The 72,089-nt window shown below is 32.0% G+C and overlaps 2 protein-coding genes, 3 long non-coding RNA genes and 1 pseudogene across 6 annotated transcripts; 2 read left to right on the top strand and 4 right to left on the bottom strand.

Annotated features, from left to right (window-relative positions):
• Nucleotides 1-13,518: 13,518 nt before the first annotated feature.
• On the bottom strand, nucleotides 13,519-13,908 carry LOC110607027. Its single transcript, XR_002486608.2, has 2 exons — nucleotides 13,782-13,908; nucleotides 13,519-13,643 (listed from the first exon to the last, which is right to left on the bottom strand). It is a non-coding gene; the product is annotated as an uncharacterized LOC110607027 (long non-coding RNA).
• Nucleotides 13,909-27,835: 13,927 nt separating this feature from the next.
• Nucleotides 27,836-30,756, bottom strand: LOC122722523. The gene is made up of 5 exons (XM_043953534.1): nucleotides 29,432-30,756; nucleotides 29,227-29,350; nucleotides 29,013-29,124; nucleotides 28,240-28,922; nucleotides 27,836-28,117 (listed from the first exon to the last, which is right to left on the bottom strand). The coding sequence occupies exons 1-5, from the start codon at nucleotides 30,754-30,756 to the stop codon at nucleotides 27,836-27,838; spliced, it is 2,526 nt and encodes an 841-aa protein (XP_043809469.1).
• Nucleotides 30,757-46,451: 15,695 nt separating this feature from the next.
• Nucleotides 46,452-49,004, top strand: LOC122722547 (annotated as a pseudogene).
• Nucleotides 49,005-50,298: 1,294 nt separating this feature from the next.
• On the top strand, nucleotides 50,299-51,066 carry LOC122722522 (wall-associated receptor kinase-like 8). The gene has a single exon (XM_043953530.1). It carries the CDS (start codon nucleotides 50,299-50,301, stop codon nucleotides 51,064-51,066), a length of 768 nt encoding a protein of 255 aa, XP_043809465.1.
• A 5,924-nt stretch (nucleotides 51,067-56,990) lies between these two features.
• On the bottom strand, nucleotides 56,991-59,161 carry LOC110606109. Of its 2 annotated transcripts, none has more exons than XR_002486487.2 (3): nucleotides 58,819-59,161; nucleotides 57,431-57,543; nucleotides 56,991-57,298 (listed from the first exon to the last, which is right to left on the bottom strand). It is a non-coding gene; the product is annotated as an uncharacterized LOC110606109 (long non-coding RNA). The 2 variants fall into 2 exon arrangements; XR_002486488.2 differs by having other exon boundaries at nucleotides 56,991-57,292.
• A 3,135-nt stretch (nucleotides 59,162-62,296) lies between these two features.
• Nucleotides 62,297-62,864, bottom strand: LOC110607078. Its single transcript, XR_002486612.2, has 2 exons — nucleotides 62,617-62,864; nucleotides 62,297-62,478 (listed from the first exon to the last, which is right to left on the bottom strand). It is a non-coding gene; the product is annotated as an uncharacterized LOC110607078 (long non-coding RNA).
• Between the last annotated feature and the right edge of the window lie 9,225 nt (nucleotides 62,865-72,089).

Genomic DNA, 72,089 nt, shown 5'->3' with positions numbered 1-72,089 from the left:
AGCCTCAGTCAATGGATGGTGTTTTGTAGTTAGAGGGCAATGTTTGGGAGGTCCTGGTTGGACAAGGTAGCTCCGGACACATTCCCTACTAGGCTTGACGAGGGATTGAAAAGAATGGGTGGTCGGTTGTTTGGAGTTGTGGGATTGGAAAAAGAGAATTGTTGCCTCTCTTGGGCAGAACTCAGGTCATCGGAAGTGTTAACGGTGTTGTTTTCATTATGGTTAGTCATCATGGATCTCGGTAGGTTTTGTAAGAGTGGAACTCCGGATGGAAAAATCTCTCTCGGTTCCCACAGACGGCGCCAATTGATAACTTGAGATCCAGAAAAATAGGGTTTTACAGGGGTTTTGTAAGCTTAGATGGAGAGGAAGGTTTTCCTCCCCCTTTATTCCTTTGCCTGTCTCCCTCAATGACGTGTAACGGCCTCGCTGTTATTGGGACATCTGTCTCTGCCATGTTGATACGGACATACGTAGATATCAGATCACTGCCCCATGCGTAATGGTCTTTGATTCTCCCCGGGCACGCAAGCTGATGGACCCACCAGGCAGGCGGGCTGGCCGTCTTTTCTCCTTCAGGCTGGGCCGAGAGATGAGATTAAAGTTGAGCCCAGAGAGAATCTGATTGCTGGGTCGAAAAGTCTGGGCCGGCCTGATTGAGAAGTCTGGATAGAGCCCGGTCTTGAGGCTGAGCGGGCTGGACCTGTCTCATATACGGGAGACTTGAGGGCCTCTAAGTAATAGGCTGCTATTATGAGTCTGACCCCAGACCGGGTTGGAGAAATCCAGCGGTCATCAAAATTGAAAACAAATAGATTTCAATTATAAAATTAAGTTGTAAAAAAATTATATAAAATTTAATTGAATTCTTTACTTTAAGTTATATTAAATTAAACAGAATTCAATTAAATTTTATAAAATTTTTATCATGAAATTGAAGAAAAAATTATGGTGGACGTGTAGTTTTTAGATTTGGAGATTAGAGACTGGGATTGGATTGAATTTGGTTTTAATCTTTTAGTTTGATTTGGGTGAATAATGGGTTGGCCTCGTAGATTTAAAAGACAAGTCTAATTACTTTTCAATTTTTTTAATACAAGTAAATTTAATAAATTAAAAATTAAACTTTTTGAATCGAAACAGATTGAGTGAATTGAAAAATTAAATTTATTGGTAAATTTATTTTTCATTTAGTATTCTTACATTTATTTTAGTCTATGTTAATATATCAATTTAACTTTCATTTTAATTTACTTTATTATCTATTAAAAATTTGATGATTAATAATTGTATTAAATTAACAATTGCAGGATAAAAATGGTATAATAATATGGAAGATCATATAAATTAATTAGAATGATAATATGAAATAAATAAATAAAATCTCAAGACTAGAGTTTAATGCAAAATTCCATATCGACCATAAATCAGGAATATAAGGAGTTTAATTTTAATTCGTCATGTTGGACTCGTCGGTTTAGTCCAAGAAAGCAAGAGGCATGTGGTCTTTCGCAGGGGGAAGGTGGGCGGTTAAAAGAGTTCCTTGTGGAAGGAAGCAACCAACCAAAAGGTATATGACGTCACAGGGATATGAGGTGTGTAATTGACCATATTCTTGCCCGCACTCCGTATAGCTCCCGTTTATTCCAGTAGCAGGTTCAATTTTAATTTTTTATTTATTTTGAGTTGATTAAATTTTTAATTTTAAAAATTTTAATTATTTTATTTTAATTTAATTTTAATTTAAAAAAATTTTAATTTTTTATTTATTTTGAGTTGATTAAATTTTTAATTTTAAAAATTTTAGTTATTTTAATTTAATTTAATTTTAGTTAGAAGTAAAAACGAATCAAGTTGATTAAATTTTTAATTTTAAAATTTTAATTATTTTAATTTAATTTAATTTTAATTAAAAAAAAATGAAAACGAATAGAAATATATTTTTAATCAAAACTTAGTTGCTACGCACTGAAGGAAGCTTCTTAGGAACTCTCTGGAAGTAAACGTCAAACCCATCATTATATATTTTGTTTTGCCTGTTGGCTAAACATTTATAAGTAAAATTTTTAATTTTAAATAAAAAAATTTAAATTTCAAATTTACTGTAATTATAATAAATTTTTAAATTAATTTTAATTAAATTTAAATTTAATTACATAATATGTAACATATTATTATTTTTATTATATAAATATTTTTTTAATTTAAATTAAATTTTAATAAAAATTCTAAACTCTTAATTATTAAAATTTTTAAATTATATAATTAAAATTTTTTATTTTTTATTTTAAAATTTTAAGTAATTAAAAATTTAAGTAATTAGAAATTTAAGGTGTTAAATAAAATTTCATTTAAGTTAATTACATTGTTTGTAAAAATAATCATACCTGAAATGTAATTTAAATTAATTTAAAAAATTACTATGATTATAATAAATTTAAAATTTAGTATTTTTTTATCCAAAATTAAAAGTTTTATTTATATATTTAAAAAACTTAAAATTATAATTTTTTTGAGTTTATAGACATTTTATTTTTAGAAATAAGTTATGTATTTTTTTCAATGACTAAATAGTTATTATTATTATTATTTTTAATTCAATTTCTATATTTTTACTTAAAATAAGTCTTAATTTAATATAATATTTTTTAATAATAAATATTTTTATAATTTTAAAAATTATTTATTATTTTTATGTATTTTTTTAATATGTTAATTAAAATACTAAATTTTTAATATTTAAATTATAAAAATAATATTTTATTATTAAAAATAATATAATATTAAATTACAATTTATTTACCAATTAAATAAAAATATAAAAATTTAATTAACAAATAAAATTTGACTTATTTAACTCTTGAACAAAATAGATGGTTTTAATTTTATATATTTTCATTATTTTTTGAAAATAGTTATATATTGTTTTTATATTTTTCATTTTTAATAATACATTTTAATTTTTTTACATTTTAAATAGTTAAATAGTTTGATGTCCCTTATTATATTTTTCAAAATCTTTAATCCTTCGTGATTTATTTTGTAAATAAAAAAATAAATAAATTATTATAAGATCATGTCTAACTTTATTTTCTTTAAACATAAAAATTTTATAAATTGAAAAGAAATAAATTCTTTCATTTTAAATAAAAAATAATATAAAAAAATAAATAAAATTAAATTTTAGTGAAATCATTTATTCCAAATAAAAAATAAAAAAAATTGTGGCTTAATATTATAAAATAAAAATTTAATTTCTACTTGTATATATATAGACACTAAATATAGACATATATCGACAATATATATTATTTAAAATATTTTTAATACTATTTCAAAAAAAGTAATTTTTAATATTAATTTATTTTAAATTTAAAAGATTTACTCAAAATTTATTTCTTTAATTATAAGCATTAATTAGTTAGGTATATCAGTTATATTTTTTTAAACAACTCTAAAAAGATCGTGTAGATTAATATTATCATACAATTTTTTAGTTTCAGATTTCTTTTATATCTATATACAATTTTCTGCTAGTATTTCAAATATTTTTGGATAACTGCTCCCAGAACAAGCTATCCAGTCTCGGGTCCATATAGTTTTTAAATCATTCTTTAGCCTTCTTGCATTTCAATGTGAACCCCGCCATCTGAATGGCTCTACTGTCACTGACTCCCAACTCATCTGTTATCATCTTCACCGTCTTGAGATACTCAAACGGGTCATCACCTGTCTTGAACTTGGGAGCATCCAACTTCAGGTAGTCCATCATTTTCACCTTACTTGCATCAGATGGGTTAGGTCAAGATGATTGGGTTTCAGGAACCCCTGGTTCTACTGGGGGAGGAGGAGATGGTGCAGCATTCCCTAGGTTAGGGTTTGTTGGATTCTGGTAGAAAAGTGGAGGTGAAAACATCGGGTAGGGTGGATATGGTGGGTAAAAGGGAGGATAAGGCATGAACCAGGGATATGGGTTATAATTGGAAAAATTCGATGTGCCTCCCATCGGATACCCTGGTCCCTGCGGGTAGGGTTGGTACTGTGGTGGGTATGCAAAACTCGAGGCCTGAGCGCCTCCTTGTGATTCTCCCATACCTTCCTCTGACATGCTCACACCCAAACTGTCATCCCTCCGCTGATCATCTTCTACCGATTCCTTCACATCGGTTGACATCCTACCCGGATCTGTTCTCCTCCGGTTTACATCAAAAGACCTTCTAGGGTCCCTTGATATCTCTCCTCTGCTTGTTCTACTAGACCTTGCTCTCGGCAGAGCATGGGTAGGGCATCCATGCCCTGATTCTTAGGTGGAAATCTAGTCAATCTTGCAGATCGATGAGTGCCTCGCATTCTGTTTTTCTGAAAACACAACATACATCACATAAACATTAGCATCATCTGGTTTATGTGGATACACATGGACTCACATCACATACATAACATATCATTAATGCTCATGCATATTATCATGGCATTTCACATCATCATCAAGACAGGACTTTATATCCTATCCTGGTGGACATGATTTTTCCTATTGTGCTTGCCCTTCTATCACATCTATGAGCCCGACAATCTAGGTCCGACCATATGAACCTAGGGCTCTGATACCACTCTGTAACGACCCGAAAACCGGACCGCTACCGACGCTAGAATTCAGGTCGACTTAAGGTCGCTGAAACCCGTAGCAAGCCTACTATACATCCTGTGCACCTGATAAAATCCCATACATGATCATACATTTCCATAAAAAAATTTAAAACATTTCATTTATCAAGCTCCACCTGTGCATGCCTCATAACTGTATACATAAAACCCACACTAGAGCCCTCATCAAATGCTCTAGTATGGTCAGCATCACATGCATTAAGCTTGGTTCAACATATCTCATCATTTAAAATCTTTACATAAACATCATGTAATAAGGATTTATCAAACATACAATAGGGCAAGGCATAATCTAAACCATTACATAATACATGTCCACTGCTAACTATTACATAGACTTATATATCTTTGTCGACTCTCCCGGGCTACCTGTGCTCCTGCAAACCTGGGGGTTAGGGGAAAGGGGTAAGCTACAAGAGCCTAGTGAGCAGAACCATAAAAACAGTTAAACAATTAAGCCAATGCTCATATGGAATGCATCACAACACAAACATATCACATCAAGATAGACTTGTCACCAGGAACCCTCTACATAATCCAATGTGCCCGGCCCACTACGGGAGCTCCTCAGGACTTTCGCTTAAACATAACATAACATATCCAACTGTGCCAGGGGCGTAGAATGGGTCTCGACCTGGACTTTCTCTTATATCGTGCCAGGGGCGTAGAATGGGCCTTGATCTGGACTTCCGTATCATATCATATCATATCATATCATATCGAGGGCTAGTGGGTCATCCAATATCCATCCACATCAACAGTAAATTATGCAATGCATCATATTCGTGAATTCTAATGCAAACATCCTATAAACATGGCATTCGTGATGCATGGACATGTTCAAAAGTTTGATTTCTTAAAAACAGTAAATTAGTTTAGTTCTACTCACCTCTGGCTGACGCTCGACTGACAAAGACGCGGCTGGCTCACTGAAGGCCTCTACGGTCTCCCTGGTCCGGTCCTACACAGGTGGACTCAAATGAGGGACCAAACACAACTCTAACAAGACTCAAAGAAACTCCCCAAAAACCCCATAAAACATCATAAAACATGCATAAGAAACAAGTAAGGAAAGGCTGGACAGGAGACTTTCGGCGGCAGGTTTGGCGACTGAAGTCCCTTCCAGATCCGAAAGTCATGCACTTTCGGAAGCAGGTTCGGCGGCCGAAAGTCCTCCACAGATCCGAAAGTCAAGCACTTTCAGGGGCAGGTTCGGCGGTCGAACCCTTCATAGATCCAAAATTCCAAGCCTTCGGGGGCATGTTAGGCGGCCAAAAGGCTGCCTCTTATACAGGTTCGGCGGCCGAACCTGGTCTCCCCCCGAATGGCAGACCCGAATCTGCCCTATACATTCCAATCCCCAAACTCTCAAATCCTCACACCCACCATCTCAAAACATGCATACTCACTCCCACAAGCATATGGGGTATAAAAACTAACCTAAACCCCAGCAAACAACCATAAAACAACATTAAAGCATACATTCATCATCCAAACTAACACAAACCCTAACATTTAGATCTAACCAATCATGCATCATCCACCCTTTCACCCTTCATAAAACTTATTTAAAAACATAAGAAAAGAAGGATTTAAACTTACCTCTTGGAGATCTAATGATGACAACAACCCCAAAAGTGGAGATGAGTCAAATGGTCTCCAAGGCTTCAAAGCTCGATTTTTAAGCTTAGATCTTCAAAGATAAGAGAAAACTTGTGAAAACTTTGAAAGATTTGAGGTAAAAACATAAAATCAACAAAGGGAGGGCAAGAACTCACCTTTACCCGAAAATGGGGAGGAAAACTCGCCCATTTTCGGACTAGGGGCCTTTTATAGGTGGCTGGCCATACCACTTTCGGAGGCCGAAAAGTTCCCGCAGCAGCACCATGTTCGGCGGCCGAACATGAGGTTCAGCGGCCGAACCTGGGCTTTTCTCCAAAACCGTTTTCTTTTCTTTTAACATTTTTAACTCAAAACCAACATTTAAATCTTAAAATTCATTTTATAAAAACTTATTTTACCCTTCTAGAGGTTCTGGTATCTGAGATTCCGGATTCTAACGAAGATTCCGTCGGAAGGTTAGAATTCCGACACCGGAACCTAGCCGGGTATTATACGTACATACGAACCTGAGTGTCTCTATGTGATACGGATCCAATAGGGCAAATTTCTAACAATGGTGTGGAGCAAACTTATGTCATTCAAATGTATCTAAAAGGTGTTCAAAATCATATTTATATGATCCATATATATTTGGGGCGTGCTTCAACTCATATGGGACAGATTTGGTGCAACACATGCAATCATAGGCTTAGGGAGCCTAATCAAACCTATGGGCTAAAACTACATAAAGGGAAGCCTAAAGTGAAGATCAAATAAGGCTTTTGTGAAGATTCAGCTTTGTTATGATGGGCTTGCTATATTTTTATTATTTAACACTTGTTTTATTTTAGCTTTGTTTGGGCTTGTATTCTGGCCATATTTTATCTTTTAAGTTTTAGAGTGTTGGGCCATGTTTTGGGCTTATGTTTTAATACTTATGTGTTATTTTAGTGTGTGATTGGGTTTGGGCCTTATGTGTTTAAGTCAGGCCCAAGAAGAGTGTCTTAGGGTTTTATTTGTTTTTCTCCTTACTATATAAGGATAACAAACAATTGTAAGAGGCAGCTTTTAATCAAAAATTTCAGAATTCCTTTCATGCCTTTGGCGTGTTTTGCTTTGAGTGAGAGTGAGGATTTGCTTTCATCAATTGCACCAGGAATCTTGGCTAACTTATCAACTATTCGTTGTGGCGTTTGTCGGATTCTCATCTAAATCCTTCGATCATTGGTGTTTCAGCTTCTCTAAGTTTGGGGTGCCATAGGGGGTGGGTTTATCAGATCTTTGGATTTCGTATCTACTTGTGCGTGTGGGTTTGAGGCTTGTGCCATAGGGTTCCGCGTCAGTTGGTATCAGAGCCAAAGTGAGGTAAATTCTTATTTATCTTAGGATCTAGGGTTTTTGAGTTTTCCTTATCTTTCTTGTTGATTTCGGTGAAAGCTTCTGTATCCATGGCTGCACCTTCTTGATTATTAATCTAAAAAAAAAAAAATTCGAAATCCAAAAAAAAAAAAAAAAAAATCGCCTTTGCCTTATTTACCTTGATCTGGCCGAAATTGTGATATGCTTCCTTTTTCGTCCATATTGCCTTACCTATCTCAATTGATTGCAGTAATTTATGGGAATCAATTTTGAATTTTGAATTGGGTTGAATCCAGATTATGAGATAAAAGAAATTCTGCCTATTGCCTAAAGTGCACATTTAAGGCAATTGCATCTACATTGATTTGATGTCAAATCTTTCTTTTAACACAAGAATTTTCGTCCATGTCTCTGATCTGAGAGAAATTTACATTTTCTTTTTTCTGATTCTTTTTGCAGTGTTTTGATACTTTCCTTTTTGGGTAGATTTAATTAGATCCATATTTAATTTGCTTTTAAAGCGAATTAAATTCAAACTTTTGTCCAGGTTCGTTTTTATTTGAATTCAAAGTTTCTTTTTTGGTTTAAGCTTGCTTTTGCTTCCTTGACATTGCTGGAGTATTGTTTGCTTGGGTCTATACTCTAGGTGATATTTTTCAAGTAGCACAAAGCCTAGTTCGTGTGTTACTTTCCAAATTGTCAGTGTCTTCTTTCTAGTTTTTGCGCGCTTTCTTCTTTCTTTAGGTTTTCTTCTTTGTTTCATTAAACGCACCTTGTGGTTAGTTGGTTGACCTTAGTTTCTGAAGTGCAATTGAAGAATCAGCAAAAGAATGGTAAGAGTGCAAACACTTGAGTACTTTCTTTTTTAACACAATATTTGCTAGTTCTTTTTGTTCTTTGTTGATTTAAGGTAGGATGAGTAAAGACAAGAATCTGGTGGATCGTACTAATGGAAGTGAATCGAATGTGCGTAACGATTATAAGCTCTTTAAGAAGTCAGTCAGTGGTGAGTTACAAAGGCTCAATAAGACTCTTGAGAGGTTGACTGAAACTATGGAGAGTTTGAATGTCTCACAAGCTTCCACTTCTACAAGAATACCTCAAAGGACTCTTAATTGCAATAATGACTGTGATGATTCGGATGTGTTGGTTAATAATGTGTTGCTTGCTGCACATTGTGAGATGCTTGTTGCTAGGCGTGCTATGAATATGCAGGTTAAGGAAGAAAGCCTAGAACAACGGGAAGACATATTTCACACTAGGTGTTTGGTTAATGGAAAAGTGTGTACTCTCATTATTGATGGAGGTAGTTGCACAAATGTGGCTAGTGTGTATATGGTGGAGAAATTGGGCTTGACTTCTATTAAACACCCTAAGCCCTACAGATTGCAATGGTTGAATGATTGTGGTGAGGTTAGGGTTACACGCCAGGTGGTTATACCATTTTCTATTGGTAGGTATAAGGATGAGATATTGTGTGATGTGGTACCCATGCAGGCAAGCCATATGTTGTTGGGTAGGCCGTGGCAACATGATAGAAAGGCGCAACATGATAGGTTCAAGAACAAGTACTCCTTCACTCATGAAGGACAGAAGGTTATACTCGCTCCTTTATCACCTCAAGAGGTATATGTTGATCAAATAAAGATGCTGGAGAGGGAGAGGGAGGCTTCGGCCTTGGCCACAAAGGGGAGTGAGAACTTGAATTCTGCGGAAAAGATGAGAGAAAAGAGTGAGTTTGAGGGTAAAGAGGCTGGAAAAGAATCAAGACTAGTTCAAGGAGGGAAGGTGGAGAAAGAAAAGAAGAAAGAAGAGGCTAAAGTTCCAATCTCAACTTCCATAGAGATTGAAATTGAAGAGGAAGATGTAATGCATGAATCTAATGTAGTTTTTGTTGAGAATTCCATCAATGAGCTTATAGAAGAACTTGTGAATGATGAGGGACATGGGGAGCACGTGATTAATGAGGTGGAGGAGGCGAATGAGACTGTTTTGAAAGTTGTAGAGGAGAATGGGTCATATCCACAGGATCTTTCTATGACTAATATTTTTATGCCTAGTTCATTTGTTCTTGATGTGCAGGTTGTTGATGAAAACATCCATGACGAAAGTTTTATCATATTTCCACCTATTCAAAAGGAAGTCTTCGAAGATACATGGGTTCCTAAAGCTTCCCTTTTTGACATAAATATCAGCAAGATTCGAGGACGAATCTTTTCTAAAGAAGGAGAGAATGATACGGATCCAATAGGGCAAATTTCTAACAATGGTGTGGAGCAAACTTATGTCATTCAAATGTATCTAAAAGGTGTTCAAAATCATATTTATATGATCCATATATATTTGGGGCGTGCTTCAACTCATATGGGACAGATTTGGTGCAACACATGCAATCATAGGCTTAGGGAGCCTAATCAAACCTATGGGCTAAAACTACATAAAGGGAAGCCTAAAGTGAAGATCAAATAAGGCTTTTGTGAAGATTCAGCTTTGTTATGATGGGCTTGCTATATTTTTATTATTTAACACTTGTTTTATTTTAGCTTTGTTTGGGCTTGTATTCTGGCCATATTTTATCTTTTAAGTTTTAGAGTGTTGGGCCATGTTTTGGGCTTATGTTTTAATACTTATGTGTTATTTTAGTGTGTGATTGGGTTTGGGCCTTATGTGTTTAAGTCAGGCCCAAGAAGAGTGTCTTAGGGTTTTATTTGTTTTTCTCCTTACTATATAAGGATAACAAACAATTGTAAGAGGCAGCTTTTAATCAAAAATTTCAGAATTCCTTTCATGCCTTTGGCGTGTTTTGCTTTGAGTGAGAGTGAGGATTTGCTTTCATCAATTGCACCAGGAATCTTGGCTAACTTATCAACTATTCGTTGTGGCGTTTGTCGGATTCTCATCTAAATCCTTCGATCATTGGTGTTTCAGCTTCTCTAAGTTTGGGGTGCCATAGGGGGTGGGTTTATCAGATCTTTGGATTTCGTATCTACTTGTGCGTGTGGGTTTGAGGCTTGTGCCATAGGGTTCCGCGTCACTATGGACCTGAGTGATAGAGACAGGTAGCGCTGTAGCAGAATAGCGATTATGCGTCACTAGAGAGTAAAAGGAAAAAGAATAAAGTGGAGAGACATGATCATTTCTGACTAAACTCATTCACACGCTGTAAATTTTATTTTCTGTATTTCTCAATACCAGTTATAATTTTGTGCTAGTATTTCTCCCTTTTTCAAATATTTTTGGATAACTTTGTCGCTTTCTCTTTATTTGCTTTTTTTTTATTTAATTTAAATTTTTACACTTTTATTCAAAAGTGAAATAAGTTTAATAATAATAATTATTATTATTATTATTATAAAGTTGCCATGGATAAGATTTTTTTACAATAAAAAAGTGTATATATTTTTAACTTATAATTTAGGAATTGAAAACAATTTATAAAAAATATAAATATTATAATAAGTAGAGATTAATTTGTAAAATTATAAGAATTATTTTTTAAAAATTATCATATTTAAAGATAATTTAATTTAAATATAATTTTTTACTTATAAAAATTTAATAAATTTATATATTGTTGATGTTTTAAAAAAAATTATAAAAGAATAAATATTATATTATTCACTTTTAAAATATCTATTATTAATGAAATTATAATAATTTTAATGTTAAAAATTAAAATTTTATTTTATTTAAAATTAAAATGAATGACAGAATGAAAAACCTACATTTTGAATTATTTTCTTTATATTTTTTAAAAATCAAATGATATAAAAAATAATAAAGAATTATTTTAAAAATCAAAAGAATAAAAATTAAATTTACTTAATTTTAGAAAAGTAATAAAAAAATCGTAAAAATTATTACTTTTACAATTATGTCTGCCTGCAGTGATAAATGGCTGTTAAATTTAACAGCAATCAATAAAGGCTGTAAAATTTATTCAAATTTTATTTTTAATTTACTTTATTATCTATTAAAAGTTTGATGATTAATTATTTAATTAATTTAAAAATTAAATTAATATTTAATTATAATATGATAAAATGGTATGATAAGATGGGAGACAATATAAATTAAATAGAATGATAATATAAAATAAACAAATAAAATTTTAGGATTAGAGTTTAATGTCAAATCCCATATCGATTATAAATAAAAAATATTGAGAGTTTAAAGTTAATTTGAATCCAAAATGGAAATGGGAGTCTTTAGTTGGGGGGAAGGCGGAGGAAAAAACATACATGAAGAAAAATCCAAAGTGAGTGACACGTCAGAAAAACGCCCCCTAATATTCCTATTTCATATGAATTCATTCTAATAGACAAGAACAAAACAAAATACATACATTACGTCAGCACTTTCATGTTAATTTTCACTTCCTTTCCTATAAATGCCCCCTAATATTCCTATTTCATATGAATTCATTCTAATAGACAAGCCCTATTTCTATTTAAAGTTCCCTTCCCCCTCTCTCTCTCTACTGTAGGACCTCTCTCCAACTCACTTTCTGCAAATGACAAAAAATCTCTGGAATTTTGTAAAGATCAAATTCTCTTTTATTCTTTTATTTTCTTTTGTATTCTTTTTTGATATTAATTATATTTTAGTTGTTTTTAATGCAGGCTCGCAGGCTTCGGTGGGACATAATTCTGTGTATTATTGCCGTTGGAGCTGAGGCCATATCAGCAGCACTTGAGCAGACCTCTCCACATAAGGTGAAAGCTGCAAGATATGGAGTGATTATGGCCATTGTTTCTGTCCTCCTAACATTTGCAGACCTTGCTTGCAAGAAGTATATGCTCATACGAGACAAAAATACAAGGCCAAATAATAATCATCATAAGTTAAGGTGGGAGTTTGCAGATTCTTTTGGTTTTATAACTTCTATATTAACTCTCATTTCTTCTTGCCTCCATTACAACTTTCTGAGTAATGGCAAGCAACAGCCAATACAGTTCTCAATGATACCTCTTGCCTTCTCTGTTTGTGTGTTCTGCTCCAGAGTTCTTCGACAACCCAGCCATAAGCATAAACCTATTTTTGTCTTCAACTGCAAGCTTTTGGGTCTCATAAATCTAGATATAGAATCTGGCGGGATATTATTTGACAATGATGAACCTACGCAATTTGCTTGCCCAGTGTGCCAGATAGAACAGACACATCCACAAGGTGTTTAGTCTGTTCCTCGGTGTTTTTTTGTCTATCAAATAACTTTCCATGATAAAGTTTATACATATTGTATAAATCATGATTTATTTGTTCCATTAATGATAGTAAAAGATGACTAGAGAGCGGTGGTTTGCTTTTAGAATGTTGTGTCAGTCAAAATTTCCCTTGGTGCAGGACTCCTCCTGGAAGCTAGATGGGCTGAATTCGTTCCCCTGTATATTAATATTAATGACAAGTAATTTTCATGGGCGTATTGTATGCTACTTTATATTTTACCTAATTTTTTCTCAATTAAATTTTAATAATAATTGGTAAAATACTTTGTAAAAAATGATAAAATTTATAAAAAATTTGGATCAATATTTCCTAGAAACTTTCATTCCTCTCAAAGTAATAAGAAACGCTTGAAACAGACAAGTGAAAAAAAGGAAAAAAATAAAAATAAATCCCATTTTCCATGGTAGGAACATGCTTATGCTCTCATAATTCTCCAGCCTCAGAAATAATCAATAGAAAATTAATAATGGCGAAATTACTACTACTAGCAGTAGAGTCAGCTGAGACAACCATAGAAACTTCAATAAAATATAATGGCAAGCCACCCACATAGCTGTTTCATGGGTAGATCAATAAAACAAAGCACTACAAGGGAAAACAAAGGGATAATAACAACAGCAGTAGAGTCAACTGCACTACTCTCATGATATATTCATCTGGTTTTTAACTGTATGCAAGAAACGCATACCCGAAATCTCAATCAGATGTATTAATTAGAACAAGAGGGCGGCTAATTTCTTCCATCTTTATTTATACTTCCGTCTCCCATCTTCATCGCCTTCAAATTATTGCTGAAACTGAAGAGATATTACGTAGGAGAAGATAATTCACACAAGTAGAGATATAAATACACATTTCTTGCGTTGCTCAGAGCAGCCAAAGCTTACAGGAGATGAAGATCAACAAACAGGAGAACCTCAGAAACTCACCGTTTACACTTGATGACTTGAGAATCCAGGAAGAGCAGGCTGCTTTCATTCGCCTACGCGGCACCGCCCTGCGGGAAGCTTCTTCGAGCATACCACTCAACTTTTTCTTTAATCTAATTTATATATGGTCAAATTATTCTTCTTAATTATAGAGCTGCGGTAATTAATAAATTTTGAATTTTCAAAATTATTTTAAAGATCAATATGCAAGAACAAACAATTATTTACCAAAACAAAGTTCAAATGAATTTTTTATGCATATCAAATACATTAAGGATATTTACCAATAAATTTCATAAATTTCTTAACAAAAAATAACTTATATTGTTTTTTATGGAAAATATTTTTCAATAAAATAACTTATTTTTTATTATTTAATTTTAATTTAAAAATAAAATATAGTAAAATTTATAATAAAAATTACTTCCTCTTACCATTCCATTTTGGGTCTTTTAACTAACAGAAGCAGCCATTGGAACCTCTCCTAACCAGAAGTAGAACACTAAACCCCTACTGCAACAAAACATAACTTATTATTTTAATTTGTGAATATTTATGGTGTAGTGAGTAGAGTATCATGATAAGCAACGGTTATAAAAATTAAATAAATTAGAAAATTGAATGAAATAAGTAAAAAAATATGATTGAGTGCATAGTTGGAGTGAATAATTCTACATGGACAGAAAGTTACGTTGGACTATTTTGTTGAAAAGTATAATATGGCTGCCAATGGACTTGTCTCCCTTAGCCTCTGTACTTTTGTCTTTGAAGTTGAGTCCACTGTTGCTACAATTGGTTGTTTGTTTAGTTGATAATCCTGAAAAGTATGGGAAAAAAACACACTTTTACAACAATGTAATTTTTATTTAGACCTGATTTATCATGGATCTTATTTATTATGGATCTCAAACATAAACTCATAGGTTTTTTTTATATAAAAATTATTCACATATTTATATTTTGGATTATGATGAATCTGAGTTTAATTTTTTTTTTTAGAAATATTATTAAAATTAATAAATAATAATGATAAAAGATATGCAAGTACTTTCGTACAGCATTCCATATAACGAGAAAGAATTACATGAATGATATTAATGGCAAGGATAATAAAAAGATTAATTTAAAATTGACATTTTTACATTTATAGTGTAAACTTTTAATTTAAATTATAAAGCTCTACATTTTAAATTTATTATAAGTATAAAAACTTTTTAAATTAATTTTAATTAAATTTAAATTAATATACCTGATATATTACATGTTATTATTTTTATTACATAAGTAAGTTAATTAACGAACTTAAACTTTAATTAAAATTCAAAACTGTTAATTATATAAAATTTCTAAATTATATAATTGAAATATTTAATTCTCTATATTTAAATAAGAATTTTAGTTGGAAATCTTAAATAATTAAGGGTTTAAAATCGTAACTGATATTTAATTAAAGTTAATTAAATTGTAAAAATAATGAGGAGCTAATTTAAATTTTATTTAAATTAATTTAAAAAATTGTTATAATTATAATAAATTAAAAATTTGAGATTTTTTGATTCAAAATTAAAAATTTAGGCTCTTGGTCAATAATTACAAATAAATTTACCAATATCACTCAAACCATAAAAAAGTAATTATCAGGATAGAGAGTGATTGAGCGACTCATGGCACAGATGGGTTCCAGATTCAACTTGTCGCATGCCTTGCATGGTGTTCACCATTGTTTCCATCATCGTTTGCATGATCTTCTCAAGGTTCTGATTTGGATTTGAAGGTGCTGGTTGGGCTTGATTTCTTTGGTAACTTTGGTAATTCTGATCACTGTTGCTCTTTCCATAGTTGAAATTGGGGTGGTCCCTCCAACCGGGATTGTATGTATTGGAATAGAAATCATATCTAGGTTGGTTGCTGTACCTCCCAATTGCATTGGCTTGCTGATGGTCTTCTTGGAGTGTGGGACATTGATCAGTAGGGTGTCCCACATATGAACAAATCCCACATGGCCTAGGTGGCTGAATTGCTTGTATTTGTTGGACTTGGCCAAGGGCAATCTTTTCTACAAGAGAAGTTAGTTTTGCAATTTGAGATTCAACAGAGGATGTACTTACCTCATGGATTCCTCTTTGCGTTTGCCCCTCTTCTTCATATTGCTTGGATGAGGCTGCAAGACTGGATATTAGTTCCTTCATCTCCCTGGGTATCTTGTCTAGGATAGATCCTCCACAGGCTACATTTATGAGTTTCCTTTCGGATGGAATCAATCCTCCATAGAAGAACTGAATGAGGGCTTTGTCTGACATATCATGTTGTGGACAACCTGTACATAATCTTTCAAACCTTTCCCAATAATCATATAAGTCCTCAGTTGGTCTTTGCTTTATGCTAGTGATTTCTCTTATTATGCCAATTGATTTAGATGGTGGGAAGTATTTGTCTAAAAAGGCTTGGACCATATCATCCTAAGAAGTTATAGATCCAGGTGGCAAATAAAATAACCAATCCTTAGCATGGTCATCTAATGAAAAAGGGAAGGCTCTTAGTTTAACATGATCTTCAGAGATCCCTTGCGGTCTCATGGATGAGCAAATAATTTTAAATTCTTTTAAGTGCTTATGTGGATTTTCATTTTGCAAACCTCTAAATTTAGGGAGATGATGAATCAAACCTGATTTCAGTTCAAAGGGAACTGTAAGAGGTGGATAGGTGATGCATAGTGGAGCATAATCACCTATAGGGGTTGCTAACTCCCTCATGGTTCTTTCCCTTTGTGCTTGTGGCCTATTTACTGGATTTTCTTGAACTATATGGCCTTGGACAGCATGTCCATCATGGGCAGCAGCTGGTGCTTGAGGTTTTGCCATTGGTGCAAGATCGGGTTGCTGGAGTGTAGGACTTTCGGCGGCCGAAGGTGGGTTGGTTTCGGCGGCCGAATGTTGGGCAGAAGGTTCTGCGGCTTGCTTTCCAAGTCTTCTGAGAGTGCGTTCAATTTCTGGATCAAAGGGCAGCATGTCCCTACTTTCAGATCTGGTCATGAAAGAAAATAAACAAGTAAAATCAACTCCCCGGCAACGGCGCCAATTTTTGACAGGAGCGGTTGTCGAAGCCGGTCAAAAATAACCTTATTGGTTACCTACAATTTACAACTGCAGATAGTGGTGAAGGATCGTATCCACAGAGAATTGATTACTTATTTATTTAACTCAATCAAGACCAAGAGAACTAATTGAAAGCGCAAGTGAAAGCAAGTGATCAAACAAAAATAGGAACAAGTGCAAGGAAAGTAAAAGGGGGGTTTTGAGATTAGATTTAATTAACAACTAATAAAAGCAATTAAAACAGTAAGTAATCAAAATAGAACAAGAAATCAATATGAGAAAAGTCTAGTTGAAGATATGGATCCACTTTAGTTGTTTGGGTTGATCATTGAAACATGGTTATCTTGATTGATTCAATAGGTTGGTTATGGGGGTGGAAGACGCTTCTCACCACCATGTCTTTCCTTATGAATAAACTGATTAGGGAACGTCCTCTAACCAATTACTAATCAACAAATTGCCAAGGAACGTCCTTGGGCCTTAGGCATCAAAACAATTGCCAATTGCATGAAGAACAAGAAAGATCCAAACCCTAACTACTCAAACGCATGAGATGTTGCTAGATCATACAATTTCTTGGTTTTTACACCAAGTGTTCTATGGACATAATATTTCCAGCAATTACGGACTAACAAATATCCTAATCCAACAATTAATTAACTTTGCAATCAAGAATCAAGTGGCCAATTTGATCAAAACAACAAAGCAATCTTAGAATCAAAGCACAATTGCATGAATATTGAATAAAATCAAAGACAAAAGTTTCTGTTCAGATCTCACAACCCTTTAAACAACCTAAGTTTCAACCAAACTTCAACTAGAAAGAAGGTTTTAGCCACTCATGGCTGAACCAAACAGAAAATAAAAGAAAAGAAAGCAAAAGATGAAGAACAAGGTGGGAGAGAGGGCCTTGGAGCCTTGCCGATTTTAGGAGAGTGGAAAAGCTTGTCTTCTTGTCTTCTTGAAGCCTTTAAATATGTCTTGAGAGGCTGCCTAGGGTTTCATGGAAGTCCAGGAGGCTTTTAGAGGCTGTCCAAAGTGTCATTGGTGTTGCATGTGCCTTGTTTGTGCATGAGTGAAGGTAAAAACGAGTTGCATGTGATGGAAGGCAAGTGGGGGCACTTTGGTCTTTTTACTTGCTGCCCAAGGTCTCCAAGATGTTGCCTAAAGAGTTAAGAGGCTGCCCATGCACTAATAAGGAAGGTGGAGACTCCTTTTGAATTTTGAATGTGTATGGCACTAAGTAGGAAGCATGTGATCTTTGGATTTTCTTTCCTTAATAAGGGGATCTTGAAATCCAATAATTGAATATGAATATTAAAGATTTGGATCTCAAGATACTTCCCTTATTTGGCTCCTCAAATATGGCAACTTGGGATATGGCTTTTTGAACAAGGAAAGAGTGCAATAGAGCGCATTTTCGGCTGCCTAAGTTGAGTTTCGGAGGCTGGTCTTGCGTTTGTGTTCTAAAAGTTCGGCGGCCGAAGGTCGAGATTCGGCGGCCGAAAGTAGTGGACTTTCGTCTCTGTCTACATGGTTCGGCGGCCGAAGGTGCCGCCGAAGGTGGTCCACTTTCGTCTCTGGAGTCCTCATTCAGCCGCCGAAGGTGACTGAGTTTTGGCTTCCGAAGGTTGCTTCTCAAATTTTGGCTTCTTTTGGCACTTTTAAGAGCATTTTCTCCAAATTGTTTCTTCACACCTAATACTTGCAAAACATGATTAAAACCACAAAATTAGGTAGAATAGGTGCAAATAAACATCAACAAGATCATGAAAATATAGACTAAAATATGCTCTATCAGAGGTCCACATCCCAAGATATCCCAGAGCCTTCCTTTAGCTCCACCACTATAATATCTTAGACCCAACCCTTAATGGAGTCCTTATATCCCGAGAAAATAGACAACCCTCCTCGGGAGCAAAATAGTAAAACCCCTGGCTAGCCCTGACCAAACGAAAAAATGTGGAAAACAGGACGGCCGACAGGGCAAAACTCCAATACAGGCTGATGGATTCAAAGGAACACATGAAGAGAATGGAGTTGGGTGAGAGCATGCGAGGAGTTACTCCGAAATAATGGAAAACCTCGATGAAGAAGGGAAAAAAAGGAAAGGTTAAACCAAAATTGCGCTGCTTGACAAAAAAGACCAAGCTGCGATCCCGCTGGGGGTCAATCAAACCCGACGGTGGAGGATTATGGAGAACGATCATCTCATTAGGATGAGGAGCCCTAACACGATAGATAGAGATATCTAGATATTCCCGAGAAAAGAAGTTGGTAAGGGAAGCAGTAGTGATGCAGGACCTCAGATTCACAACATCAAGAAGTCTAGGGACAACCATTAGAGAAAGCAGAAGACGTACCTCGAAGGGATTTCGCAAAAGATGAGAGAGACGAAATACAAAGAGAAAAGTGAGAAGAAGAGTCTGGAGAGAAATGAGGAGTTTGAATTTGAAAAGAGTAAAGGCAGAGAAGGGATGTTTTGACAGAAGCCTCCCTTGGGCCGCGCGAGCATAATGGGGGCCTAGGGATTTACCCCCTCATCACTCATGAAATAACTGCTGAGGAGGTAAAGGGGCACTTGATGACCGCCAACCTTCTCACACTCGGAGTGAGGCCGGGCTCTGGAGAAAGATATAGGCCCAAGGCCCATCAGGCTACTCTAAAGCAGACCGACTCAACATCGTATGCTCCAGCCTGGTGACGTGAAATAGGTCGGACTGACCACATGCGCATGTTCATCAGAAGATAACCTAGCCCAATGACATGACAAGAGATAAGAGAGCAGGTCCAGTCATCTCGCAGCCCTATCAACATGTGCGCCGGAGGGAATTAAATGGTCGTCTGATAGAGAAGGATAAGTTGGCACGTCCGTACGTACGGAGTGACAGAGACATGTGATACTATAGCAGGGTAGCGGTTATGCATCACTAGAGAGTAAAAGGAAAAGGAATAAAGGAGAGAGACGTGATCATCCCTGACTAAACTCATTCCCACGCTGTAAATTCTATTTTCTGTGTTTCTCAATACCGGTTATAATTTTGTGCTAGTATTTCTCCCTTTTTCAAATATTTTTGGTTAACTTTGTCGCTTTCTCTTAATTTGTTTTTTTTTTCAAAATTTAATTTAAATTTTTATACTTTTATTCAAAAGTGGAAAAAGTTTAATAATAATAATAATTATTATTATTATAAAGTTGCCATGGATAAGATTTTTTTATAATAAAAAAATGTATATATTTTTAGCTTATAGTTTAGGAATTGAAAACAATTTATAAAAAATATAAATATTATAATAAGTAGAATTTAATTTGTAAAATTATAAGAATTATTTTTTAAAAATTATCATATTTAAAGATAATTTAATTTAAATATAATTTTTTACTTATAAAAATTTAATAAATTTATATATTATTGATGTTTTCAAAAAAATTTATAAAAGAATAAATATTATATTATTCACTTTTAAAATATCTATTATTAATGAAATTATAATAATTTTAATGTTAAAAATTAAAATTTTATTTTATTTAAAATTAAAATGAATGACAGAATGAAAAACCTACATTTTGAATTATTTTCTTTATTTTTTTAAAAATCAAATGATATAAAAAATAATAAAGAATTATTTTACTTATAAAAAAAATAAAAATTAAATTTATTTAATTTTAGAAAAATAATAAAAAAATCGTAAAAATTATTACTTTTACAATTATGTCTGTCTGCAGTGATAAATGGCTGTTAAATTTAACAGCAATTAATAAAGGCTGTTAAATTTATTCAAATTTATTTTTAATTTACTTTATTATCTATTAAAAGTTTGGAGATTAATCATAGTATTGAATTAAAAATTAAATTAATATTTAATTATAATATGATAAAATGATAAAATACGATGGGAGACGATATAAATTAAATAGAATAATAATGTAAAATAAATAAATAAAATTTTAGGATTAGAGTTTAATATCAAATTCCATATCGACTATAAATAAAAAATATTGAGAGTTTAAAGTTAATTTGAATTCAAAATGGAAATAGGAGTCTTTAGTTGGGGGAAAGGCGGAGGAAATAAAAATGAAGAAAAATTAATCAAGTTCACATATTATCAGAGGGCCAATGAAGCTAGCTGATCATGTAGGTCGCGAAGCTAGGTGATCAATGGCAGAATGTAGGTGATCAAGTAGGTCGCTTTCAGGGCCAAATGAAGCTAGGTGATCAGGGCCAATGACTTTCAGGCCAATGACTTTCAGGGCCAATGAAGCTAGGTGATCAAGTAGGTCGCTTTCAGGGCCAAATGATCAGGGCCAATGAAGCCAGCTGATCAGCTAGCCTGATCAACGGCCAACAATGGCAGAGTTATGGCAGAGTTGTGGATGCATTCCCTATAAATACGGTATTTCCTTAAAAATAGATTATATAGAAAGTGATATTAGTTTTTCCTTATAAATACCTCTCTCTTTTGTATTCCTGTTTTATATGCCAAATGACAAAAAATCTCTGGGATTTTGTAAAGATCAAATTCTCTTCTATTCTTTTATCTACTTTTACAAGCTCTATGTTTTTCTTTTGTATTCTTTTTTGGATATTAATGATATTTTAGTTGTTTTTAATGCAGGTCCGCCGGCTTCGGTGGGACATAATTCTGCCTATTATTGCCGTTGGAGCTGATGCTATATCAGCAGCACTTGAGCAGACCTCTCCACATAAGGTGATAGCTGCAAGATATGGAGTGATTATGGCCATTGTTTCTGTCCTCCTAACAGTTTCTGACCTTGCTTGCAACAAGTATATGCTCATACGAGACAAAAATACAAGGCCAAAGTGGGAGTTTGCAGATTCTTTTGGTTTTATAAGTTCTATATTAACTCTCATTTCTTCTTGCCTCCATTACAACTTTCTGAGTAATGGCAAGCAACAGCCAATACGGTTCTCAATGATACCTCTTGCCTTCTCTGTTTGTGTATTCTGCTCCAGAGTTCTTCGACAACCCAGCCATAAGCATAAACCTATTTTTGTCTTCAACTGCAAGCATTTGGGTCTCATAAATCTAGAAATAGAATCTGGCGGGATATTATTTGACAATGATGAACCTACGCAATTTGTTTGCCCAGTGTGCCAGATAGAACAGATACATCCACAAGGTGTTTAGTCTGTTCCTCGGTGTTTCTTTGTCTATCAAATAACTTTCCATGATAAAATTTCTGCTTATTGTATAAATCATGATCTATTTGTTCAATAAATAATAGTGAAAGACGACTAGAGAGCGGTGGTTTGCTTTTAGAATGTTGTGTCAGTCAAAATTTTCCTTGGTGCAGGACTCCTCCTGAAAGCTAGATGGGCTGAATTCGTTCCCCTGTGTATTAATATTAATGACAAGTAATTTTCATGGGCATATTGTATGCTACTTTATATTTTACCTAATTTTTTGCTCAATTAAATTTTAATAATAATTGGTAAAATACTTTGTAAAAAATGATAAAATTTATAAAAATTTTGGATCAATATTTCCTAGAAACTTTCATTCCTCTCAAAGTAATAAGAAACGCTTGAAACAGACAAGTGAAAAAAAGGAAAAAAATAAAACTAAATCCCATTTTCCATGGTAGGAACATGCTTATGCTCTCATAATTCTCCAGCCTCAGAAATAATCAATAGAAAATTAATAATGGCGAAATTACTACTACTAGCAGGTGAGACAACCATAGAAACTTCAATAAAATATAATGGCAAGCCACCCACATAGCTGTTTCATGGGTAGATCAATAAAACAAAGCACTACAAGGGAAAACAAAGGGATAATAACAACAGCAGTAGAGTCAACTGCACTACTCTTATAATAAAAATTACTTCCTCTTACCATTCCATTTTGGGTCTTTTAACTAACAGAAGCAGCCATTGGAACCTCTCCTAACCAGAAGTAGAACACTAAACCCCTACTGCAACAAAACATAAATTATTATTTTAATTTATGAATATTTATGGTGTAGTGAGTAGAGTATCATGATAAGCAACGGTTATAAAAATAAAATAAATTAGAAAATTGAATGAAATATAAAAATAAAATAAATTAGAAAATTGAATGAAATATGGAGTGAATAATTCTACATGGACAGAAAGTTACGTTAGACTATTTTGTTGAAAAGTATAATATGGCTGCCTTAGCCTTGGTACTTTTGTCTTTGAAGTTGGGTCCACTGTTGCTACAATTGATTGTTTGTTTAGTTGATAATCCTGAAAATTATGGGAAAAAAACCCACTTTTACAACAATGTAATTTTTATTTAGATCTGATTTATCATGGATCTTATTTATTATGGATCTCAAACATAGACTCATAGGTTTTTTTTATATAAAAATTATTCACATATTTATATTTTGGATTATGATGAATCTGAGTTTTTTTTTTTTTTAGAAATATTATTAAAATTAATAAATAATAATGATAAAAGATATGCAAGTACTTTCGTACAGCATTCCATATAACCAGAAAGAATTGACATGAATGATATTAATGGCAAGGATGACAAAAAGATTAATTTAAAATTGACCTGTTCAGTAACAATTTTATAAATTTTTACATTTACAGTGCAAACTTTTAAGGCCTGGCCTGGAAGTAGCTTAATTAATTTGATACCTGTAATGGAAAGAAAGAGACGACAGAGAATGATGATTGTGGCTTCATTGCAATATCATGGCCAACCCAAATTCTAGCAGTGGAGCCTTGTCTGTCAATCTGTTGTGATGTCAACGTCCAATTTCCATTTGGAATTGGGAAAGGTTGTTACATGGATGAGAGTTTCGAGGTAACTTCAACCACTCTTTTACACCTCCAAAGCCTTTCTTAACTAGCATCAACATGGAGTTGCTGGACATATCAACAACAGGGCAAATTCAAGTCAGCAATCCAGTAATTTATTCCGATTGCAGCAACAAAGCCGCCAATACGACGACAGTTTCCCTTTTGGGCACCCCTTTGAACAAGACTATTTTTTTAATAATACACTTTAATTTTTTTACATTTTAAATAGTTAAATAGTTTGATGTCCCTTTTTTTTTTTTTCAAAATCTTTAATCCTTCATGATTTATTTTCTAAATAAAAAATAAATAAATTATTACAAGATCATGTCTAACTTTATTTTCTTTAAAAATACAAATTTTATAAATTAAAAAAAATAAATTCTTTCATTTTAAATAAAGAATAATATAAAAAAATTAAATATTATAAAATAAATTTTTAGTTTCTACTTGTATATATATAGACACTAAATATATACATATATCGACAATATATATTATTTAAAATATTTTTAATACTATTTAAAAAAAAGATATTTTTAATATTAATTTATTTTAAAGTTTAAAGATTTACTCAAATTTTATTTCTTTAATTATAAGCATCGTTAATTAGTTAGTTATATGTGTAAATTTATAATAATTTTAATAAAAAACATACTATTTAATTTTTATGTTATTAAAAAAATAATTAGTTGGTATCAAATTAAAAAAAATTTATTAAAATATCTTTAAAATATTAAAAATTTTATTAATTAATTCAGTTCTCCCATCAGTTCACGGGTTAATGAGGGTATGATAGAGAGCACAGCTAGTTTCCTAATCAAATCAGCAGGAAATGAGAGGTCAACAAGTGCAGCTGGAACAGAGCAAAGACTATAGTAAAGCTGGTCTCATGTTAAATGGATTGGCAGTTCTGTTATGTCATATTTTTCAAGAGCCATCCAAAGTATAGGTTGTAAAGCTAGAAGATGTATGGTCGCAATAATTCACAATATAACTTCTGATGAAATTGGTTCTTTCAGAACTTACAATCACCAAACAAAAGAATTTATTTATATGTACTTATATAAAACAAATTAGTTTTTATTTGGTATTTATTTAAATATAGTATTATCATGTGTTATCTTATGCCACATATTATTTTTTATAAGAAGTTTTTTTTTTTTTTTTTGAAAATGAGGGATAGAGCCCTTTAATTTATTATACGATCATGAAAAATATTCATACAGTCAGCATCCAAGAGGAGTTTAATACTAGATGAAGGTAAATCAATAAGGCTCATACCAAAAACTTCACCATGCGCACTATTCGCAAGATAATCAGCTACCATATTAGCTTCCCTATATATTTGCTCGACCTTAACCTCCCATTCCCGCCGGATAAGAGCTCTGCAATTAATAACTAAAGACTGCAGTCTATAAACACCACTGCCTTGACCTTGAAGAAGCTGAACAGCAATTTGAGAATCAGTTTGAATAACAATTTTTCGCCATCCCCTACTCCAAGCCACATTCAAAGCATGATATATGGCCCATAATTCTGCCTCAACCACACCACAAACTCCCAACACACAACGAAAACCAAGTAGTCATTTACCAAAACTGTCTCAAAAAGAACCCGCACAGGTTGCAGCTCCTGAATTTTGACGCACACTACCATCTGTGTTGATTGTAATCCACCCCATAGCTGCTGGTGTCCAGACCACTCTAATCACTCGACATTGACGTTGAATAGAAGAAGGAAAATAATCATTCCATGCTTGATATATTTCCTTAGCCTTGCCCAAGATTAGTGGGCGAGGAACTGATCTTTGGACTCCAAGATTGAAGGACCGTTCATTGCGAAATTTCCATGCCCACCAAACTGTAACCATAAAAACTACAGGCCAGGGAAGCTCACCAATATAAAAAGAGCTTTTAAGACACCAAGACAACCATTCCCGGATATCAACGAAGCCAAAAAAGGTTTGGACTTCACTAGCAGGTAATAAATTAAGCCAGCAACTCTTAATAAAGTTGCAATCTCTTAAAACATGTAGCACTGACTCAGACTGAGTACCACAGCTCATACACAAGTCTGAATTAATCCATCCTCTCCGAAACCGCTGAACATTGACCATAATTTCTCATGGGCAACTTCCCATAGAAAAACCCGCATCCTCTGCGTGTCAGGTGCTTTCCAAATAAGCTTCCATAATGGTAAGGCAACTGGTAAACCACATTTCTCCACCAGAAGAGAGTACCCCGTTTTAACTTAATACTATCCACTAATGGAATGTCTCCATATTATTCCATCCCTTGAGTTAGCATTATCATGTAGGCAAATGGGGAGTAAAAATGCTAAAACGAAATCAGGTAGCCATAAAGACAACCGATTCCAATCCCATCCATATCCAGGGATCCAATAATATCTCACAACCACCTCTAATTCCAAAGGATCAATAGGAGCAGAAACCAATCGGAAAAGAGGTCCAACCGAAAGCCAATCATCTTGCCAAAACTTAACATCAGTACCACTACGAACGTCAATAGAAACACCGCTAGAAACTAATTGGAGGCCCCAGCATAAAGCCTTCCAATTCATAGAGGCACCAAGAGGTACTCAAAGATTCCAAGAAATTCTACCATTATTATATTTCCAAAGAAGACATGAGATCCATAAGTCAGATGGGTTCATAAATGCCCGCCAACATAATTTACCCATCATAGCTTGATTCATTAATCCAAAATTCTGAATGCCCAACACACCATTTTGCTTTGGATATAGCAAATTTTGCCAATTAATCAGATGAACAGCAGAATCCCCACTGTTACCATGCCAAATAAAATTACGGCAAAGCCGCTCCATTTCCTTACAAATAGATACCGACAATTTAATAGATTGCATAGTATAAATAGGAATGGAGTTCAAGACTGATTGGACCAGCGTTATTCTCCCTGCTCTAGAAAGTGCACCTGCCTTCCAACCAGCAAGCCGGCTTCGCATATCATCACCTGAGATACTCTACCATGAAGAGATGGTACATCCAAATAACGCCCAAGGTTAGAGACAAAAGGAATTCCTGATTTAGAGGATAAACGAGAGGCTGTAGATGTACTCACATTCGGAGAAACAAAAAGGCTTGACTTTAAAAAATTCACCTTTTGTCCAGAAGCATTACAAAAGACAGTTAAACAATTAATAATAACATCCAGCTGTTCTTCCGTAGCTTCAGCAAACAATACCATATCGTCGGCGAACATGAGATGTGAAATCAATGGACCATTGTTGGAAATAGGAAGTGGATGCCACTCCCCTTGTTCCACCGAATGTTTAATAATATTGAAAAGTTGCTCCACACAAAGCACAAAAAGATAGGATGATAAAGGGTCACCTTGCTGAACCCCACGAGTGGGCAAAAAAGACTCCAACTTCTCATTGTTCCAAAGAACTGACATAGTAGCAGAATGAACACAATGTCTCACATTCGTTCTCCATAAACTGGAAAAATTAGCTTTCTCCAAGCTCCAATCAATAAAGCTCCATTCCAGCCTATCATAGGCTTTTTTTAAATCAATTTTCAAAGCCATAAATCCATTGCCACCGTTCATTTTCCCCATAGTGTGAAGAGCCTCTTGGTAAATAACTACATTATCTGTGATTTGCCGACCCGGAACAAAACTATTCTGCTCTGGTCCAATTAATGAATTAAGGACTTGTTGTAACCTGTTCACCAAGACCTTCGTAATAAGCTTATAAAGCACATTACAGAGGCTAATTGGCCGAAATTGAGTAATAAATTCAGGGGTAGCCACCTTCGGTATCAATACCAAAACCGTCTCATTAATCATGCTTGGGAGCTCATTGCCTTGTAAACAAAAAAGAACAAAATCAATCACCTGAGTCCCAACTATTGGCCAAGCCTTCTTATAAAATTCAACAGTAAAACTATCGTCACCAGCCGCTTTACCACTCGCCATCTGGTCCAATGCTAGCTTAACCTCCTCTGGAGAAAATGGTCTATCAAGTTCTGTAATTTGTGTCGTGGAGAGCACAAGATGGGCATATTGGAAAGGAATATCCAAAAACTCACCCAAATCAGAAGTATACAAATTGAGGAAAAAATTGATGGCCATACCTTTAAGAACCAACGGATCAGTAACAACCTCCCCCAAATCATTCTTTAAAGCAGAAATACAGAATTTTTTTTGATAGTAGCTGCTAGATGATAGAAATGAGTATTCCGTTCGCCGTTCGCTATCCATTCCTCTTTTGATTTCTGAAACCAGTACATCTCCTCTTGGCGTAGAATCTCTTCCAATCTGCGTTTCAATTTAAATTCAAGCTTTACAAGGCTCTTTGTCCGGCTTTCAGCAAGATCTCTCTGAACACCATCTAACCTGCGTAAAAGCCTTCTCTTGTTATCAAAGATATTACCGAACTGAGTCCTATTCCACTCTCCAAGCTGAATTTTTAATGTGCTCAGATTATGAATTAGGGAACGATTTGGATCCCAAGAGCATGCAACTACTTGATCAAACTGAGCATGTAGTGTCCAAGCTGTTAAAAACCGAAAAGGAAACGAACTCCAAAAGCTAGAACCCCTTGACATTTAATCACAATTAGGACATGATCTGAATGCAATTTAGGTGGATGTTCAACAATAGCATCAACATAATCCAGTCTCCAATCAGTAGATACAAAACATCGATCTAACCGAGCAGCTTGATAGGGGACATTTTCGCCACTTCTCTGCCATGTAAAACCACTCCCAACAAACCCCAGATCAATAAGAGAGTGCTTGAAAATCCAGTCTGAAAAATCCTGAGCTCCTGGAGGATTAGAAGAAGAATATCCACTTTGTTCAGATGAGTCCACTACAGAATTAAAATTACCCGCGACAATCCATTTAGAAATAGATAGACTATTTTCTCCAGAAAGAGATTGCCAAAGCTTCCTCCTTAAATAAATATCAGGGCTTGCATAAACTACACTAAACAACCATTTCTCTCCAGTAGAAAAATTAATTGCTACCGTAATGAATTGAGGATCGGTAACAACTAATTCAATTCGAAAACCATCTTCTGACCAAAGCAACCAAATACCACCACTAAATCCAACTGCCTCAACACGGATCCAATTTTCATACCCTAACAAACCACAAACTTCATCAGCCGCTTCTCCAGAAATACGAGGTTCCACTAAACAAAAGATGTTAGGATGATATAGCCTCTTGTATTCCTGAAAAGCGTTGCGAAAAGTAGATGATGCTGCACCATGACAATTCCAGGTTATAATTATCATTAAAATAAATATTAAAAAGAGCATCATCATATTAATCTCACAAGGGTATCACATACGTTGTTGGTGCTCCAAAGGAGCAACCAAACTAGCAGAAGTCGCCTTATTCAACTCATTCAAAATTGTCCCAGCCACAATCAACGTGACATCATCCTCACTCCCATTGACTGTCTTTTATCCAGGGACAATATTCGGGCTAGACGGATGAGGGAAAGATGGGTTACGAAAACCTGGTGGATTTGGAGGCACATGATTCAAGACACTCAACCCCACCTGATCTTCAGAAGAAACAACCCAAGATTCTACCCTCTCCTTCCCATTACCAACAACTACAGTATGCTCAACCTCTGCTGCTGCTTTCCTTGATAATCCAATTCTAGTATTAGGTCGCACTTCCCTAGAAGTCGTAGCAGAGGATGTAATTATCTCGACATTAGCATTATTAGCCACAGCCTGACCTCCTCATCCTCCACAAAACAGCCCTCTACCACCACGACTCCCTCTCTGGATTCCACCTCCCCTAGATACTACATTATTTGCCCGGTTGCTAAGACGCTCATCATGGACAGCCATGTGAATCTCCTGAGTGCCCAAACTACCATTATTCTGCTCCTCTGGTATGACCTCATCCTCTAAATTAAGTAAAGAGTCAAAACGATTTCCCGTAGACCCATCTGCAACTACCCTTCGAACCTCATCTCTATCAACTCTCTTAGGCCCAGGCCTGATACTTTGACGATTATCCCTACGTCGATCCCTCCGAACCAACATCCAATCCCCAAAATCCTCAGTAGCAGCGGGATTGACAGGCAAACTCTCAGGCATTTTGTAAGTCTCACGGTTCAGCTCATGACCAACAACAGCACCTTGCTGATTAACAGAATAAGGCTGATTAACCTGCATTGGTTTAATACTAGGACAAGTTTCCTTCATATGCCCATACTTACCACACTCAAAGCACACTATATGCAAACCCTCATATTCAATCCGACGAACTCTACGGTGTAGCTTGAATTTAGATAGAAGGGGCTTAGTCAAATCCAATTCCACACAAACTCTGGCAAAATGTCCTCGAGTCACAAGGCTAGTATTAAAGTCAACTTTAACAGGCTCACCTATTTTACGGGCAATGCGTAACAAAAGTTCCTCATCATAATATTCAATAGGCAAGCAAGGGAAACGAACCCATACAGTTAAACATTCTAACACATCCTGAAAAGGGTCAAACTCCGGGCACCATTGACGAATAGTGAAGTAGTGGTCAGCAATAATCCAGGGTCCCTCCGATCTAGCAAAGTCCAAGTCCCCAGAATTAGCGAAACGGACCAAAAAGAAATTGTTATCCAAAGCAATAACATCCATTGGAGCAGAAGGTTTCCAGAGTTCTTTCAATCGTCTACACAAATATGTATAGCCTATTGAACGTCCAAAAAGTTTCACAATAAGGGAATTTTTCCAAGGTCGACACAATCGACGTTTATCCACACTCGAAAGTCTAATCACAGGGCAACGATCATCCTCATCATCCTCCTCACCATCCGAAACAAAATGAAACTCATCGTCTTCAGGAGCCATGTCATTCCCAGAAGCTCCCTGCAGTCCTGGACCGTTTCTATTCGTCACTACATCCTTAAAAGAAGGTCCATTAACAAAACCAAGGTTCACAAGATTATTCTCAGTCTCTATCATCGGATGGTCAGCTGAAGAATCAGGATCATCACAAATCTCATTCAAAGAAACACCCATCTCACCATCTTTACGTTTCCTGCGTACACTACGCTGGAGAAGATCATCCTCTTCCATCGAAGTCATTATCCTCTAGCTCGGAAACGACAGAGCAGCAGCATGCGGTTGCGGCTGGGTGCGGCGTTAAATAAATTAACATTAACAATAATGGGATATTATAAAGATTTTAATATACCCAAATTAAAGTTTATAGATTTGTATGCTATACATGAAAGTTAAAGAAAATTTTGTCTATTTTATTTTATATATATATATATATATTAAAAAATAAATTTTATTAATTTTTTAATTATATCTATTTTAAAAATATTAAATTTTATTAAATATTAAAAAATATTTTAAAAATTTATTGAGAATTAATTAAAATTAAATAAGATTATAACAATATAGTTTAAAAAAAGTGAATAATAATTTTAAAATAATAAAAAAATAAAAAATAAATAAAAATTATAAAATAGATGAATGGAGTATATTTAAAAGATCTACCTCTTAAATAAATACATTAATTTCAAAATTATTACCTCTGGCCAAAAACTCTCTTTTAATATAATAGACAAAAATGCTAATTTTGCTCATAATAACTCTCAAAATAAAAAACATCAAATTTTATCTTTTAGTTAAATTTATCTTTATTATTAAAATGCTGCATAAACTGAAAATATATGTTACTCTCATTTTTAAAATACTTATAAAAAGTGATCTTATTTAGTATTTGGATAATAATTTATGTGTAAATTTAGGAAAAAAATAAAATTTAATATTTTTAATTTTAAATATCTAATTTTGAGCTAAATTTAACTTTTTAACTAAATATAATGAACCTATGCATGTATTGGGCCAAAATGGACTCAGACGAGTGGCGAGGTTGGTTGTTCCTGCCGCAAGTGTCGAAGTTCTCGAATCATACCCAACCCAAGCCCTAACACTAGCAATCCCTCTCATTCACTTTTGGTTTTGGGGCTACTGCTCACAAATCCGTGAGAGGACCATTATTGTTTTGCTTTGTGGGGATTGTTCATGTCCACTGGGCCTCCATCACGGTCCTGCAAATTCTATGCTGACCTTAAATCTTTGTGAAGTGAAGTGGAGAAGAAAGAGCAATCTCCACACTCGATTTGCCTAGTTGTATGGGTTTGATATTTTATAAACTAAACAAATTATTTTTTTTTTATTTCGAAAAATAATCGATTTCATATCTTATACAGGGGATATTTCTTATTTTAATTTGTTTATATAAACAATCAATAGATATATCACATATTTTTTCATAAATTTATTTATAAATTTGAAATATTACATTTTCAAAAAATAGAAATTAATATTTTTTTATTAAGTTATTAAAATTTTAAAACAAAGTCACTAACACATATCTTATTAATCAAACAAAATTTTAAATAGTGTAAATCGAATTTGATATGTATATGTGTAAATTTATAATAATTTTAATAAAAAACATACTATTTAATTTTTATGTTATTAAAAAAATAATTAGTTGGTATTAAATTAAAAAAATGTATTAAAATATCTTTAAAATATTTAAAATTCTATTAATTAATTATTTGTTTTTTTAATTAAATATTTTATTATTTAATCTATATAATATGAAAAAATTTATTAGTTAATTTTTTAATATTGTAAAAAAATATTTTACATTCTCTACGTATTAAAAATATTTAAAAAATTTTTTATAATATTTAATTATTAAAATATTTTAATTTAAAATTTTTTTATAATATTTAATTATTAAAATATTTTAATTTTTTTTAATAATATTTAACGATTAAAAATATTGAAACAACTAATTATGTTTTTTTTAATCTTAAAAATATTTTAATTTATTTTTTAAAATTAAAATAGCTACGTTAATTAGGTATCAAAAATTAGTAATGACCAAGTTAAGGTGCCAATTGATGTTTTGTATAAAAGTGAGGGCAAATATTTGATGGGTACAGTTTCAAATTAAAAATAAAAAATCAAAATGCATTTTACTTCATTCTATTCGAACCAAAAAATACCAATTCAATTCGTTCCGATGAATTGAAGTTTCAACATTTTACAAAACAATCCCTATTCTTTTGAACCAAATCTCCGTAGCATTTGAAATCAAGGAAAATCAATGAACACAATCCATAAAAAAACCTACAAAGTTTACAAATAACATAAATAAAATCAAAATCGCTTAAACTAAAATTTCCTAATTCATTAATAAGAAATTTTAATCTCAAACTAAAAATCTCAAACATAATACAAAATATCCCTTGACTTCAAAAAGCATACATGCGGCAAAAAAATAAAATCACTTACATTCGAGATTTGAGAGGCGAGAGGCTCACTTCCGAAAGAGTTGAATGACTGCAACAGTCGACTTCCGAAAGAAATTTAGTTAAGTGCTAGTATTGAGTCACTTGTCTTTAAATTAAATTTTAATTTATCATTTTTTATTTTTTTATTATCATTATTATTGTTTTATTTTTCAGAGGTTACAAATAAACAATTAAAAATATTAATGCTTAAACAGTAATAATTAAGGAAATATTATTTCAATAAGTAATTACACTTTTTTAAATTTTTTAAATTTTATATTATCTTATAAATATTAAATAAGAGGCATAAATATTAGTCCTAGCTTAAATAATTAGCTTTCCAATCTTAAATAATAAGATACTCCTACTTTAGTCATTCATTGTTTAAATAGAATCAAAGACAATGGAAAGAGAATTGTGGGTGAAATTGCGAGAGGGAACAAAAACTATTAAACAATCATAAATGTGTATAAGAAATATGGTTAATTTGTTAGTGCATTTACATGTTTGTTAATTATTATTATTAATTATTATAATAAAGTTACTACGAATAAAATTTTTGTTTATAATAGAAAATTATAAATATTTTTTACTTAAAGAGTAGTTTTAAAATTGAAAACAAATGGATTTCAATTATAAAATTAAGTTGTAAAAAGATTGCATAAAATTTAATTGAATTCTTTACTTTAAGTTATATTAAATTAAACAGAATTCAATTAAATTTTATAAAATTTTTGTCATGAAATTGAAGAAAAAATTATGTTGGAGATGTAGTTTTTAGATTTGGAGATTCGAGACTGGGATTGGATTGGATTTGGTTTAATCTTTTAGTTTGATTTGGGTGAATAATGGGTTTGGCCTCGTGGATTTAAAAGACAAGCCTAATTATTTTTCAGTTTTTTTAATACAAGTAAATTTAATAAATTGAAAATTAAATTTTTTGAATAGAAATAAATTGAAAAATTAAATTTATTGGTAAATTTATTTTTCATTTAGTATTCTTACATTTATTTTAGTCTAGGTTAATATATCAATTTAACTTTCATTTTAATTTAGCATTCATAAATTTAATTTAGTGGTACATGTATTTAAATAAATTTAAAAAATTTTAAATTTTATTTTTCTGATTTTCAATTTTCATTTAAAAAAAAATTATTTTAATTTATTTTATTATTTATTATAAATTTAATGACTAATAATTATATTAAATTAACTATTGCATAGTAAAAATGGTATAACAAGATGGAAGATCATATAAATTAATTAGAATGATAATATGAAATAAATAAATAAAATCTCAAGACTAGAGTTCAATGCAAAATTCCATATAGACCATAAATCAATAATATAAGGAGTTTAATTTTAATTCGTCATGGTTGACTCGTCGGTTTATAGTCCAAGAAAGCAAGAGGCATGTGGTCTTTCGCAGGGGGGAAGGTGGGGGTTAAAAGAGTTCCTTGTGGAAGGAAGCAACCAACCAAAAGGTATATGACGTCAGATGGATATAAGGTATTTAATTGACCATATTCTTTCTCGCATTCCGTGTAGCTTTCACTCTTCTCGCATTCCGTATAGCTTTCACTCTTCTCGCATTCCGTATAGCTTTCATACTCTTGTACCAGGAATGGGTTCAAATCGAATTAAATTCCAATATGTTTAATTTAATTTAATTTTTAATTAAAATTAATTTAATTTAATTTTTATAAATATTAAAATTTTAAATTCAATTTATTTTTAAATTAACCGATTAAATATTTATTTATATTTTTACCAAGTTATCAGGTCTTATTTTTATTTACTTCTTGACTTCTCTTTATTAAGAATGTCAACGGATCATATATTTTTAAATATTCGATTCGACAGTTATAATTGGATTTAAAATAGATTCGAATTTAAAAAATAATATCCGTAAATTCAAAACGAATTTGAGTTTTATATATATCATATTTATTATTCGAATCCGTTTATATAAATAATTAATTTAATATAAAAAATATATTTTATAATAATATTTATATTTTTTATATATTTTTATTTAAAAATTAAAATTTAAATATTTTTTAGAAATATTAAATTTGTAAATGAAAATTAATAATTAAAATATATAAAACTAAATAAATTTGGATTTTATTAGTATAATAATAACAGAATTTGAAATGAATTGTGATAATTTAAATTAATTTTAATTAAATTCTGAATAAATTTATATATTACTAATATAAATCCCGTTGGAGATGAGATAGTTTAATTTTCGGGTAGGCTGGCCACTTATAAATACCACATTTCAGCTTTTATATGCAATTCATCTAATAGACAAAGTCCTATTTCTGTCCTAAATTCCCTTCCCTCTCTCTCTCTACTGGATCTCTTCTCCCTCTTAATGCCTGCCAATGACAAAAAGCCTCTGGAATTTTGTAAAGATCAAATTCTCTTTTATTCTTTTATCCACTTTTACGTGCACTGTAACTCCATTGTCATTTTTTTTTCCTTTTGTATTCTTTTTTGAATACTAATGATATTTTAGTTGTTTTTAATGCAGGCTCGCTGGCTTCGATGGGACATAATTCTGTCTATTATTGCTGTTGGAGCTGAGGCAGATCGTCATAATCATATTAAATAAAAAATAATATAAAAAAATTAAATAAAATTAAATTTTAGTGAAATCATTTATTCTAAAAAAGAAATAAAAAAAATTATGGCTTAATATTATAAAATAAATTTTTAGTTTCTACTTTTATATATATAGACACTAAATATAGACACTAAATATAATTTATTGACGCAGATCGTCTTTCATGTGGAAGGGAAAAGAAAAAGTTAGGTTTATGAAGAGGAAAATGCGAGAATATCGAGTCACAGAGAGATCACAAAGAAAAATTTAAAATTGTTTAATCTTTAAATTTTATTTAAATAAATGCGTCAACTATATAATAACATAAACTTCAAATATTATATAGAATACTAAATTAAAGCAAGAGAGATCCAGTACATATGTAGAAGATCAAATTCAATATAAATGTAAATTAACTAAGAGTACATATAAATTGAAAATAAAGAGAATGACACAAATAATATATCTAAAATTTGAGGAGGAAACAGTACAATTAAAACTTGAAAGGTTGAAATTGTGCTTAATGGTGCGGGTGTGATAGGATTTAAATTCAATTTATCTCACAGCAGCTTTTTCATTTGTTGCCTTCTGAATTAATAAAAATGGATAGAGAACAATTCTCTATCAATGAGCAAATGGAAATCTTTCCTCCGATAAAAATAATATAGCATTTAGATATTTATTATATGCAATCCACTTGCTAATTACTATTTTATAAAAACTCAATCATATTCAAATAAATAATAATTATCTGCTATTAAATTTTAATTTTAAATTTAATATATTTAAAAATTTTAATTTTTAAATGTTATAAATATTAGTCAATTTAATATTAAAATCTTTTTTTTTTCAAAGGAGGGTAGACGATTTAATTTATTTTAATAATTTTAATTATAATTAAAAAAAATTAACTAAAATAATTTACATATAACTCTGATGGTAATACTTTTAAACACAAATTTATAATTATAATTGAATTAAAAATCAGAATAAAATTATATCCATTATGAAATTTAAATTTTGAAGTTAAAATAAAAATTTATTTAATTAAAATAATTTTTTTAATTCATAATTTAAAATAAAAATAATAAAAATCTTATCAATTAATAGAATGAAATTTAAATTTATATAAAAAACTCACTTAATCGAATATAATTTAAATATTAAAAGATATTTTCAATTAATTTAAAATTAAATAAAATATTAATATAATTAAATTAAAATTTTTTAAATAATAAAACATTGTAATTATTAAATATTAATAAAGATATTTTGAAAAATCTCATTATTCCTCCCTCTCCACTTTTTTAAATATAATATAGATAGTTATTTTACAAAGAGTAATATTATGAATATTTATGCTATTATAAACAATATTTATAAATTATCTTTATTAAGAATTTAAACAATCATGAGCATAAGACTGAGTTAATTAATAGTACAAAAGTTTATAAAAAATAATTTTTTATTTTCACATTTTAGTTAAATCACTATTCAAATAAATTTTTTTAAAATATTATGTATTTTTATTTATTAAATTTTTAAAACATCTCGTGTGCAGCACAACTAACTCCCTAATGATTACATATAATGATTGGGATAAATTATATTTTAATTTTTAAATTTTAATATAATTAATAAAAAATATATATATTTTTAAAATTAAATATTTAAAATTTTTTTTAATCAGTTTATTTAAATTTAAAATTTTTTTATTTATTTTTTTATTAAAAATATAAAAATATATTTATTATTCTTTTTAAATAAATAAACTGCACTCAAATCCTCTAATTTTAATATAACTAATTAATCAGCTCCTATATTTTTAAAATTATACATTTAAATTTTTCTATAACTAATTTTTCTGAATCTATTATAATTTAAATATTTTAATCTTTATTTTTTAATTGAAACAACATTTAAATCTCATTAATTTTTATTTATAATATCTCATTTAATTAATTTTTAATAATTTTTATTCTTTAATTTCTATTCATTAATATACTTCCATACTTATAATTTTAAAAATTTCAAAAAATACTTATAATTTCAATTATTTTTAAGTGGTATTAAATAACACTTAAATATGTTGTAAACTTTTATAAAAAATATTTTAGAAGGAAATTGTATTTTCAGAAAAAATTTACAATTTATTAATTTTGAATTAATATTTATAATGAATAGTAAAATTATAATTTTAAACAGATTAAATATAGAGAAATTTAAAAATTTAATTTTAAAAATATAAAAACTGATGAATCAATAATATTAAAATTTTAAAATTAAAATATAATTTATATAATATAAAATTTTTATTTGTATTAAAAAGAGTATAAGTGTTCATAAAAATATTTTAAATATTTTAAATATTTATTTTTTTAATCGGTTGAGTAATAAAATTATAAAAAAATATATCTTTAATTTAAAAAGAATAATTGTATAGTGATTTGAATATTTAAATGTAAAAGTATAAAAATTAATTTATTAATTATATTAAAATTTAAAAATTAAAATGTAATTTATACCATATCAAAAAAAAATCATTTACAGTTTCTTACTATTGCAGAAGCTGTCAAAACTGAAAATGGTTCAGTCATCATCCTCTCAAAAAAAAAGAAAAAATTTAATATTTAATTTATCATATTTAGAAGGACAATTGATTGAAAAACTCATTAAAATCATACTCACAAATTTTTAATAGGCTATTGGCAGTTTTGCACTTAAAAATTTTGAACTTTGTGATTTAATTTCGATCTTTAATTTTGGTATAATAAATTAATTTTTAAAATTTTTAATTTTTTTATTTAAATTTTAAATTAATATTTAGAAGAGTATACTCATTTATGTGGCATGTAAGCTGAAATTTTTTTTTTATTATTTTCATATCATCCCTCCTTCATTCTCTCCTCTTTGCTACTATTTTACCTGTCGTCTCCACTGCCTCATCATCGTCACCCATTCAAGAAGAAGTTCGCGCTGCCCTGCGGCTGCCATCGTTGTGGCCAAAAAAAGCTGACTTCGTCGTCGTTGTGAAGGAGGCAGTCTCGTCAGAAATCGACCTCGTCATATATATATATATATATATATATATATATATATATATATATATATATATATATACTCTCCCAATTCTCAATTTAAAATCAAAATAAAATTTTAACAAATCAATTTATTATACAAAAATTAAAAGATAGAATTAAATTATAAAATAATACAAATGTGAGAATTTTTACCACTAAATAGTCTTTTTTTAATAACATAAATACTTTGTTAATTATTATAAAATTATTATGAATGAGATTTTTATTTGTATAATAGAAAAATATGTATAGTTTTAACTTTACCTTAAGGATAGTTTAAAAATTAAGAGCCAATCGATTTCAATTTTAAAATTAAACTAAACAGAATTATTTGTTTTAAGTTACCTAAACTAAACAGTAAAATTTATTTTAAATAAATTATATATATAATTTAATTAAATTTCATAAAAATTTTATTATAGAATTGAACTAAACACACTACATTAAAATTTCAAGTTGTGTTCTGTGGTACTTTATTTAAAATTTTATCTCTATTTTATTTATTTTAATATAGAACTAAATTTTCATAATATATACTGGTGCAATATATCCTAATTAAGCACCTCTGTCATTCTCTATGGAGATCGACGACACCAGTAAGGCAGAAAGCAGTACCCATGTATTACTATTCCATTAGATACAAGCCAATTCATCTGAAAATGCCTACATTGACAAGCCAATCTAAATGAGCTCTCTATCTTTGGGCTTTCTCACAGAAACAACACTTCAAATTGACAACAGAAACAGGAGGAACGTGAAAAAAAGGAAGAAATAACAAAACGAATCACAAAACAAATCACAAAACGGGCTCAGGTTCGGGTATTGCTTTTATTGGCTTAGTGACTTCTTAGGAACTATAATTTAGGGATGAGTAATAGGTCGGTTCGATTTAAAATTGAACCGAACTGAATAAACAGAAATTTAAATTTTAATATTTATATAAATCAAACTGAATTGATTTTGATCAGAAACTGAATCGAATCAAATTAGTCTGATTTAATTCGATTCGATTCAGTTTGATCGATTTGAATTTTTAATAAATTTTTTATTTTTTACACTTTATTTTTATTATTTTAAAATTTAATTAAAATATTTTAATTTTAATATGATTTAATCTCTATATTATTAAAAATAATATATTATTATCACTAATCGATTTAATTTAATTTTTTCTGATCAAAACCAAATCAAATTGAAATAACCGAAATTTTTAAAATTAAAAATTAAACTGAACCAAAATGAATAAAAAATAAACTAAAATTTTAAAATAATTCAATTTGATAAATTTTTTCGATTTAAACTGAATACCTCCCTACTCAAACCCACCATTATATATTTTGTTTTGTTTGTTGGCCCCACATTTATAATTAAAATTTTTTATTTTAAATAAAAAAATTTAAATTTCAAACTTACTGTAATTGTAATAAAATTTTAAATTAATTTTAATTAAATTTAAATTTAATTACATAATATGTAACATATTATTATTTTTATTATATAAATAAAATTTTTAATTTAAATTAAATTTAAATAAAAATTCTAACCTCTTAATTATTTAAAAATTTTAAATTATATAATTAAAATTTTTAATTTTTAATTTTTTTATTTTAAAATTTTAAGTAATTAAAAATTTAAGTAATTAGAAATTTAAGGTCTTAAATAAAATTTCATTCAAGTTAATTAAATTGTTTGTAAAAATAATCATACCTGAAATGTAATTTAAATTAATTTAAAAAATTATTATGATTATAATAAATTAAAAATTTCGTATTTTTTATCAAAATTAAAAGTTTTATTTATATATTTTAAAAAATTAAAATTAAAATTTTTTTTGAGTTTATAGACTTTTTATTTTTAGAAATAAGTAATGTATTTTTTTTTCAATAACTAAATAGTTATTATTATTATTTTTAATTAAATTTCTATATTTTTACTTAAAATAAGTCTTAATTTAATATAATATTTTTTAATAATAAATATTTTTATAATTTTAAAAATTATTTATTATTTTTATGTATTTTTTAATTTTATGTTAATTAAAATTCTAAATTTTTAATATTTAAGTTATAAAAATAATATTTTATTATTAAAAATAATATAATATTAAATTACAATTTATTTAGCAATTAAGTAAAAATATAAGAATTTAATTAATAAATAAAATTTAACTTATTTAACTTTTGAATAAAAATAGATGGTTTTAATTTTATATATTTTCATTATTTTTTGAAAATAGTTATATATTGTTTTTGTTTTTTTTTTCATTTTTAATAATACATTTTAATTTTTTACATTTTAAATAGTTAAATAGTTTGATGTCCCTTATTGTTTTTTTTTCAAAATCTTTAATCCTTCATGATTTATTTTGTAAATAAAAAATTAAATAAATTATTACAAGATCATGTCTAACTTTATTTTCTTTAAAAATAAAAATTTTATAAATTAAAAAATAAATAAATTATTTCATTTTAAATAAAAAACAATATAAAAAAATAAATAAAATTAAATTTTATTGAAATAATTTATTCCAAATAAGAAATAAAAAAAATTGTGGTTTAATATTATAAAATAAAATTTTAATTTCTACTTGTATATATATATATATATATACACTGAATATATACATATATCGACAACATATATTATTTAAAATATTTTTAATACTATTTCAAAAATATATATTTTTAATATTAATTTATTTTAAATTTTAAAGATTTACTCAAATTTTATTTCTTTAATTATAAGCATCATTAATTAGTTAGGTATATCAGTTATATTTTTTTAAACAACTCTAAAATGTGAAATAAGTTTAATAATAATTATTAGGGTGATTTACGATTTAGTCCTTGGGTATTGCCATTATTAACGAGTCAGTCCCTGTATTTTTAGAAACCTATTAAAACGTCCTTATCTTTTCTCTCCGTCAACGAAATAGTCCTTCTGTCTATTTTTGCCGTTAAAAATGTAGTAAAAGACCAAATTGCCCTCCTTCTTTTCCTCTTTCTCCTCCTTCTCCTTCTTCTTCATCGATTCTTCCTCCTTCTTCTTCGATACTTCTGCTTCTGCTTCTGCTTTTTCTTCACTTCTGCTTCTTCTCCTTCTTCTTCTTCTTCTCCTCCATCATCATCATCATCATCTTCTTCTCTTTTTTTTTTCTTCTTTTTTGAATGAGGAGGAGGAGGAGGAGGAGGAGAGAGGAGGAGGAGGTGGAGAGAGGAGGAGGAGGAGGAGGAAGAGGATGATGATGATGATGATGATGATGATGATGATGAGGAGGAGGAGGAGGAGGAGGAGGATGATGATGAGGAGGAGGAGGAGGAGGAGGAGGAGAGAGGAGGAGGAGGTGGGAGGAGGAGGAGGTGGAGAGAGGAGGAGGAGGAGGAGAGAGGAAGGACTATTTCGTTGACGAAAACAAACGATAAGGACGTTTTAATAGATGTGAGAAAACATAGGGACTATTTCGTTGACGAAAAGAATCGATAAGGACGTTTTAATAGATGTGAGAAATATAGGGACTATTTCGTTGACGAAAAGAAACGATAAGGACTAAATAAAATGTTTTATTTAAGGGTAAAATTGGAATTTAAAAATTTTCTCTCTCATCCTTTATCTAATTTTAACGGAAAAGAGGACGGAAGGACTATTTCGTTGACGGAAAAGAAAATATAAGGACGTTTTAATAGGTTTCTAAAAATACAGGGACTGACTCGTTAATAATGGCAATACCCAGGGACTAAATCGTAAATCACCCTAATTATTATTATTATAAAGTTGCCATGGATAAGATTTTTTTATAATAAAGAATTGTACATATTTTTAACTTATAGTTTAGGAATTGAAAACAATTTATAAAAAATATAAATATTATAATAAATAAAGATTAATTTGTAAAATTATAAGAATTATTTTTTAAAAATATAATATTTAAAGATAATTTAATTTAAATATAATTTTTTTACTTATAAAAATTTAATAAATTTATATATTATTGATGTTTTCAAAAAAAAAATTATAAAAGAATAAATATTATATTATTCACTTTTAAAATATCTATTATTAATGAAATTATAATAATTTTAATGTTAAAAATTAAAAATTTATTTTATTTAAAATTAAAATGAATGACAATGAAAAGCCTATATTTTGAATTATTTTCTTTATTTTTTTGAAAATCAAAAGATGTAAAAAATAATAAAAAAATTATTTTCCTTATAAAAAGAATAAAAATTAAATTTATTTAATTTTAAAAAATAATAAAAAATCGTAAAATTGATTATTTTTACAATTATGCCTGCTGCAGTGATAAATGGCTGTTAATTTTTTTTTTAAATTGAAAATTAAAAATTAAAATTTAAAAGAGTAAAATCTAAAATCTCTCAGATTAATTTCCATACAGTTATTATCAGATTAAATCCATAAGTGTAAGTAGCTGTTAAATTTATTATTTATTAAAAATTTGATGATTAATTATTGTATTAAATTAATATTTAATTATAATATTATAAAATAGTATAATATGATGAGAGACTATATAAATTAAGTAGAATAATAATAAACAAATAAAATCTTAGGAGTAGAGCTTAATGCTAAATCCCATATCCATCATAAATAAAAAATACAGGGAGTTCAAAGTTAATTCGAATCTAAAAAAGCAACAGGGAGTCTTTTGTTGGGGAACGGCGGGGGAAATAAATATGAAGGAAAATTAATATTAAAAGTGAACTGGTTCCCTTAATAGGCTACCAATTCCCTTTTATATATTAATTTTCCTTCATATTTATTTATCTGTTTGCTCCCTGATCCTCATAAATACCCACTAGGCCTGTGCAGATTTCGGTTTAAACCGAAAAACCGAACCGAACCGATTAATTTCGGTTTTTCGGTTCGGTTAATCAGGATGATCGGTTTGGTTCGGTTAGTATATTTGAAATTATTCGGTTTTCGGTTCGGTTCGGTTTAAACGTGTTAAATAACCGATCAAACCGAAATAACCGATTTCCGTTCTAATCCCAAGAACAAGCCCTCGCCGGCTCGCCCTCCCCCTCCCCCTCTGATACCCAACATATTTCGGTGGGTATCAGGATCAGTAGCATTAGACTAAAGAGAAAAAGAAACACAAAACCCACCTAATCAAACCAGTGAATTCCACGAATAGCTCATATTCACAGCCAAAGAACTCCTCCACCTTCTCTTTCAACCTCTCTATCCTCGAAAAGAAAAAAGTAAAAGTAAAAGAAAGAGAGAGAGAGAGAGAGACCAATGTATGAAGGAAACTAACAGACCAAGAAAACAAAAGGAAAGAAAAATAACCTCGGATGGGAAGGAAAGGGATGATAAAATGGGGACAATTTGTAGCGATGAGATGAGAGAGAGTGGTGGAGAAGACGTTGGGACGATATCCAACAGTGCTGCTACTCTTATGAATGAATTGCAATTCCTTGCATTCGTCGAGGGAAAGGAATTCATGGAGGATGAGACGGGGGTGCTTCGCGTCTTCCATAGTTTTTATTTCTCAATCTACTGGTTAACTTCGCTTGTGTGAGTTCTGCCTTAAAAGGAAAATATATATATATATATGGAATAAAACTTAATTGCAGATTTCGGTTTGAATCGAACCGAACCGAACCGAACCGATTTTTATCGGTTCGATTCGGTTCGGTTATATCATCATAATCGGTTTTTTCGGTTTTTAAAATTTTAACATTTCGGTTTTCGGTTTTTTCGGTTCGGTTCGGTTCGGAACCGAACCGACCGATTGCACAGGCCTAATACCCACAATTTCATATGCAATTCATCTAACACACAAGGCCTATTTCTATCTTAAGTTCCCTTCCCTCTCTTCTACTCACTGCCTGCAAATGACAAAAAGTCTCTGGGATTTTGTAAAGATCAAATTCTATTCTATTCTTTTATCCACTTTTACATGCATTGCAACTCCATTATCCTTTTTTGAATGTTAATGATATTTTAGTTTGTTTTTAATGCAGGCTCACTGGCTTCGGTTTGACATAATTCTGTCTATTATTGCCGTTGGAGCTGAGGCCATATCAGCAGCACTTGAGCAGACTTCTCCACATAAGGTGAAAGCTGCAAGATATGGAGTGATTATGGCCATTGTTTCTGTCCTCCTAACATTTGCAGACCTTGCTTGCAACAAGTTTATGCTCATTCGAGACAGAAATACAAGGCCAAATAATAATCACCATAAGTTAAGGTGGGAGTTTGCAGATTCTTTTGGTTTTATAAGTTCTATATTAACTCTCATTTCTTCTTGCCTTCATTACAACTTTCTGAGTAATGGCAAGCAATAGCCAATACAGTTCTCAACGATACCTCTTGCCTTCTCTGTTTGTGTGTTCTGCTCCAGAGTTATTCGACAACCCAGCCATAAGCATAAACCTATTTTTGTCTTGAACTGCAAGCTTTTGGGTCTCATAAATCTAGATATAGGATCTGGAGGGATATTATTTGATAATGATGAACCTACGCAATTTGCTTGCTCAGTGTGCCAGATAGAACAGATACATCCACAAGGTGTTTACTCCATTCCTCAGGTGTTTCTTTGTCTATCAAATAACTTTCCATGATAAAATTTATACTTATTGTATAAATCATGATTTATTTGTTCCATTAATGATAGTAAAAGATGACTAGAGAGCGGTGGTTTGCTTTTAGAATGTTGTGTCAGTCAAAATTTCCCTTGGTGCAGGACGACTCCTGGAAACTAGATGGGCTGAATTCGTTCCCCTGTGTATTAATATTAATGACAAGTAATTTTCATAGGCGTATTGTATGCTACTTTATATTTTACCTAATTTTTTGCTCAATTTAATTTTAATAATAATTGGTAAAATACTTTGTAAAAAATGATAAAATTTATAAAAAATTTCGATCAATATTTCCTAGAAACTTTCATTCCTCTCAAAGTAAAAAGAAACCCTTGAAACAGACAAGTGAAAAAAAAGGAAAAAAATAAAAATAAATCCCATTTTCCATGGTAGGAACATGCATATGCTCTCATGATATATTCATCTGGTTTTTTACTGTATGCAAGAAACGCATACCCGAAATCTCAATCAGATGTATTTAGAACAAGAAGGGGGCTAATTTCTTCCATCTTTATATATACTTCCGTCTCCCATCTTCATCACCTTCAAATTATTGCTGAAACTGAAGAGATATTACATAGGAGAAGATAATTCACACAAGTAGAGATATATATACATATTTCTTGCGTTGCTCAGAGCAGCCAAAGCTTACAGGAGATGAAGATCAACAAACAGGAGAACCTTAGAAACTCACCGTTTGCACTTGATGACTTGAAAACCCAGGAAGAGCAGGCTGCTTTCATTCGCCTACGCGGCAACGCCCTGCGGGAAGCTTCTTCGAGCATACCACAGTCAACTTATTAATAAATTATTCTTCTTAATTATAGAGCTGCGGTAATTAATAAATTTTGAATTTTCAAAATTATTTTAAAGATCAATAAAATAATCAACATTTTTGTATCATACATATGTAATAATTTATTATAACACACAATAAAAATTTTAAAATTAACTATTTGTAGAAACTTAAAAAGACAGATATGACTAATTTGTAAAATATGATTCATTTATTGGCTCTTTAGCTTAATTCATTAATCTAAAATTTAATTGGACTTTTTTTTTCCCCCAAAGTTACAAGGGATAAGGAGGTAAGTTCACTTTTGCTGTATTTGCATTTTGGTTTCTTCTATCTACTGTTTCCTCATTGACATTGATGAGTCGCACGAGTGAACGAGTTGCTGATTCAAATGGGGTAGGCTGGAACGTGAGACTGGCAATTAAGCAAAGTCCTCCTATTAAAAGCGTTTAAAAACCAGAGAACTGAAATAATGGAGAGAGCTGCAATGATTCCGCTGAAGCTTCTTGTCCTTTTGATACTTGTATGCGTTACAGCACCACCGGCCATAGCTGCATCTTTGGCAAACCCAGTATGCCAAGACAAGTGCGGTGATGTTAACTTCTACTTCCCGTTTGGAGTCGGAGAAGGTTGTTACATGAACAAGAGCTTTGAGGTTGTTTGCAACGACTCTTTTACACCTCCAAAGCCTTTCTTAAAGAGCATCAACATGGAACTTCTGGCACTTGTATCAAGCAGTGACGCAGTTCTAGTTAACAATCCAGTAATTCATTCCGATTGCGGTGACAAAGTCTCTACAAATAGAGGAGTTAACATGTCAGGCACTGGTTTTGTCTATTCAAATGAGGCGAATAGATTCACAGCCACGGGTTGCGACAATTATGCCATGCTTGTTCAGGATGGTGAAACAGTTGGAGGGTGCTTGTCTATTTGCCGCAATGAAAGTAGTAATACAAGGGGGTGTTATGGTCTCAACTGTTGCCAGGCTACTATTCCTCCCAATATTCAGTCTTTTGAAGCTAATATGACAGACCTTAGTGGTGAGATTGATTGCATCGGTCGTAAGTCCGCCTTCATGGTTCACCAAGATTTATTCGAATTAAGAAGCCTTGATGAAATGCTTCAAATGGATCATGTTCCTGCACGGATAGAATGGGCAAAGTTTCAAGGGAATTGCGATCTAAGTGAAACTATAACCCCATACATCAACTGTACTTCAGACTCCAAGTATTGTTGGGCACAGATAAACACTAGGCAATTGTGTATTTGTAGGAATTGTCAAGGTACAAATTCTCACTCAGCTCTTTCAGATTACTTTGATGAAATTTACCTGGTTGAACAAAATTTGTTTTCGCATTCCAATATCTGGTTGATATCAGATCCGCAATTTATAGGTTTATTTATTGTATGTTATTTGACAGATGACAGCAAATGCACAGATGGAGGGAACTATAACTGTGATCTGTTTTGTATGCATACTCCGGGAGGCTACGACTGCCCCTGTCCGACTGAGAATTATGAAAATATTTCCAATATTGGTTACCCATCACATCTCTTTTCAAACCAGAAATCCCACTCCAAGTTCATTATCATAGGTGCGCAAGTTTCTCTATTTATGCCATTCTTCATTTCTGTCACATACAATGTTACAAACTTGACTCTCTTTTGGGCTGTACAGGCTGCGCATCAGGTCTTGGATTTTTGCTCCTCCTAATTGGTTTATGGTTGTTGTACAAGTTAATGAAGAGAAGACAGGCAATGAAACTCAAGCAAAAATTTTTCAAAAGGAACGGTGGGTTGTTATTACAACAACAACTCTCCTCTGAGGGAAACAATGTTGAGCAAACAAAACTATTTGCTTGCAACGAATTGGAGAATGCAACTGACCACTATCATGAGAATCGAATCCTTGGTCAAGGAGGTCAAGGAACAGTATACAAAGGAATGTTGACAGATGGGAGAGTTGTTGCTATTAAGAAATCCAAAGTAGTAGATGAAGATAAGCTTGAGCAATTCATCAACGAGGTGCTAATTTTATCACAAATTAACCATAGAAATGTGGTCAAGCTACTTGGATGTTGTTTGGAGACAGAAGTTCCTCTACTTGTTTATGAGTTCATCCCTAATGGAACACTCTTCCAATACATACATAATCAAAATGAAGAGCTTCCACTTACATGGGAAATGCGTTTGCGCATTGCCACAGAAGTTGCAGGTGCTCTATCCTATTTGCATTCAGCAGCTTCCGTGCCTATTTATCATAGAGATATAAAGTCATCCAATATTCTTTTGGATGATAAGTTTAGAGCAAAAGTGGCAGACTTTGGCACCTCAAAATCAATTTCAATTGATCAAACACATGTGACCACTCGAGTACAAGGAACTTTTGGATACTTGGATCCAGAGTACTTCCAATCAAGCCAATTTACAGAGAAAAGTGACGTTTATAGCTTTGGAGTAGTTATTGTTGAGCTTTTAACTGGACAAAAACCAATCAATCCACTACGATCTGTTGAAGCGAGAAGTCTAGCTACATATTTTCTAGATTCAATGGAAGCAAATCGTTTGTTTGAAATTGTTGATGTTCGAGTTCTCAATGAAGGTGGGAAAGAAGAAATAATTGCAGTTGCTAAGCTGGCATGAAGACTGTGGCAATGGAGTTAGAGGGAATTAGAGCCTCTCAAGGATTTTCTTTAACAATTGAACAGGATCAGGAAGAGGTTGATTGTTCTGTTGGCGACTATACTGGGCCATTGGATGTTGACTCATCGTCAACTAGATCACTTAATAGTGGTATCCCTGGCCGTTGAGATGTGCAACCAAAAATTTCTAGTAACTAGTTGCCATAAACACTCTGCCATTAGGCTCATTTTTCACTGTTTCTTGAAGTGAAGTTCTATTTATTTATTTGTTTGTCTGTATATTTGATAAACTAGATTGAAATTTCTTCACATTTTGTTTTTGAAATAAATGAATAGTGAAATATGAAATTTATTTCATTGCATATGAAATCATTAATATAAATTTCTTTTAAAGGTGTATTAATTCATTTTCATTATAAAGGCTGAAGATAAATTATTATTTTAATTTATGAATATTTATGGTGTAGTGAGTAGAGTATTATGATAAGCAACAGTTATAAAAATTAAATAAATTAGAGAACTGAATGAAATAAATAAAAAAAGATTAATAATGATAAAAGATATGCAAGTGCTTTCGTTCAGCAATCCATATAACGAGAAAGAAGTGACATGAATGATATTAATGGCAAGGATAATAAAAAGATTAATATAAAATTGAGCTGTTCGCTAAAAAGACAATAATTTTGTGAATTTTTACATTTTTAATTTTTAAATTTATTATAATTATAGTAATTTTTTAAATTAATTTTAATTAAATTTAAATTAACTCGATATACTATATTTCATTATTTTTATCACATAAATAATTTAATTAACTAAAATTAAACTTTAATTAAAATTTTAAACCCTTAATTACATGAAAATTTTAAATTATATAATTGAAATAATTAATTTGCTCATACTTAAATAAAAATCTTAATTTAGGATTTTAAATAATTAGAGAGTTAAATTCTTAATTTAAATTAATCAAATTACTTATATGTTAAAAATAATGACATGTGAGCTAATTTAAATTTTATTAAAATTAATTTAAAAAGTTACTATAATTATAATAAATTTAAATTAAAATTAAAAAGTTTAGATTATAAATATGAAAAATCATAAAATTTGTATTTTTTAGTCGATATACCTTTAAAATTTTACAAGATTAACAAGCTTGCCAACGTTGATCACTTCAAAACCTGAGCGCCTAATGTAGCTGAACATGATAATGAATTTCATCAGTTCAAATCTTGATTTTTCAACAAAAGGTAAAAAAAACTCAAATCTTGAATGATCACTTTGATGATATTATTCTGTCTTGGTCAATAATTATAAATAAATTTACCAATATCACTTAAACCATAAAAAAGTATGATAATGACAGGATAGAGAGTGATTGAGCGACTCATGGCACAGATGGGTTCCAGATTCAACTTTGGCAGGTTACCAATTTGCTCCGGAGCAAGAAATTGGAAAATTCCAGGAGCCAAGAAATAAATCTGGCTAACCCTGAAGTATCCATCCCAAGTCCTTTTAAGGCCTGGCCTGGAAGTAGCTTAATTAATTTGATACCTGTAATGGAAAGAAAGAGACGACAGAGAATGATGATTGCTCTAATGGAGCTTGGCTTCATTACAATATTATGGCCAACCCAAATTCTAGCAGTGGAGCCTTGTCTGTCAATCTGTGGTGATGTCAACGTCCAATTTCCATTTGGAATTGGGAAAGGTTGTTACATGGATGAGAGTTTCGAGGTAACTTGCAACTACACTTTTACACCTGCAAAGCCTTTCTTAACTAGCATCAACATGTTGCTGGACCTATCAACAACAGGGCAAGTTCAAGTCAGCAATCCAGTAATTTATTCCGATTGCAGCAACAAAGCCTCCAATACGACAACAGTTTCCCTTTTGGCCAGCCCTTTCGTATTCTCAAATTCTTCTAGCAGGTTCACAGCCCTGGGTTGCGACAATTATGCTCGATTTATGGAGGATGGTGGCAACATAGTTGGAGGATGTCTGTCTATTTGTCCTAGTGGAGCTAATGCAAGTGGCTGCTACGGCATCAACTGCTGCCAGGCCACTATACCTCCTTACGTCCAGTTCTTTGAAGCAAACATGACAAGCCCTTTTAACAGCATGGCCGATCGCAGCAGCTGCAAGTCCGCTTTCATGGTTGATCAAAACTGGCCTATATCTTCAAGAAGCCATGATGATCTGAACCTCATGGATCATGTCCCTGCGGTGCTTGATTGGGCAGCTGATCAAGGATATTGTGATATAAGTCGCGAGCCAAACATTAATTGTACCTCTAGCTACTGCTGGAAAAAACTTCAACGAAAATAAAGTTTGTATTTGCAGAGGATGTGAAGGTACGTATCTGTTCTCTGTTGGTTCAACTCTGCATAATTTGGACTAGAGATGGTCATTAATAAAGAGGGCAGGACATGTTTGCAATTTTTTTATATTATGTGTTGTTGGATTTGTTATGTGACAGATATAGTCAGCTGCACTGATCCAAGAAACTATAGATGTAGCTTGTACTGCATGTATACGGGAGCTCGAAGGGCCCTAACATATTGGAGGGGACATCCCTAACTGCCTTCAGGCCTTGATTTAACCCGAAAGCGAACATAGGATGGCTGAGTTATATAAATTTTCTTTCATTTCATCCGAAGCCTTATATTCCTCAAGTCACGCCTCACGGGCCTGCTCAATCTTAGCCTTCAGTTCAGCAGAGTCCTTGTACTCCTGCAAACACTCCTCACAGGCTAGCTGGACCCTATCCTTCGCAAGCTTGACGTCCCTCAGCAGGGCAGAATATCTCTCCTCCAGAACAGTGACCTCTTGGCGGAGTTGTTGTTGCTAAAGTTGTGACTCCTCCGCAGCCAAGGCCATGCCTTTCAAGTCCTCAGCATGCTTGTTGAGCTCCTGTTGAAGGACAACAACCTGGGCTAAAGCCTTCTCTCGCTGGACCCTAGCCTCCTCACATTGAGCCCGGGCCTCGTCGCGTTATGCCCGGGCCTTATCCCGCTCGCAGCAGGACTTCTTCAGAGAAGACAATTGTGCCAAAGCCTCGTCCCATCGAGACTCTGCCACAGAGGCCTGCTCAGAAGCCCTACTGACCTCACCCCACATCTCCCCCAAACGCATGGTGAGGTCCTCGAGTTGACCCTTAAGAGCAATTATATGCCCACGGGCCTCATCAGTTGCCACGATGTTCTCCTTATGGTGGGCTTCAAAGATTTGTTGGTCCATCTCGCTCTGGAGGACTGATCCTGAGCATCGATCTCCATGTATATGCCAAGCGCCTAACAAAAAGAGACAACAAATAGAGTAAGAGCACAACAAAAATAAAGCAAACCTAAAGAGAGTAAAATAGCTCACCAAGAGGAACATCTCTCGGAGGCTGTCTCCCAGCTCCTCCCGAGACTGCGAGCGAAAAGCCACCTGTTGCCTAGTGGAGCAGGCCAAATGGCTAGCAAGAGTAAGAAAGCGTGGATCAGAGACATTAGATATCCCACTGAATATCTTCTCATGTAGCATCTTAGCCACAGAGGTCGCCGCGGACCCAGGAGTCACCTCAACAGCGTTGAGGAGCTCGTTGCCAGTGGCTGAAGACAGTTGCCCCATGGCTTGCTTTCCTTTATCAGTAGGAGGAGGGAGAATGGCCTCGGGAGACCCAGCTAAGCATGACTTCTTGGATGCCTGGCCTTCAGAAGATTGGGCTCGCTTGCCACTGGAGCCCTTAATCACAATAGCTCCAGTGGCAGTGGCCTACTTAGACCGTTTTGGAGAAGGAGCGACCACAACCCCTCCCTTGGAACCACCCTCCGCAGATTCCTCAATAGTGATGGGCTCCCCGAAAGCTGGAGTAGAGGTTGACTTGGGCCTAGCAGCCTCAGGGGACTTAAAGGAGCACGGAGTCCTACCTTAGATGGAAGCCTTGGAGGCTGCAGAACGAGAGCCCTTGGAGGCAGGCACCAGTGCCTGAAAAGAAGCAGGGGCAAGAGAAGTAGTTTGGCCAGCCACAGGAGGGGAGATGGCCTGAAAAACTTCCCAGGTCACATCGGCCACTGATCGGCCAGCCCGGAAGGCCTCTAAGGTAGCCCTCATATTTTTCCGGGACATTGTGAAGTTCCTCGGAGGTTTAATCTTGTCCATCGGTACAAAGGAGGTTGCGAACAACAAAAACAACTAAAAGTTTAAAATAAAACACAAGAAAAAAAGGCAAAAGTCAGAAGAAAAAGGCAGAATCATCAACAAATGAATGCCAGCTTCCCGGTAGTCCTGAAGACTAGACACGAACATGCACTTCTCGACATCATACTTCCGCGAGATAGAGGTCAATTGGAGAAGGTAGATCTGATCCAGCACGGGCAGCCGAGGAAGGTCGTTATAACCTGGGGGGACATCCCTCCAAGAAAGCTCCACATCCCAAGATATCCCAGAGCCTTCCTTCAGCTCCACCACTTCAAAATCTTAGACCCAACCCTTAATGGAGTCCTTATACTCCGAGAAAATAGACAACCCTCCTCGGGGAGCAAAATAGTAAAACCCCTGGCTAGCCCTGACCAAACGAAAAAAGGTGGAAAATAGGATGGCTGACAGGGCAAAACCCCAACACAGGCTGATGGATTCAAAGGAACACATGAAGAGAATGGAGTTGGGTGAGAGCATGCGAGGAGTTACTCTGAAATAATGGAAAACCTCAATGGAGAAGGAAGAAAAATGAAAGGTTAAATCAAAATTGCGCTGCTTGACAAAAAAGACCAAGCTGCGATCCCGTTGGAGTCAATCAAACCCGGCGGTGGAGGATTGTGAAGAACGATCATCTCATTACGATGAGGAGCCTTAACACGATAGATAGAGGTATCTAGATATTCCCGAGAAAAGAAGTTGGTAAGGAAAGTAGTAGTGATGCAGGACCTCAGATTCACAACATCAAGAAGTCTAGAGACAACCATTAGAGAAAATAGAAGACGTACCTCGAAGGGATTTTGCTGAAGATGAGAGAGACAAAATACAAAGAGAAAAGTGAAAAGAAGAGTCTGGGGAGAAATGAGGAGTTTGAATTTGAAAAGATTAAGGGCAGAGAAGGGATGTTTTGACAGAAGCCTCCCTTGGGCCGCGCGGACATAATGGGGGCCTAGGGATTTACCCCCTCATCACTCATGAAATAACTGCTGAAGAGGTAAAGGGGCACTTGATGACCGCCGGCCTTCTCACACCCGGGGTGAGGTGGGTCCTAGAGAAGGATATAGGCCCAAGGCCCATCAGGCTACTCTAAAGCAGACCGGCCCAACATCGTATGCTCCAGCCTGGTGACGTGAAGCAGGTCGGACTGACCACACGCGCATGTTCACCAGAAGATAACCTAGCCCAATGACATGATAAGAGGTAAGAGAGCAGGTCCAGTCATCTCACAGTCCTATCAGCATGCGCGTCGGAGGGAATTAAATGGTCGCCTGACAGAGAGGGGTACGTTAGTACGTTCGTACGTATGGACCTGAGTGGCAGAGATATGTGGCACTATAATAGGATAGTGATTATGCGTCACTAGAGAGCAAAAGAAAAAGGAATAAACGGAAAAGACGTGATCATCTCTGACTAAACTTATTCACACGCTGTAAATCCTATTTTCTGTATTTCTCAATATCAGTTATAATTTTGTGCTAGTATTTCTCCCTTTTTCAAATATTTTTGGATAACTTTGTCGCTTTCTCTTAATTTGCTTTTTTTTTTTTAATTTAATTTAAATTTTTATACTTTTATTCAAAAGTGAAAAAAGTTTAATAATAATAATAATAATTATTATTATTATAAAGTTGCCATGGATAAGATTTTTTTATAATAAAAAAATGTATATATTTTTAATTTATAGATTAGGAATTGAAAACAATTTATAAAAAATATAAATATTATAATAAGTAGAGATTAATTTGTAAAATTATAAGAATTATTTTTTAAAAATTATCATATTTAAAGATAATTTAATTTAAATATAATTTTTTACTTATAAAAATTTAACAAATTTATATATTATTGATGTTTTCAAAAAAAAATATAAAAGAATAAATATTATATTATTCACTTTTAAAATATCTATTATTAATGAAATTATAATAATTTTAATGTTAAAAATTAAAATTTCATTTTATTCAAAAATTAAAATGAATGACGGAATGAAAAACCTACATTTTGAATTATTTTCTTTATTTTTTTAAAAATCAAATGATATAAAAAATAATAAAGAATTATTTTTTTTATAAAAAGAATAAAAATTAAATTTATTTAATTTTAGAAAAATAATAAAAAAATCGTAAAAATTATTACTTTTATAATTATATCTGCTGAGTGATAAATGACTGTTAAATTTAACAGCAATTAATAAAGGCTGTTAAATTTAATCAAATTTTATTTTTAATTTACTTTATTATCTATTAAAAGTTTAATGATTAATCATTGTATTGAATTAAAAATTAAATTAATATTTAATTATAATATAATAAAATGATATAATACAATGGAATACTATATAAATTAAATAGAATGATAATGTAAAATAAATAAATAAAATTTTAGGGTTAGAGTTTAATGTCAAATCCCATATCGACCATAAATAAAAAATATTGAGAGTTTAAAGTTAATTTGAATCCAAAATGGAATGTAGTTGGAGGAAAAGCGGAGGAAATAAATATGAAGAAAACATTTGGCGGTACTTGCTACCGCCATATTTGGTACCATACTCTCATACTCTAATTCGTTCGTGTGCATTGGCTTAGTATGTGTCATACTCTTGTGCATTGGCTTAATGTGTGTCATACTCTAATTGGTTCTCTGGGCGACCATCCGTAGTCGTCAATTCAATGCATTGGCTTAAGTCAATGGCCGGATTAGTGCCGTAGGCAGTTCTTCATATTTATTTCCTCTCGCCTTTCCCTATAAATACACCTATTGATCTTTCTTTCATATGCAATTCATTCTAATAGACAAGCCCTATTTCTATCTAAAGTTCCCATACCCCTCTCTCTCTACTGCAGGACCTCTCTCCAACTCACTGTCTGCAATGACAAAAAATCTGAAATTTTGTAAAGATCAAGTTCTTTTCTATTTTTTTATTTTCTTTTGTATTCTTTTTTGGATATTAATGATATTTTAATTGTTTTTAATGCAAGCTCGCTGGCTTCGGTGGGACATAATTCTGTCTATTATTGCCGTTGGAGCTGAGGCCATATCAGCAGCACTTGAGCAGACCTCTCCACATAAGGTGAAAGCTGCAAGATATGGAGTGATTATGGCCATTGTTTCTGTCCTCCTAACAGTTTCTGACCTTGCTTGCAACAACTATATGCTCATACGAGACAAAAATACAAGGCCAAATAATAATCATCACGAGTTAAGGTGGGAGTTTGCAGATTCTTTTGGCTCTATAAGCTCTATATTAACCCTCATTTCTTCTTGCCTCCATTACAACTTTCTGAGTAATGGCAAGCAACAGCCAATACAGTTCTCAACGATACCTCTTGCCTTCTCTGTTTGTGTGTTCTGCTCCCGACTTCTTCGACAACCCAGCCATAAGCATAAATCTACTTTTGTCTTGAACTGTAAGCATTTGGGTCTCATAAATCTAGATATAGAATTTGGCAGGATATTATTTGACAATGATGAACCTACGCAATTTGGTTGCCCAGCGTGCCAGATAGAACAGATACATTTACAAGGTGTTTAGGCTGTTCCTCGGTGTTTCTTTGTCTATCAAATAACTTTCCATGATAAAATTTCTGCTTATTGTATAAATCATGATCTATTTGTTCAATAAATAATAGTGAAAGACAACTAGACAGCGTTGGTTTGTTTTTAGAATGTTGTGTCAGTCAAAATTTCCCTTGGTGCAGGACTCCTCCTGGAAGCTAGATGGGCTGAATTAGTTCCCCTGTGTATTAATATTAATGACAAGTAATTTTCATGGGCGTATTGTATGCTACTTTATATTTTAATTTTTTGCTCAATTAAATTTTAATAATAATTGGTAAAATACTTCGTAAAAAAAATAAAATTTATAAAAAATTTCTATCAATATTTCCTAAAAACTTCCATCCCTCTCAAAGTAATAAGAAGCGCTTGAAACAGACAAGTGAAAAAAAAGGAAAAAAATAAAAATAAATCCCATTTTCCATGGTAGGAACATGCTTATGCTCTCATAATTCTCCAGCCTCAGAAATAATCAATAGAAATTTAATAATGGCGAAATTACTACAACTAGCAGCTGAGACAACCATAGAAACTTCAATAAAATATAATGGCAAGCCACCCACATAGCTGTTTCATGAGTAGATCAATAAAACAAAGCACTACAAGGGAAAACAAAGGGATAATAACAACAGCAGTAGAGTCAACTGCACTACTCTCATGATATATTCATCTGGTTTTTTACTGTCAGGCCACATCACATATGCAAGAAACGCATACCCGAAATCTCCATCAGATGTGTTTAGAACAAGAGGGCGGCTAGTTTCTTCCATCTTCATATATACTTCCGTCTCCCATCTTCATCACCTTCAAATTATTGCTGAAACTGAAGAGATATTACATAGGAGAAGATAATTCACACAAGCAGAGATATATATACATATTTCTTTTGTTGCTCAGATCAGCCAAAGCTTACAGGAGTTGAAGATCAACAAACGGGAGAACCTCAGAAACTCACCGTTTACACTTGATGACTTGAGAACCCAAGAAGAGCAGGCTGCTTTCATTGGCCTACGCGGCAACGCCCTGCGGGAAGCTTCTTCGAGCATACCACTCAACTTTTTCTTTAATCTAATTTATATATGACCAAATTTATTCTTCTTAATTATAGAGCTGCGGTGATTAATAAATTTTGAATTTTGAAAATTATTTTAAAGATCAATAAAATAATCAACATTTTTGTATCATACATATGTAATAATTTATTATATCACACAATAGAAATTTTAAAATTAATTATTTGTAGAAACTTAAAAGACAGATATGACTAATTAGTAAAATATAATTGGGCTTATTCATAGATAACTGTGATACAAGATATCAATTTAATTGGTACTATATAAATCTAAAATTTACCCTAATTATAAATTAAATTATGCTGAATATTAAACACGAAGAAAGATTATAATGGTTAACGTTGTTAATTTTTTTTTTAAAAAACATCAAATGGTAAATCATCATAGTTTATTTACTGATGCATTTACATGCATGTGAATATAATTCTACATTCTTATATTCAGCTAGTATTGTTTTCAAAAAATATTTTTACGCATAAAAAAATTATATAGTAAAATATATGATAATTAATTAGTAATTTTAATTTTTTTTAAAATATAACTACACTTATACAAATGTTTTGCTTTTATTTATTTATTATACCCTATAAACATCCTATATTGTAGGATTATTTCACTGGATAATTTTTTCTTTTCATAGGCATATACTATGATTTTAATATAGAACTAAATTTTAACTCAGTGCAATATATCCTAATTAAGCCCTCTATCATTTTCTATGGAGGTGGACGACACCAGAAAGCAGAAAGCAGTATCCATGAATTACTATTCCCTTAGATACAAGACTAATTGGGGAAACAGTAATGATACCTAATTCATCTGAAAATACCTGCATAGACAAGCCAATCTAGATAAGCTCTCTATCTTTAGGCTCTCTCACAGAAACAACACCTTGAAATTGGCAACAGAAACAGGGGAATGTGAAAAAAGAAAGAAAGCACAAAACGAATCCCATTTTGCATAGCATCAGATGGTTGCTTTCGTGGTTTTCCAACCCAAAAAGAAATCACATAATATTTGACGGCCCAAATAACATTTGTGTTCCACACCCCAAGCTTTCGGCAAAAAGAAGAAAATGAAAAATCCCAAAATAGCTAGCCGAGACAATAATAGAAATAATCTTCTTTCACAAATATATAATAGCAAGTCATCCACAAAACTATTCATGATTCATTTCAGTACACCAATAAAAACAGAGCACTACAGGGGAAAATAAAGATAAAGATACAGCAGCACAGGATTCAACCCTAGAACTCCTCGTGATATTTACCTGGTTTAATGGCAGGCGACACCACATACAAAAGAAATGCATAGCTAAAATCACAATCGGCTACTTTCTTCCGCCTGTATCTTGTTGTCTCCCATTTTCATCACATCGCAAACTCTGGAAACGGGGATGAAAAATGAAATTCAAGATAGAACAGGATAAGGAGAGTTTACCAGGCTATGAAGAATCCAAGCTTCCATGGGATCAAGATCAATACACATGGGAAATTCAGAAATTCGTGTTCCCACTTGATGATCATTACTTGAGAATCCAGGAAGAGAAGAAATCTGTTTCAAAACAATAAATTGGCGGCTTACGTGGCTACGCACTGAAGGAAGCTGCTTAGAAACTGTCTCGAAGTCAGTGTCAAACCCACCATTATATACTTTGTTTTGCCGGTTGGCTCCACATTTATACGCAAAATTTTTAATTTTAAATAAAAAAATTTCAAATTTCAAATTCACTTGACTGTAATAAATTTTTAAATTAATTTTAATTAAATTTAAATTTATTTCCATAACATGCAACATATTATTATTTTTATTGTATAAATAAATTCATTTAATTTAAATTAAATTTTAATTAAAATTTTAAACTCCTAATTATTTAAAATCTTCAAATTATATAATTAAAATTTTAAATTCTCTACTTTTTTATTTTAAAATTTTAAATAATTAAAAATTTAAATTCTTAAATAAAATTTTATTCAAATTAATTAAATTGTTTGTAAAAATAATGATACGTGACATGTAATTTAAACTAATTTAAATATAATTAAAATTAATTTAAAAAATTACTATGATCATAATAAATTTAAAATTTAGTGTTTTTTATTTAATATTAAAAATTTTAGCTATATATTTAAAAAACTTAAGCTACAAATTTTTTAGCCTGTAGACTTTTTATTTTTAGAAATAAGTTATGTATTTTTTTGAATGACTAAATAGCTATTATTATTTTTTAAATTAAATTTTCATAGTTTTAGTTAAAATAAGTCTTAATTTAATATAATATTTTTATAATAAATTTTTATTTTTATAATTTTAAAAATTATTTACTATTTTTATGTATTTTTTAATTTTTATGTTTATTAAAATACTAAATTTTTAATATTTTAAATTATAAAAATAATATTTTATTATTAAAAATAATATAATATTAAATTACAATTTATTTAGCAATTAAGTAAAAATATAAACATTTAATTAATAAATAAAATTTAACTTATTTAACTCTTGAATAAAAATAGGTGGTTTTAATTTTACATATTTTCATTATTTTTTGAAAATAGCTATATATTGTTTTTGTATTTTTCATTTTTAATAATACATTTTAATTTTTTTACATTTTAAACAGTTAAATAGTGTGATGTCACTTATTATTTTTTTTTCCAAAATCTTTAATCCTTCATGATTTATTTTGTAAATAAAAAATTAAATAAATTATTTTTAGAAAAATAATAAAAATTAATTTTCTTATAAAAAGAATAAAAATTAAATTTATTTAATTTTAGAAAAATAATAAAAAAATCGTAAAAATCTGTTAAATTTATTCAAATTTTATTTTTAATTTACTTTATTATCTATTAAAATTTTGATGATTAATCATTGTATTAAATTAAAAATTAAATTAATATTTAATTATAATATGATAAAATGGTATAATTCGATGGGAAATGATATAAATTAAGTAGAATGATAATGTAAAATAAACAAATAAAATCTTAAGATCAGAGTTTAATGCCAAATTTCATATAGACCATTAAAAAAATAAAATAAAATAAGAAAGAAAGAAGAGAGGAGTTTAAAGTTAATTCGAACTCAAAAAACCTACAGGAGTCTTTCGTTGGGTAAAGATGCAGGAAAAGTCTATTTCTATCTAAAGGTGGTTGGGTAAAGCTGGAGGAAATAAATATGAAAGAAAATTTAACATATGAAAGTGACACATTATAATATGATTATTCCCTTGAGCTCTGATTCCTAAGTTCTGATTCAAGGGAGTAATCAAATTTCCCAGCTTCTCCTTATTAAAATACTCTCATACTCTTTCATATGCGATTCATCTGATAGACAAGCCCTATTTCTATCTCTCCAACTCACTGTCTGCAAATGACAAAATCTCTCTAGAATTTTGTAATGATCAATTTCTCTTCTATTCTTTTTCCATTTTTACATGCAACTCCATTGTCATTTTTTTCTTGTCTTCTTTTTTGGATATTAATGATATTTTAGTTATTTTTAATGCAGGCTCGCTGGTTTCGGTGGGACATAATTCTGTCTATTATTACCGTTGGAGCTGAGGCCATATCAGCAGCACTTGAGCAGACCTCTCCACATAAGGTGAAAGCTGCAAGATATGGAGTGATTATGGCCATTGTTTCTGTCCTCCTAACATTTGCAGACCTTGCTTGCAACAAGTATATGCTCATACGAGACAAAAATACAATGCCAAATAATAATCATCATAAGTTAAGGTGGGAGTTTGCGGATTCTTTTGGCTCTATAAGCTCTATATTAACCCTCATTTCTTCTTGCCTCCATTACAACTTTCTGAGTAATGGCAAGCAACAGCTAATATAGTTCTCAACCATACCTCTTGTCTTCTCTGTTTGTGTGTTCTGCTCCAGAGTTCTTCGACAACCCAGCCATAAGCATAAATCTATTTTTGTCTTGAACTGCAAGCTTTTGGGTCTCATAAATCTAAATATAGAATCTGGCGGGATATTATTTGACAATGATGAACCTATGCAATTTGGTTGCCCAGTGTGCCAGATAGAATAGATATATCCACAAGGTGTTTCTTTGTCTATCAAATAACTTTTAATGAGGAAAAATTATTACACATCGTACGATTAAATATTAATCATTTATTATGTGTGATAAAATTTCTACTTATTGTATAAATCATGATCTATTTGTTCAATAAATAATAGTGAAAGACGACTAGAGAGCGGTGGTTAGCTTTTAAAATGTTGTATCAGTCAAAACTTCCCTTGGTGCAGGACTCCTTCTGAAAGCTAGATAGGCTGAATTCATTCCCCTGTGTATTAATATTGATGACAAGTAATATTCATGGGCATATTGTATGCTACTTTATATTTTACCTAATTTTTTGCTCAATTAAATTTTAATAATAATTGGTAAAATACTTTGTAAAAAAATAAAATTTATAAAAAATTTCTATCAATATTTCCTAAAAACTTCCATCCCTCTCAAAGTAATAAGAAACGCTTGAAACAGACAAGTGAAAAAAAAGGAAAAAAATAAAAATAAATCCCATTTTCCATGGTAGGAACATGCTTATGCTCTCATAATTCTCCAGCCTCAGAAATAATCAATAGAAAATTAATAATGGCGAAATTACTACTACTAGCAGCTGAGACAACCATAGAAACTTCAATAAAATATAATGGCAAGCCACCCACATAGATGTTTCATGAGTAGATCAATAAAACAAAGCACTACAAGGGAAAACAAAGGGATAATAACAACAGCAGTAGAGTCAACTGCACTACTCTCATGATATATTCATCTGGTTTTTTACTGTATGCAAGAAACGCATACCCGAAATCTCAATCAGATGTATTTAGAACAAGAAGGGGGCTAATTTCTTCCATCTTTATATATACTTCCGTCTCCCATCTTCATCACCTTCAAATTATTGCTGAAACTGAAGAGATATTACATAGGAGAAGATAATTCACACAAGTAGAGATATATATGCATATGTCTTGCGTTGCTCAGAGCAGCCAAAGCTTACAGGAGATGAAGATGAACAAACAGGAGAACCTCAGAAACTCACCGTTTACACTTGATGACTTGTGAACCCAGGAAGAGCAGGCTGCTTTCATTCGCCTACGCGGCAACGCCCTGCGGGAAGCTTCTTCGAGCATACCACTCAACTTTTTCTTTAATCTAATTTATATATGACCAAATTAATTCTTCTTAATTATAGAGCTGCGGTAATTAATAAATTTTGAATTTTCAAAATTATTTTAAAGATCAATAAAATAATCAACATTTTTGTATCATACATATGTAATAATTTATTATAACACAATAGAAATTTTAAAATTAATTATTTGCAGAAACTTAAAAGAAAGATATGACTAATTTGTATTTTTAAGCTCTATCTAAGCTCTATCTAACCTTTAAAAATCCTATTCATCAATCATTGAAACGTCACCCTGTATTTTTCAGTTTGAAAGTCATGGCCTTACAATAGTAAATGAGATTTTTTTGTTTATCTGACATGTCTATATGAATTTAGTGATATTCTGACATGACATAAAGGAACATCATGTAATTAAAATCGGCCGTAAAATCAATCGTTTTAGTTATATTGGGAAGGGATTAACAATTTTTATGACATATCTGTTTTAAGTCAGTAAAATCTATACACTGTACTTTCCATTGGCATTTTTAACTAAAATAGGGTTAGCTAACCATTATGAGTACACTACTTTTCTAATAAAGCTAATCTCCTCCAGCTTCTTTACTTCTTTCCTTGTGGCTTGTTGTTTCTCCTTCCCGAATACTTTTTTGTTTTATTGGTTTGGCCCTAGGGAAGATATTTAGCTTGTGTGTCATCACCTCAGGAATTTAGTGATATCCTGACATGGCATAAAGGAACAACATGTAATCAAAACAGGCCATAAAATCGATCGTTTTATTTATATCGGGAAGGGGATAACAATTTTTAGGGCAGACCTGTTTTAAGTCAGTAAAATTTATACACATTCTGTACTTTCCATTGGTCTTTTTAACTAAAACAGAGTTAGCTAATTACTACGAGTGCATGACTTCCCTAATAAAGCTAATCTCCTCCAGCTTCTGTACTTCTTCCCTTGTGCCTTGTTGTTTCTTCTTCCCGAATACTCTTTTCTTTTGTTTTATTGGTTTGGCCTTAGGGAAGATATTTAGCTTGTGTGTTATCACCTCAGGATCTATCTCCGGCATGTCCGAAGGTTTCCAGACAAAACTTGAGGCATCCATTACTATCTCTTTCTGATCTTTTTTAAGGTTCCGCATTGATGCTGAAGACTTTATCATCTTCCTCTTCAGACAGTGAAAATGTCTCCAACTTATCAACAGGCTTCGTCCTGACATCCTTCTTCTCATCTCGGACTTCTATAACCTCCGGATTTATTTCTTCTGGTACTATGCTTGGTTCTGCCACTATGGTTAAGCATAAAGCGCGGGCTTCCTCCTATCTTTCTTGGACTATGCTTACCCCTGAATCTGTAGGGAACTTCATGGTTAGGTACCGAATGTTGGTTACTACTTCAAAGTAGTATAGCACCGGCCTTCCCAAAATAGCATTGTAGCTCAGGGGCAACTTCACCACAAGAAATACTGCGTAGTGGGTGCACGACAAAGGCGGTTCTTCCAGTGTCAAGGCTACTTTCACATTTCCCTCCACTGCCACGGGGTCCCCCTATCCCCTTAACTGAAGCCTGATCTCTAACCGGCTGCTCATTTGGAATGTTCATTTGCTAAAGACTCGATAAAGCAACAAGTTTACCTTACTCCCATCATTCACCAGGACTTTGCGAAATCAGAAGTTATGAATGATAGCCTCAATAACTAAAGTATTATCATGAGGCATCTGCACTCCGTGGACATCTTCTGGAGAAAAAAAAATGGTCACTGGAAAGTGTTTTACTATCTGCATAATTTCATTACTCCTTCCCTCTCCGCACCTTTAATGTTTGTAAAGTTTTTATTTTTAAATTACATTTTACATCAATATTATGAAAAATATTTAAAAAATAAAATTAATTTAATAATAAAAAATTATAAAATTAAATAAAAAATTATTTAATCTTTAAATTTTATTTAAATAAATGCATCAACTATGTAATAACATAAACCTCAAATATTACAGGGAATATTAAATTAAAGCAAAAGGAATCCAGTATATACGTAGAAGATCAAATTCAATATAAATGTAAATTAACTAAGAGTACATATAAATTAAAGATAAAGAGAATGACACAAATAATATATCTAAAAGGGTAAACTGTAATTTAGTCCATCTGGTTTAGTGAAATGTAACCTTTCGTCCATCTGTTTTAAAAAACCTTTAATTTAGTGACTGTGATTTTTAAAAATTATGCTATTAGTCCCTCCCGTTAGATTTTCAGTTAAATCACCGTTAATTTTAGTTAAAAAGACTAAAATACCCATTCTCTCTCCTTCCTCTTCCTCCTCTTCTTCTTCTCCTCCTCCTCCTCCTCCTCCTCCTCCTCCTCCTCCTCCTCCTCCTCCTCCTCCTCCTTCTGCCATGGCAAGTACTTGTAATCAGATTATACATTGCAAAGGTAAAAGATAAAAACCTCGTATGATCTCGACCACATACTCTTGTCTCTGTATATTAACATCTTTGTCTATTTTGTATGTGCAGCTGCTGTTTCATGGGAAGCAGGGAAGCCACTGGTTATAGAAGAAGTGGAGGTGGCACCTCCACAAGCCATGGAAGTCCGTATCAAGATCCTTTTTACATCTCTATGCCGTAGTGACGTCCACTTCTAGGAAGCCAAGGTAAGGAAACAAACATAGATATGAGAAATGATCAGACAAAAATTTACTTGATTCTTGTTTTATCTATGCTGGCAAGGACAGAGCACTTTGTTTCCTAGAATTTTTGGTCATGAGACTGGAGGGTATGTAAACCTCTGCCATGAGTATTTCATGTGTCTGATTCGAGCACATGTTCACATTTTTATCTTTTTTTTTTTTGGGGGGGGGGGGGTGGGGGGGCTTGTTAAGGATTGTGGAGAGTGTTGGTGAGGGTGTGACAAAACTCGAACCAGGCGATCACGTCCTGCCTATATTCACAGGCGAATGCAAGAAATGTGCACAGTGCAAATCGGAACAGAGCAATATGTGTGAGCTCCTCAAGGTTAATATAGACAGAGGTGTGATGATTGAAGATGGAAAATCAAGATTTTCAATCGAAGAAGAAGAAGAAGAAGGAGATCGGAAAAGAGGAGAAGAAGAAGAAGAAGAAGAAGAGGAAGAGAAAGGAGAGAGAATGGGTATTTTAGTCTTTTTAATTGAAATTAACGTTGATTTAACTGAAAATCTAATGGGATGGACTAATTGCATAGTTTTTTAAAATCACAGTGACTAAATTAAAAATTTTTTAAAACAGAGGGACGAAAGATTACATTTCACTAAATCAAAGAGACTAAATTACAGTTTACCCTATCTAAAATTTGAGGGGCTAACCGTGCAATTAAAACTTGAAAAAATTGAAAGTGGGATATTTTTATCATAGAGAATGACACAATTATTTCACTTTATAATTAACCGTTTGAAATTTAAATTTTATTGAAAGTGGGATAGTAAAAAAATGTAATGGTAAAATCACACTGAAACGGAATTAAAATTGGCAAAAGATCAAAACCATTTTAACTGTTAAAATCAGTCCGGTTTCAATTCGATCAGCAGAGCAAATTGAACCACCAATTTGAAATCGAAACCGACCCTTAGGCAGGCTACACGCCCCAACTGATAAAAAACCACCGTCACCGTTAGATTACACATACCGCGGAGCAGTGGATAATCAGAAGCAGTGAATCCGAAGTTCGCAAATCACAGCAACCGAAGTGCATTCCTATATAGTCGAAGGCTCGAAGCAGACCTTAGTTATAACTCACTCCACTCTTCTCTCTTTCTCTCGCTACATTCATATAATATATAACTGTCTATTTATCGATCTATGGATTATCGAGGAAATCTATAGATCGAGAAATGGCGAACTATTTAGCTCAGTTTCAGACAATCAAGAATTCTTGTGATCACATCGTAATTGCAGGTGAATCTCAATTTGCTTCTGTCAAAACGGATAGTTATTGTAGTTTCACTTTCCCAAATCCTTCTTTGGATCGAGCATTATTTTTCTGTTTCTTTCCTGATTGTAAATATTATAATTTCAGTAACGATTTAGGAAGGTAAAGCTCTACTACTAGATTTGAACTTGATGATGAATGTGATTGATTGAGAATGCAAGAAGTGTAGCTTTAAGATTAGTAATAAACTACAATTTGATGATCAAATTACTAACGTCCTTAGATTGCATTATGAATTGGGATTTGGACTATGACAGTTATTACTTTGTTAGTTTATCTCTTGGTTTTTGCCGATTCTTGTTTCTGCCGGCAAAAAGAAGTGAACCCTAATTATCTGGTGAAAATGGTTGGAATTTTTTACTCCTGTTATGGAAAATCTGTTAAATTTGATGTCATGTGTTTTTCTGAAATCTGAACGGGAATAAAACTATGGTGGTTTGTCTAGTTCACGTTTATTGTAGACAGTCTTAACTGTGGAGCAGTTGCTAGCTCCATGATATTGGGTTTTGGAATGTTTTGTTCTTATGGTGTGTAAAGTTATGAAACTATATATTAGAACAGTTGCGTGATTTTAGACGGTCATTCTCAACGAACAAATAAAAATATTTTCTATGATAAAAATAATATAGTATGACGAAATTTTAGTATTATTAAACATTTAGATATTTATTATATACAATCCACTTGCTAATTACTATTTTATAAAAACTCAATCATATTCAAATAAATATTAATTATCTGTTATTAAATTTTAATTTTAAATTTAATATATTTAAAAAATTTTAATTTTTAAATGTTATAAATATTACTCAATTTAATATGTATAGTTTTAACTTTACTTTAAGGATAGTTTAAAAATTAAGAGCCAATCGATTTCAATTTTAGAATTAAACTAAACAAAATTATTTGTTTTAAGTTACGTAAACTAAACAGTAAAATTTATTTTAAATAAATTACATATATAATTTAATTAAATTTCATAAAATTTTTATTATAGAATTGAACTAAACACACTACATTAAAATATTAATTTTTAGATTTAAAAATTGAGGCTGGATTAGATTTGATTTTAATTTTTTAGTTTGGTTTGGGTGAATCATGGGCTGGCTAGGTGGATTTAAGAGATAAATCTATTTACTTTCCAGTTTTTTTAATTTTTTTGTTTTTTTAATAAAAAAAATTTAATCAAATTCAAATTAAACTTTTTAAAAAATAATAATGGAGACAAATTAAATAAACTGAAAAATCAAATCAATAAGATCTATTCAGTTCATTTTTTAATTTAAATTGAAAAATATTCACAGAGGTAAAGTTACGTGCTGAATTTTTTTTTATTATTTAATGTTGTTCAATTTATTTTTATCTGTGTTAATATATCGATTTAAATTTTATTTTTAATTTACTTTATTATTTATTAAAAATTTAATGATTAATCATTGTAAATTAAATTAATATTTAATTATTATATGATAAAAATAATATAATACGATGAGAGATGATATAAATTAAAGAAAATGATAATGTGAAATAAGCAAATAAAATTTTAGAACCACAGTTTAATGCCAAATCCCATATCAACTATAAATAAAGAATATTGGGAGTTTTAAGTTAATTCGTCCAAAAAAGAAATAGGAATGTGGTTTTTGTGTATTATTTATTGAGTCACTTTCATATATTGATTTTTCTTCATATGTATTTCCTTTTTCTTTTTAAATACCCATATTCCTCTATCATCTGGAATTCATCTAATACACAAGGCTATTTCTATCTTAAGTTGCCTTCCCCCCTCTCTCTCTCTACTGCAGGACCTCTCTCCAACTCACTGCCTGAAAATGACAAAAACTGATTTTGTAAAGATCAAATTCTCTTCTATTCTTTTATCCACTTTTGTATTCTTTTTTAGATATTAATGATATTTTAGTTGTTTTTAATGCAGGCTCGCTGGTTTCGGTGGGACATAATTCTGTCTATTATTGCTGTTGGAGCTGAGGCCATATCAGCAGCACTTGAGCAGACCTCTCCACATAAGGTGAAAGCTGCAAGATATGGAGTGATTATGGCCATTATTTCTGTCCTCCTAACACTTTCTGACCTTGCTTGCAACAAGTATATGCTCATACGAGACAAAAATACAAGGCCAAATAATAATCATCAAGAGTTAAGGTGGGAGTTTACAGATTCTTTTGGCTCTATAAGCTCTATATTAACCCTCATTTCTTCTTGCCTCCATTACAACTTTCTGAGAAATGGCAAGCAACAGCCAATACACTTCTCAACGATACCTCTTGCCTTCTCTGTTTGTGTGTTCTGCTCCCGAGTTCTTCGACAACCCAGCCATAAGCATAAACCTATTTTTGTCTTGAACTACGAGCTTTTGGGTCTCATAAATCTAGATATAGAATCTGGCGGGATATTATTTGACAATGATGAACCTATGCAATTTGCTTGCCCAGTGTGCCAGATAGAGCAGATTCATCCACAAGGTGTTTAGTCTGTTCCTCGGTGTTTCTTTGTCTATCAAATAACTTTCCATGATGAAATTTATACTTATTGTATAAATCATGATTTATTTGTTCCATTAATGATAGTAAAAGATGACTAGAGAGCGGTGGTTTGCTTTTAGAATGTTGTGTCAGTCAAAATTTCCCTTGGTGCAGGACTCCTCCTGGAAGCTGGATGGACTGAATTCGTTCCCCTGTGTATTAATATTAATGACAAGTAATTTTCATGGGCCTATTGTATGCTACTTTATATTTTACCTAATTTTTTGCTCAATTAAATTTTAATAATAATTGATAAAATACTTTGTAAAAAAAATAAAATTTATAAAAAATTTCGATCAATACTTCTTAAAAACTTCCATTACTCTTAAAGTAATAAGAAACGCTTGAAACAGACAAGTGAAAAAAAGGAAAAAAGTAAAAATAAATCCCATTTTCCATGGTAGGAACATGCTTATGCTCTCATAATTCTCCAGCCTCAGAAATAATCAATAGAAATTTAATAAAACAAAGGGATAATAACAACAGAAGTAGAGTCAACTGTTTCATGAGTTGATCAATAAAACAAAGCACTACAAGGGAAAACAAAGGGATAATAACAACAGCAGTAGAGTCAACTGCACTACTCTCATGATATATTCATCTGGTTTTTTACTGTATGCAAGAAACGCATACCCGAAATCTCAATCAGATGTATTTAGAACAAGAGGGCGGCTAATTTCTTCCATCTTTATTTATACTTCCGTCTCCCATCTTCATCGCCTTCAAATTATTGCTGAAACTGAAGAGATATTACGTAGGAGAAGATAATTCACACAAGTAGAGATATTTGCATTTAAAATAATAATAATAATTAGAAGCATGAACTCACTCAGGTCGGCGCGTCTTTGGCGCCATCATGCCTATATATCTGGCACATTTCAGTGTCCCGCCGACCTCACTTGCTGGGGCTCGACCAGACCAGCCACTTCCTCCTCAGGTCGGCGCATCAGCTCGAGCTCTTTCTACTCTTGCTACTCCGAACAGCAAAACCACTGGCGGTCCTACTAGTGATGCTTGATCAGTCGTTCTCTCGACGGTCAGACGGATTAATGTCGACCATGTCGACCCGGGTATCTCAGTTTACCTTGTCCTCGAGCTAGACGACATACAGAGTCCGAGTTCCTCCACCTTGATCTGGGATATTTGATCCTCTCCTATTATCTTAAAGTTGTCCCGATACTTGAGGGGCGCTGCCTCGTTGTCGCATTAGCTGGCCAGTCAGTGGGTGGTGTTTTGTAGTTGGAGGGCAATGGTTGGGAGGTCCTGGTTGGACAAGGTAGCTCCGGGCACATTCCCTACTAGGCTTGGCGAATGATTGAAAGGAATGGGTGGTCGGTTGTTTGGAGTTATGGGATTGAAAAAAGAGAACTGCTGCCTCTCTTGGGCAAAGCTCAGGTCATTGGGAGTGTTAACGGTGTTGTTTTCATTATAGTTAGCCATCGTGAATCTCAGTGGGTTTTGTAAGAGTGGAACTCCGGATGGAAAAATCTCCCTCGGTTCCCACAGACGGCGCCAATTGATAACTTGAGATTCAGAAAAATAGGGTTTTACAGGAGTTTTGTAAGCTTAGATGGAGAGGAAGGTTTTCCTCCCCCTTTATTCCTTTGCCTGTCTCCCTCAGTGACGTGTAACGGCCTCGCTGTTATTGGGCCATCTGTCTCTGCCATGTTGATACGGACGTATGTATCTATCAGATCCCTACCCCATGCGTAATAGCCTCTGATTCTCCCCGGGCACGCAAGCTGATGGACCCACCAGGTGGGCGGGCTGACCATCTTTTCTCCTTCGGGCTGGACCGAGAGATGAGATTAAAGCTGAGCCCAGAGAGGATCTGATTGCTGGGCCGAAAAGTCTGGGCCAGCCTGATTGAGAAGTCTGGATAGAACCCGGTCTTGAGGCTGAGCGGGCTGGACCTGTCTCATACGGGAGACTTGAGGACCTCTAAGTAATAGGCTGCTATCATGAGTCTGACCCCAGACCGAGATGGAGAAATCCAGCGGTCATCAAAATTGAAAACAAATGGATTTCAATTATAAAATTAAGTTGTAAAAAAATTATATAAAATTTAATTGAATTCTTTACTTTAAGTTATATTAAATTAAACAGAATTCAATTAAATTTTATAAAATTTTTGTCATGAAATTGAAGAAAAAATTATGGTGGAGGTGTAGTTTTTAGAATTGGAGATTAGAGACTGGGATTGGATTGGATTTGGTTTTAATCTTTTAGTTTGATTTGAGTGAATAATGGGTTGGCCTCGTGGATTTAAAAGACAAGCCTAATTACTTTTCAATTTTTTTAATACAAGTAAATTTAATAAATTAAAAATTAAACTTTTTAAATCGAAACAGATTGAATGCATTGAAAAATTAAATTTATTGGTAAATTTATTTTTCATTTAGTATTCTTACATTTATTTTATTCTATGTTAATATATCAATTTAACTTTCATTTTAATTTATTTTATTATCTATTAAAAATTTGATGACTAATAATTATATTAAATTAACAATTGCAGGATAAAAATGGTATAATAAGATGGAAGATCATATAAATTAATTAGAATGATAATATGAAATAAATAAATAAAATCTCAAGACTAGAGTTTAATGTAAAATCCCATATCGACCATAAATCAAGAATATGAGGAGTTTAATTTTAATTCGTCATGTTGGACTCGTCGGTTTAGTCCAAGAAAGCAAGAGGCATGTGGTCTTTCGCAGGGGGAAGGTGGGGGGTTAAAAGAGTTTCTTGCCCGCACTCCGTATAGCTCCCGTTTATTCCAGTAGCAGGTTCAATTTTAATTTTTTATTTATTTTGAGTTGATTAAATTTTTAATTTTTAATTTTAAAATTTTAATTATTTTAATTTAATTT

The sequence above is a fragment of the Manihot esculenta genome, chromosome 18 (assembly GCF_001659605.2).
Source record: "Manihot esculenta cultivar AM560-2 chromosome 18, M.esculenta_v8, whole genome shotgun sequence".
Classification (NCBI taxonomy): Eukaryota; Viridiplantae; Streptophyta; class Magnoliopsida; order Malpighiales; family Euphorbiaceae; genus Manihot; species Manihot esculenta.
The sequence above is the reverse complement of the archived record's forward strand: the minus strand, read 5'-3'. Positions and strand labels throughout refer to the sequence as shown.

Excerpts from the sequence above, each read along its gene's own strand:
- LOC122722523 (XM_043953534.1), bottom strand. The coding sequence starts at position 30,756 with ATGGAAGAGGATGATCTTCTCCAGCGTAGTGTACGCAGGAAACGTAAA. Across the intron at positions 29,351-29,431 it reads AGTCGTGGTGGTAGAGGGCT|GGAAGTGCGACCTAATACTA; the intron begins GTTTTGTGGAGG and ends TACGACTTCTAG. Across the intron at positions 29,125-29,226 it reads TTGTTTCTTCTGAAGATCAG|ACAGTCAATGGGAGTGAGGA; the intron begins GTGGGGTTGAGT and ends CCTGGATAAAAG.
- LOC122722522 (XM_043953530.1), top strand. The coding sequence starts at position 50,299 with ATGGAAAGAAAGAGACGACAGAGAATGATGATTGCTCTAATGGAGCTT.